The 60061-nt window shown below is 46.5% G+C and overlaps 1 protein-coding gene across 1 annotated transcript; it reads right to left on the bottom strand.

The window, feature by feature from the left end:
• Nucleotides 1–13970: 13970 nt before the first annotated feature.
• On the bottom strand, nt 13971–53314 carry Chmp4b (charged multivesicular body protein 4B). Its single transcript, XM_031372385.1, has 5 exons — nt 52900–53314; nt 18579–18756; nt 16979–17093; nt 15768–15894; nt 13971–14817 (listed from the first exon to the last, which is right to left on the bottom strand). Exons 1-5 carry the CDS (start codon nt 53087–53089, stop codon nt 14753–14755), a joined length of 675 nt encoding a protein of 224 aa, XP_031228245.1. The 5' UTR covers nt 53090–53314; the 3' UTR covers nt 13971–14752.
• Between the last annotated feature and the right edge of the window lie 6747 nt (nt 53315–60061).

The raw sequence follows: 60061 nt of genomic DNA, 5'->3' as shown, positions 1-60061 counted from the left end.
TAAAAAAAAAAAAAAACAAAGACAAGATGTCCTGGTTACTTTAGAATTGCTGTGACCAAACACCATGACCAAGACAATTTATGAAAGAAAGCATTTAATGTGGGGCTCATGGATCCGGAGGGTTAGACTATCATGGGAGGAGGGGGATGGCAGCGGGCAGCATAGCTCTAGAGCAGTTCGTATTAGTATGGAGCTAAGGATTCACAAGTCAGAGAGAGCTGACTGGAAATGCCATAGCTGCTCCAGTGATACACCTCCTTCAACAAGGCCACACCCCCTAAGCCTTCCCAAGCACTTCTACCAACTGGAGACCAAGGATTCAAATAAATGAACCTATGGTGGCCACTCTCATTCCAACCACGATGCAAGAGAAGGACACGTAGAGATGAGAGATGAGAAGACAGTGACAGGGGAAGCAGCCAGGGAGGGAGCACAGAGAGTTGTCCACTGCTGCCAAGAAGTTAAATTGAGTAAGGTGGCCCGGGCAGTGGTGGTGCACGCCTTTAATCCCAACACTTGGGAGGCAGAGGCAGGTGGATTTCTGAGTTTGAGGCCAGCCTGGTCTACAGAGTGAGTTCCAGGACAGCCAGGGCTGTACACAGAAACTCTGTCTCGAAAAACCAAAAAAAAAAAAAAAAAATTTTTTTTGAGTAAGGTGTGTGAGTTGGTGGCTGTGACATGTAAGCACCCTCCATGCCATGCATGAATCCACACAGAGGAATGTAGAAATGTACACAGACATGTGTACATGTACCAGGCATATATGCCCGCATATGACCCTGTATATTCATGCCCTTTCATACACAGTAATACATATATGTGCAGACACAGAAGAATACATACAAGTGTGTCAACATGTGCACTTAGACATGTGAATGCATATATATATATATATATACATATATATATATATACACACACACACACATATACACATTTAAACATACATTTAGGCCAACTTACAATCCTGTGCAGATATACTCTTTCATGCACCATGGTATATATGTGCACACTCAGAGAAAACAGAAATACAGGGGTGTGCAGACATAAGTAGTCACATAAGCACACACACATGGACTCAGTCATTAGGTTTGCATGTCTGACAGCCCGACACACACATGCTCACACAGCGTGTGGTCCCCACCTCTAGGGATCCCCACTCCAATCTCATGAAACCCTGCCAGTAACAATCCAACAACTTGTAACTAAATAAAAATGATAAATAGCCCCTCCAGATGGCTCCTCGCACACGCCCACTCCTTGTGCTGGAGGGATGGCACACTCTGTGCCAATAAATCCTCCTGTTTGAAAACATTTGCCTTCTTAATTGGCCCGTTTATGAGTAAAATATGTTTGGAGAGAGTGTTTTGCCAGAGAGGGCCCCTGGGCCCAGGACTGCCGCACGGGATGAAAGCCTTCCACCTTACCCCAGGCCCTCCCTGCCTGACCACCTTACCCTGGGCCCTCCCTGCCTGACCACCTTACCCCAGGCCCTCCCTGCCTGACCTACCTCCTCAAGTGTCAGTGGAGTGGGTCTCACTGCTGCCAGGGTAGTCCTTGAAGTGTCCTCTGGACTCACTTCAGTACAGCCTTGGGTAGGTGACCCCTCAGAACGTGTTCCCACTAGACCCTGTGCATGTGACTTTCCTGGACAAAGGCTCTTTGTAGACGGGCTTGAGGATTTTAAGGTGACGTCATTCAGCATGTCACCTCTGATGCCAATGACAAGTGTCTTTATAAGATAGTGGTGGCTCTGATGTGAGGACATGACAAAGATAGAACTGGGGCCAGAGAGGACCGAGGGCTTCCCAGAGACCCTAGGAGAGATTCTCCCACAATCTTTTTTTTTTTTTTTGGTTTTTCGAGACAGGGTTTCTCTGTATAGCCCTGGCTGCCCTGGAACTCACTCTGTAGACCAGGCTGGCCTCAAACTCAGAAATCCACCTACCTCTGCCTTCCAAGTGCTGGGACTAAAGGCATGTGCCACCACCGCTCGGCAACATAGGGCCTCTTGAACCAAAAAGGAATACTTCTTTATCATTTAAAGACAGTTTGATGTACAAGGCAGTGTATCTCCTCACTACTGCATTAAGCCAGTGTCTGGTGATGTTCCAGCAGCCTGAGGAAACAGACCCAGACAAGTGTAAACTTGTCTACACAGAAAGGGGCCTGATGGCCTCCAGCCAGCTGGAAACTGCCTTTGCAATGTACCCCAAAGCCTCAGACTGAGGAGGACCTGGACCAGCTGAACTTACCAAGTTACTTCCTCAGATGAGCTGAGTGGATGGCATATGCAGCTCAGAACAATCCAGCACAGGGATCTGCCATGGAATCCACTGGGGAAGGACAGGAGAGGGTCCTCATAGGACTCTATCTGTTTCTACTGTCCAGTGGGCCCAGGATCAGAGCCACCCTCTCCTCACATACCCACCCCCACACAGATATGTGGGTGCTGGCATCTATCCTCCCCTGGCTTGGCTGGAAAGTGAGGCCAGAAAACCATCTCCTGCTGAGACTCCCGTTCCAGCCTACCTGCGTCTGACCTATACAACCATCCTGCCTCTCAGGAGACACAGGGTTGCTCCCAAGTTGTAAGACACGCCAGGCCAGAGCATTGGCCCAGGTACTGGTTCTGCTTCTCCTAGTCCTAAGGGCTGGTCTGTGGCCCGGGGCCCCAGCACACTCTAGTCAGGTGAGTGGGAAGTCTGCGCCACACATTGTTAAGTCTGATCATTCCTCACAGAGACTCTATTTTCTCATCTGAGCAATGGTGAACACCATACCGGTCCCTAAGGATCATGTGAGAAGGCGCCTCACATCATGCTGGGCACCCACACATGCTAGCTGTTGTTAAAGAGAGTTTAGGGGCCAGGAAAGGGGGTTGTACGGGATGATCACAGTGTGACAGCAGACTGTCTGACAGATGGCACTGAGCCCTTCACTAGGCTCTCCACAGGACACCAAATCCTCTATGTGACTTAGCTTGGCCACTGTCCTCAAGGATGATCCAAACAGAGGCATGGGTGAAGTGTGAAGGAACAGGCAAGACTGACGTCTGGATTTACAACCAATGTGATAGCTGAAGTGGCAATCTGCTGTCCAGGAACATAAACCAGATCGTCAACACAAGCCAGGGGCAGGGCTAAAGTCAAATGTCTCGGTGACAGTGATGTCACCTTTCACAGTTCTAATAGTCACTCTGTGGAATCCAGAGTCAGAGCTGAGGTCCCCTGCCCCTCCCTTGACCCCGTGACAGGCTGAACGGATATTGTTTTACATCATGAAGATGCCATTTATCTAAACGATCCTGTTACCAAAATCTACTGTCCTGGTCCAGCTGTCATTTTAATCAGTTCAGTTCAGCAGAACAAAGTGCTCGTAGGAACGCCAAGCACAAGGAGATCATAGCTGTTGCTCTCCGTGAATTTATGGTCCAGTAGGAGACAGCCACCCAGTTATGTGGGTGCTAGCATGTGCTAGGCATGCCTGGGTGCCCAGCACGATGTGGAGAACCTTCTCATAGGATCCAGTAGGCATCAAAATGGGAGATGGAAGGTTTCCACAGTGCTGAGCAGCCAGGCCATATGAGTGGAGAGTTAGCCAAATGCAGAGTAGGAGAGGTGAGAGCCAGGCTGAAGGGCCTAGTCCTGGCTGGAGTGTGTATGTGTGCATGTGCGTGTGTGCACATATTCCAGTGTGTACACATGCATGTGGAGGTTGGAGGCCAGCTTTGAGTGTCATACCGCAGAGCCTTCCAGGGTGGTTTTTGATAAGAGGGTCTCTCTATGCAATCTGATGCTGAGTGAGCACGGAGCTCCTCCTGTCTCAGGCCCGTTTTACATGGATGCTCGGGTCTTCAGGCATGTATGGCAAGCACTTTACTGAGCCGTCTACCCAGTTCTGTCCTAGCTCTTAAGAACAAGTGTTGGGTGGAAAAGTGACAAGACCTGGACTAGATGCTAAAATGCTTTCCTACCTGCCCATTGGAAGCCGGTGTGCAGGGAGGGGTTAGGCAGATAGTAGGAGGCGGATGGAGGTCATGGCTGGCAAAGATAGTGGTGGGCTGGGCCAGGTAGGTTAAGCACCACAGTTGTTCAATCCTTGATGCTCCACAGAGCTCTAACTCTGTGTGATGCTTTATATATGCTCAGGGAGCTGCACTATTAGGAGGTGTGGCCCTGTTGGAGTAGGTGTGCCACTGTGGGCATGGTCTTAAGACCCTCATCCTAGCTTCCTGGAAGCCAGTCTTCTCCTAGCAGCCTTCAGATGAAGACGTAGAACTCTCAGCATCTCCTATACCATGCCTGTCTGGATGCTGCCATGCTCCCACCTTGATGATAATGGACTGAACCTCTGAAATAAGCCCCAACTAAATGTTATCCTTATAAAAGTTGCCTTGGTCATGGTGTCTGTTCACAGCAGTTTGTGACACCCACCTCTAGTTAAGATTCCCTGTCTTGGGATTATTGTTTAGGTTTGATTTTTCTTGTGTTTTGTCTCCTGTATCTTAGCCCTGGAACTCAAACTTGCTATGTTTCTGAAAACGGCCTTGAACTTCTAATCTTCTTGCCTTCACGTTCCAAGTGCTGGGTGTATAAATGTGAGCCACCATGCCCCGCCTCACACACTACCAGACTGAATCCATGACTTGATGCATGCTAGGCAAGCACTTCCTCAACTGAGTGACATTCCAGCCCTTTCATATGTGCGTATGTTTGGTCTCCCTTTGTTTGTTTTGCTTTGTTTTTTAAGACACGTCTCATGTAGCCCAGGCTGGCCTCAAACTTGCTATATAACTAAGGATGATACTGAACTTCTCACCTTCCTGTCAAAGCATGGGCCACCACCCAACTTGTTTTGTTTTTTTTTTTTGGTATGTAGCCCAAGCTGTCAAAACTTTCTAGGCAGTCCCAGAAGTCCCTCCTGGGGAGGGGCTTTTCTTTCCCTGCAAAATGGGCCGGCTGGTGCCTCTGAGGTCTTCATACCCGCCTGCCTCTGGCACGAGGAGAGCACACATATCCTTTCCTCTACTGTTGGCGACATCTCTGGACAGCAGGCAATGGTCGGTGAGAGTGTGAGGGCGATGAGATTCCTCTAGGGATGCAAAGAGAGGAGACTCTCAGCGACACTCCTCCCAAGGCCCCCTAGCAACCAGCGATCTGCCGCCAGCACGGGAGGAGCCCAGTGTTACTTCACAGCTTGGGAGATGGCGCCACCTGCAGGCTTCTCGGAGCGCTGCTGTCCTTATGCCCGATGCTCCTCGGAGCAGCGAGGTTCCTTTGCGGTCCACATCCCACCGCATCCTGGCGACTCCCAAAAGGTCTGCCGATCTAGGTTCCTTGTACGTGCTCAGTGTATGTCTGCCCCCAAGTCTGACTTGAGTTAACCCTAAACAAGGCCTTGGGAAAGTGTGTGTGTGTGTGTGTGTGTGTGTGTGTGTGTGTGTGTGTGTGTGTGTGTGTCTAGCAGGAGGAGGAAGAGTGGGGAGGAGAAACAGAGACACAGAGAGAGGCGGACTCAGCCTGAAGCCTGGAAGCTGACTATGACCAAGCAAGTTTTCGAGAGAGAATGATACCGTCCCCTCCCTCCCCCCCTCTTTTAAAAGAGAAGATCTTATTGTGTTATCCATGCTGACCTGAAACTCACACTTCTCAGGCTTCTGTCTCAGGTACTAGGATTACAGGTAAAAGCCACCAAGTCTGAGCGTGATAGGCAAGCTGGGCAGCAGGAAGACCAGTGAGGCAGCTACCGAAGTTTCCAGGGAGAAAAGAAATAATGCCCCCGTGGGCCAGTGATGACGACAGGGCGAGGGGAGACAGCAGATTTCAGAGGTAAATTCTTTCCCTCCTTTGGAACACAGGAAGATGCCACCACGGGTCTTTAGTATACATACTTCTTATGTGTCCGCCCTTAAAAACTTCAAGCAGCTATGTGTATGTGGCTATATAATGTAGCACAGTGGTATATATAGAATTTATAAATACAGACTATGATATATATTCAAAAATAATCTTTTAATACAGGTTCAGAGACCAGATGAATTAATTTGTACCTAGAACATACAGAGCACTATGTAAAAAGCTGGTTCAGTAGTAGAGTGTTTACCCTAGCACAGGCAAGACCATGGGTTCTATAGCGCAGGGAAACACACATACAGTCTGTAAGCTGCCGTAGATTGTTCTGTGGTGGGGGAGGGGAACAGCCCGGTGACATTTCCTGCCCTCCACGCTCTTGAAGAGCTGACCATGTCCCTGTCAGAGTTGCTCTCTAATTCCTTACCTCCTCAACTTGAGTGAGTTCACAAACTAGCGTTTCTGTGTGTCGTCCAAGGCTCACTCTAGGTGCTGCTCACTCTGCTAGGAGGGACAGTCACTCAGAGCTCTGTGCTCCTACCAGGAGCCCCAGCAAGTCCTAGTGAGGCAAGGGCTGCTTCTCCCAGCCTGAGACTGAAGGAGAGGCAGGAGCCTGCAGCCTGGTCCTGGTTACTATGTGGATCAGATAGAATATATCTGTTAGGGCCTTCTGAATGCTCACCCTCAGGCTCTGAGTATAATAATGGCTGCTTTTCACAATGTAAGCTTCGGGCTCAGTTGTGCTTGTGCTTGCCACACAAGCATGAAAACCTGGATTTGAATCCCCAGAACCCAGGTAAAAAGCTAGGCAAGGGACCACACCCAGTGCTACTCCTGGGAGATGGGAGGTTGAGACAGGAGAATCCCCAGAAGCTCATGGGCCAGCTAACCTGGCATACACAACAGCAAACAACAAAAAGACTCTTCTCAAGCAACATGGAAGGCAATCGGCACGCAAAGTCATCCTGGCCTCCATCCATGGATCACGAACCATGGTAAGCGTGCATCATGTGCACACATACATGCGTGCTGCACACTCACCTTTCTGGTGGCTTTTTTTTTTTTTTTTGCATCAATAGAAGCAGGCAAGCTTCTTATATACCTTGATGGCTTTGTCCGCTCTTCCTGTGACAGAGTCTAGTGTCCCCAGAGAGCCATCCAAGGTGAAGAGGGAGAAGAGGAAACATCAGTGTCCAGGGAGAAAAAGAGAAAAGGTCTCAGGTTGTAGGAGGCTCCCTGACCTAGGCTCCCCATCTTATCAGTCGCTATGGAAGGACACTGGAGCCCAGTTACTGCATGGCTCTGATCCCACTGCTCTGTTTCATGGCTCTCTAGATCAGCAGTTCTCAACCTTCTTGATGCTGCGCCCCTTTAATACAATTTCTCATGTTGTGGTGACCCCCAGCCATGAAATTATCTCATTGCCACTTCATAATTGTAATTTTGCTGGTGTGAATCATAATGTAAATATCTGATATGCAGGATATCTAATATCGGACTCCCATGAGGAGGTTGTTTGACCCATAGGTTGATAACTTTTTTGGCTCTCAGCAGTAAGCAGAAATGAGAGGCAGCCTTCTCTTTGGACCTGGCACTTGGTCACATTCAGAGTTGGCACCTTCTGAGACAGGTTCCTCTGTGAACGCGCCTCTGCCTCACTATGGTAACAGGGAAGAGTATGAGGAGAGAGGCTGGTTCTTGTGCCTGCTGGCTGAATGCTCGACCTTAGACAGATCTCTTTAACCCTTCTGTGCCTGGGCTCCTCCCACTGTAAAACAAGCAACAATAGCTCTGCCCCAGATGGTCTGTGTGGGTTGAATGGAATGATGGCTTTGCAGTGTTCGGAGCTCACTGCTCCTTCAGGGCTGCTGTTCCTACTGAAAACCAAGTGTTCCAGCCTGGGATGCTAGGAGCCATAGAAGACACTTCTGCTGGAAAGAGAACCAGCGAGTATGTAACGTGGGCTCTCTCTTCCCAGTGTGTTTCACCACACCAGAAGGGAAGTGATGGCAACCAACCTTTCTCAACCTCCTGTCAGACCATAGTTTCATGCGGCATGGCAGAGACACTCAAAATAATATACTTGTACGTTTGGACTTATAGAGGCCCAGGAAAGTGCTGGGTTCTGATCTCAGCACACACACACACACACACACACACACACACACACACACACACTGGAGAGGGGCAGGAGAGAGAAGAGAGCTGTGCCCAAAAGTGGAAGGTCAAGGCCCAAGGACTACTAGAACTCACGTTCTGGGAATTCTGGGTAACAGTAGCTGTATGATGAGTGGGACCAGGTCATGGAGTGGCCACATATGCTTTTCTGGGGACATACATCTCCTGGCTTTAAGGGTAGGCCCCTATAGTTACCAAGAACTTTGTTAAACTGGATCCTCAGATCTCCACCCTATTTGGGGGTTTTTGGCAGGGTCTCACTCAGTCCCGGCTGGCCTGGAACCCTACAGGTTCAGGGTGGCCTGGCCTCAAACTGACACCTCTGCCTCCTAAGGTTAAATGCACAGGTATTCCAGGACTTTTAAGGAAGAGAATGTAGCGTGATTGAGAACTTTGCAAGTGTTTAGATTCTATTTCTTTTTAGGGGCTTAGGGGCTAAGTGCACGGGCTGCTCTTCCAGAGGACTAAGGTTTGAGTCCCAGCACCCACACACAGTCCACAACAATTTGTCACTCCAGTGCCATGGTCTCAGACAACTCCTTTGCCCTTCTCAGGCACCAGGCACACATAGTGTACAGACATACACACAGGAAAAACACTCATACACATAACATGATCTTTAAAACATTTAAATCCACAGTATTAGCCATGTGGCTGATTTTTCAGTATCTGCATGGTGGACCCTGCTGCTGCTGCTGCCTGTTCAGTCAGTCCCTTCTTCCTGGTACCAGACGACTCTCAGTTTTGTCTACACAGACCATGAAGGCTGGTCTTGCCTCTGCTTCTCAGCACTGAGATAAAAAGATATGTGCCACTCTGGCCCAGCTTGTCTAGGCTTTGAAGTGGGACACTGTCTTAGTTAGGGTTTTACTGCTGTGGACAGACACCATGACCAAGGCAACTCTTTTTTTTTTTTTTAAAGATTTATTTATTATATGTAAGTACACTGCAGCTGTCTTCAGACACCCCAGAAGAGGGCATCAGATTTCATTACGGGTGGTTGTGAGCCACCATGTGGTTGCTGGGATTTGAACTCAGGACCTTCGGAAGGACAGTCTGTGCTCTTAACTGCTAAGCCATCTCTCCAACCCCAAGGCAAACTCTTATAAAGGACCAACATTTAATTGGGGCTGGCTTACAGGTTCAGAGGTTCAGTCCATTATCAAGGTGGAAGCTTGGCAGTGTCCAGGCAGGCATGGTGCAGGAGATGCTGAGAGGCCTACATCTTCATCTGAAGGCCACTAGGAGAAGACTGGCTTCCACACAGCTAGGAACTAGGGTATTAAAGTCCATGCCCACAGAGACACACTTACTCCAGTGAGGCCACACCTCCTAATAGTGCCATTCCCTAGCCCAAGCATATATAAACCATCACATTCCACCCCCTTACCCCCATAGGTTTGTTCAAACATATGAGTCTATGGGGGCCATACCTAAACATAGCATAATGCAAAATACATTCAGTCCAACTTCCACGTCCCCATAGCCTGTAGCAGTCTCAACAATGTTAAAAGTCCAAAGTTCAAAGTCTCTTCTGAGATTCATCCCATCACTTAACTGTAATCCCCAAGGCAAGACAGGATACTATCTGGGCAGACTCCAAACTCTGCATCTCCAAGTCTGATGCCAAAGCAGTCTCAGATCTCCAACTCCTTTTTCATCTTTGTTGACTGCAACAAACTTCTTTCTCCTGGGCTGGTTCCACTCCCTATTAGCAGCTTTCCTCAGCAGGTATCCCATGGCGCTGGCATTTTGAAAATCTTGGGGTCTCCAAGGCAACTTCAATGTTACAGCTCTTGTTCCAGTGTCTGGGATCCACACATGATCTTCTGGGCTCCTCCGAAGGGCTGGCCTCACTTCTCCAGCTCTGCCCTCTGTAGCACTCTAAGCTCGGGTAGATCCACACCACTGCTGTTGTTCTTCTTGGTGATCACCCCATGGTACTGGCATCTCCAATACACTGAGGTCTCCGGCTCCAACAAGGCTTTACTAAGAGCCTCTCATAGGCTCTCTCTTCATGGTGCCAAACCTTAACTTCTTTGCATGATCCCTTCAGTCCCAGGCCATCAACTGCAACTGAAGCTGCACGTTCACCAATGGCCTTCCATGGCCTTTCACAGTGCCAAGCCTCAGCTGTTTTTCATGACACCTTCATGCCTTCAAAACCAGTACTACTTGGGTGACCCTTACACATTACCAAGTACAGCTGTAGCATGAGTTACCACCACACAGCTTCTTTGTGCTCTCAGAAAACACTTCCCAGAAGATTTCATCTCAGTGATGCTGGTCTCTTCTTAATCACCACTCATTTCTTAGCTCCAGCTAACCAGCATCAATTGTCCCAGTAGTCCCTTCTAGTCTGGAGTCTAAAGCCAGAGCCACATGGCCGAAGCTGCTGACTTCTGCAACATGGCTCCCTTGTTCTATTACATTATCACCAGCTTTCTGTTTCCCAACTCCTTCACTGCCTAAACTTTGCTGTCCTGGATCTTGCTCTGTAGATTGACCTTGAACTCGGAGATCTCATGGCTCTGTCTCCTGTAATGCTGGGATTAAAGGCATGTACCACCATGCCTACCTACACTTAAGCTTTTCTTTACCTAGAACCTGCTCTGTTCAAGGCTGGACATAAAATCAGAGATCTGAGCCAGGCAGTGGTAGCACATGCCTTTAGACCCAGCACTTGGGAGGCAGAGGCAGGCGGATTTCTGAGTTCAAGGCCAGCCTGGTCTACAGAGTGAGTTCCAGGACAGCCAGGGCTACACAGAGAAACCCTGTCTCGAAAAACTGAAAAAGAAAAACAAAAACGAGAACAACAACAACAACAAAAAATCATAGATCTGTTTGTCTTTGCCTCCTGGGATTAAAGGCTTGTACTTTGCTGTATGGGAAATCTTGGCCCAAGGTCACCACTCCCTTAATTCAATTTAATATCCTTGAACATAGGATTCAGTTCCATTTCACTTCCTGGTGCCCCTTTAATACTCAAACCATATATTTTGTATTTTTCCTTTCTAAGCTTGCTACGCTTGTTCAAAATGCTCATCATGAGCTTTAACCAGAGAACATCTGTGCTGGGCTTTTCTGAGACTTCCTTTGTCAACGCAATTAATATAAATCTCTTTACCTTAGCCCCAGGTACACTCTCAGACAAGGGCAAAAAGCAGCCACATTCTTCCCCAAAATAGCACAAAAAGTCTCTAGGCCACATACTGCAATTCTTCTCTTCGGAAACCTCTTGGGCTGGGTCTGCACAGTTACTCTCAGCAAGTCTTCCATATTCTTACTAGGATGGCTCATTAAGCCCCATTTAAAACATTCCACCGCTTTCCAAATCCAAAGTCCTGAAAACTACATTCATTCTTCTAAACAAAAGCATGGTCAGGCCTGTCACAGCATTATCCCACTCCTGGTACCAACTTCTGTCTTAGTCAGGGTTTTACTACTGTGAACAGACATCATGACCAGGGAACTCTTGTAAGGACAGCATTTAATTGCGGCTGGCTTATGGGTTCAAAGGTTCAGTCCATTATCATCCAGGCAGGCATGGTGCAGCAGGAGCTGAGAGTTCAACATCTTCATTTGCAGGCCTCTAAGACTCACTTCCAGGCAGCTAGGACTAGGGTATTAAAGGCCATGCCCATAGTGACACACCTACTCCAACAAGGCCACACCTCCTAACAGCGCCACTCCCTACCCTAAGCATATACAAATCACCACAGACAGTCTGGGACAGCAAAGCCCATCTCCTGCCTTAGCAGGGAATCCTAGTAGACTCTTATATACATCCCATCTCCCAGACTCCCTTCCAGTAGGAATGAATCATGAGACACATGGCCCATGAGACACAGAAATAATCTGTGTATAATCTTATGGGATCTGTTAACATAGGCAGAGGTGAAAGCAAGGCCAGACTGTCCATCCTCCAGTTGCTTGCTCTGGAGTAGAGTGTGGCCCAGTGTAGGTCCTAGACCAGAGGCGGCAGTCTAAGGGAAAAGCCCATGTGCCTAGGCAGAGCAGGAGACAAAGCATCTTTTGCTTTGTTTTGAAACAAATCTCTCTATGCAGCCCCAGGTGTCCTGGAACTATCCATCTAGGTCAGGCCGGCCACAAACTCAGAGATCCTTCTCCCTCTACCTCCTGAGTGCTGGGATTAAAGGCACATACTGCACCTGGCTGTTCTGATGGTATTTGAGACAGTACTACACACAGCAAGCTAGCCTTGAACTTGTGGTCCTACTGCTGGGATTAGTTATGCATCACCACACTGGCAAGAGCTTTGTTCTTGAGAACACAGCTGAGTCACTGAACCCTAACACTTCCATCAAGACTTCCTATCCTGAGATCAACCTTCAAGACCCCTCAAGGGCAGGTGCTCTGTTGCATGTAAACCCAAGTTCCTACACAGTAGATACTCAAAAACAAAACAAAACAAACCCTGAATATGTTTAAAATAAGTGTCATTTCTGTGCATTGGCTGTCTTCTGTTGATTGTACTGAAGTATCTAGTACAGTAACAGCTTTTCAGGCCTGAGAACTCCCTAAGCACAGAAAACTAGACACTGGTGAGCACTGTGCCCCACAGACCCAGGCACAAGCTCCATGTCTTGTAGAAATAAACACCCTTTTCTTGGAGGGAGCCCAGACACTGCTCTGGTGTCTCTGTGCCTGTCAGAGCAGAGGGGGATCTAGGAGCTCTACTCTCTCAGGCCTATGGAGAGAAGTTCTAGGCGGGTGGGAAGACTCAAGTAAGGCTGCTCTGGCTTTCCCATGTCAAAGGATGCTTGGGAGCCCCGGTCCTGTTGGCAGAGACACCTTGGCAAGTAGAGCTTTTGACATTAGCCAAACCCAATCTCTCCCAAACCAGGAAATTTCAACCGAGGCATCAAGTCTCAATTCTGAGTGTCGCAGCCAGGGTATAAGCTGCTTCAAAGAAAGAAAGAACACGAGACCTAGGGAGCTGTGGGGTTTCGATGAGAATGGCTCCCATCACCTCATGTTTGAATGCTTAGTCTGCAGTTGGAAGAACTGTCTGGGAAAAGATTGGGAGATGCAGTCTTGTTGGAGGAGGTATTCCACTGGGGATAGGCTCTGAGGTTTCAAAAGCTCACGCAGGGCCCAGTCTCTCTGCCTCTAAACTGTAGATTAGCTGTGAGCTCTCAGCTACTGCTCCAGCAGCATGCCTGCCTGCTGCCGTGCTCCCCACCATCATGGTCATGGACTCAAGTTCTGAAACTGTAAACAAGTCCCCAATCAAATGTTTAAAAGTTGCCATGTGTCTCTTCAAAGCAAATAGAACACTAAGACAGGAGAGTGGATAGCTTGATCTGGGCACACTGAAAATAACGATATTCCATTGTGAACTCAGACTGGTTTTAATTTTAGGACGTTGAGAAGCTAGGGGAGTGGGGGTGACTTCTCAATCCTGAACTTGACATCCAGGAGGAAGGAACACATGGAGATCTACTTGGCTGGAGGAGAGTGTCCAAACCATCTGTCAGTTTCTCTAGAGGGTACAAGAATAAAGAAAACTGCAGGTGTTGGGCCAAAGACACGCAGTGACTCAGCAAACCCAAGTGGAACGTCTGTGTATGGGTCCTCGGTCACTGCTCAGTACACTTCCCTGCTATGGGAACGCGCACCACCTGATCTTGTCTCAGGTCAGGGAAGGCAGTGTCTCAAACAGCGGCTCCCTCGGGCACCGCCCTACCCTAGGTGCTGCTGGCAGACCAGAGGGAAGATTCTGGGCTGCTAAGAACCAACTCTCTGAAAGTGGACCTACGCAGTCCCAGGCTAAGTGGCCTCCAGGACCTTGCGGTTTCTAGAAAGACCTGCTTTCACAAGCCCTTCAGGTTTCCCCAGATGACCCTGGACGAGTGCTGGCCTGAAAAGGGTCAGCTCCCAAGGAAGGTGAGAGATTGACTGAACACAACAGCGATATGAAAATTAAATCGAGATATTTAATAGACAGTGCAAACCATAATTTCATCTGAATATAAATGTATGCACATGTTTCCAATGAGTTATGTATCAATTATCACAAACAGCAATGAGGACCTTAGAGCTATGTTAGAAAACTGGATAGCTGGGATTTAACTCTAACAATCTTATTTGCTCGAAAGAGAACACATCCATTTCAGATCCGTGTCACGAACTCCAAAAGACCAGGGGGGCAGGAGTGACAAGGGCCAGGGTGGTAGACATGGGGCCAGTACACAGGTGACAGACAGAAACACAGCTCTTGAGGGAACCAAAACCAGATATGTTATTACAGCTAGGAACAAGGAAAAGCCTATCTATGGCTTTTAAAAAACGACTTTTCTGCCAGTACCGTACACATCTTACAGAGCGAGACAAGTCAGCTGCACGGGCTACATTTCCGGTTCGTTTCAACTGCACATGGCCGACCCTCTCCACAGAGGACTCAGCAGTGGGGTTAGCGTAGTCCAGAAGCTCAGTGTTGGATTTGCAAATACAGTTTATTTTACAGAAATTCAACATTATAAACAGCAGGCACCTCCCACCCGCCCACCCCTCCCCCCACCCGCCCCTGGGCACAGACCATGCTATGCGAGAGTGAGCAGTGATGCGGCCTACTGCTTTGGGTGAGAGCTGAGCGATGGAGGCTGCCTGCACCGCGTCCTGCCTGCCCTGCGCACACACATGCCTGCCCGATGCACAGGCCACCAGAGTCCGTCTGGGCCCAGCCTCTGCTGGAACAGTTAGATAGATCCGGCCCAGGTCTCCAGTTCCTTCATGTCGTCGTCTTCCTCTTCCTTCTTCTTGGCTGTGGATGCAGAAAAGATGCTTTTTGAAGCCAGGCCAAGAGGCACACACACACACACACAGCCCTGTCCAGAGCTGAGGCCTACAGCAGGGGCAGCCACACCAGGTGGGACCGTTTCACACTGAGTGTCCCCCAGCTCTAAGCACCCAAGGCTGGGGAGATAGACCGGAGCTTCCCTCCCAGGAGATGCAATCCCTGCCAAGCCAACTCCACTTGGAGTTGGGGAGCCATGCTTTGCTAGACTGCCTCTGACAGCCACTAAACACCAGGGGCTTTCCTCTTTACACAGCAGAGGGAGGGGGCGGGAACTGCCCTGTTCACACCCTGCTGGCAAGCCCTTTTTTCCACTCTAGATTGGCAGTTCTGACTTTCTGGGAGCTGTGTGTGGAGCATTTCTGTGAGGAGTGAACACTCGGGGAGGGGAAGAGGCAGAAAATGCAGACAAGGAAATGATGGTTTTACAGAAGCAGTCTCTAAGCAGCTAGAGCTGTTGGAGCTCTGCAGCATGAACTCGTAGTTGGGGCAAGACTTAAGTTCTCACAGTACTGCATGGTGCCCAGAATGTTCCTGTATTTTGGTGGTAAAAAAATCATTCTAGAACAGAGGTTCTTAATTCCCACTCTCAAACCCACAAGGGACATGCAATAATGCCTGGAGACATTGTAGCTGCTACACTTCTGTGTGGCAGTAGCTGCTACTGGCATCTGGTAGGAGTCAAGGGTTATGCTAGAAGACAGCCCCACTGCTACCCAAGAATTATCTGGCTGTGTCACCCGTACCGAGGTTAGGAAATCCTGTTCTGGAGAAACCCAGGGAAAGACATACAACACTAGCACCGTGGCCATCACAACACATGCTCTTTGGCTCAGAACACAAAGCAAAGTCAACTGACCCTGAGATCACCCACCTCACATGGCGCCAGGGTGTGTCCTGACCGTGGACATACTCACCGGGCTTGGATGGGAGGGCTACAGAGGGGACATTTGGTAGAGGGACTGTTTCCGGCCCACTGATCTCCAACAAATTCTTGTCTAGCTCCTCTTGTTCAAGTTCCTCCAACTCTGCCATGAGCTCATCCTGCAAAAGGAAGTGTGCTGAGACTCTCCCTGCAGCCACGCCTCCCCTCGATGCTCTGTGAACCTTCTGAGGGATCACTGGTGTGTGTATACATCTGGGGTCCCATCTATGAGCTTCGTGGCGGGATGGACTGTACCTTTTCTTTCATTCCTTTTCAGGAAACACATCAGGTGCTGAACCCAGGACCACGCACACGCCAGGCAAGTGTTTTACCACTGAGCTATGGACTCAGCTTTGTTTACCTTGGAGACAGGTTCTGTCACCTGCCCAAGCTCTGTACTTTAGGCTTGCTGTCCCCCTGCCTTAGACTCCTCAGCTGTTACATTAGAAGCCTGGACCTGATAAACCATCCATCAGCCCAGGACCACTCCTTTCCTGTTTTGTTTGTTAGTTTTTGAGATTTTAAGTGTCTGGGTGCTTTGCAGCATTTGTGTCTGTGCATTGTGTGCATGCAATGCCCCCAACAAAAGGCATCAGATCCCCTAGGGCTGGAGTTACAGAGAGTTGATGGCCACCAACTGAGTACTGACACCCCCTTCTAGCCTCCAAGGCATGCAAATTGTATACAGATATACATGCAGGCAAAACCAGCCATAAACATAAAATAAAATTTCTGTTTTCTTTCTTTCTCCTCCTCCTCCCCTCCTCCTCTTCTTCCTCCTCCTCCTTTCTAGACAAGGTCTCACTGTCACTCTGAATGCCCTGGAACTCTCTATGTAGAGACCACTTTGGCCTCTGCCTCCTGAGTGCTAGGATTAAACGAATGTGCCACTATGCCAGGCATAAAATACATGAAAACTTTTTTTATTTTAAAGTCCAGAATCCAGCCGGGCGGTGGTGGCATAAGCCTTCAGTTCCTAGCACTTGGGAGGCAGAGGCAAACAGATGTCTGTGAGTTCGAGGCCAGCCTGGTCTACAGAGTGAGTTCCTGGACAGTAAGGGCTACAAAGAGAAATCTTGGATCAAAAAACTTAAAAAGAAACAAATCCAGAACCCAAGTATGTGCATACTGTGCCCTGTTGGTTATATCTGAGCCTGAAGCTTGTCACCCTGAGACTCAGGTGACCTTCCTGGAGCCACTCACCTCATCAAACTCTTCTCCAAAGCCCACAGGTTTGGAGATGGCTGTGGAGATCTCCTCTGCAAGTTCTTGCTGGTCAGCAATGTCCTGCATCAACTCATCCACCTTATCGATGTCCCTTGAAATGAAACAAACAAGTTATCATCTTACCTAGGACAGGTTTGAGCCCAGAGCGGGGTGAACCCGCTGCATACCATTTGCTTCTCAGCACACATTAGCAAGTCTCCTCTAGAAAATGGCCCGTTATTACTGCCTTTCTCCTTCCCTTTAAAATTGGGATGCAAGAGCTGGTGAGACAGTTCAGTCAGTGATGTGCTTGCTGTGCAAGCCTGGAGATCAGTTTTTACTCTGAGCCCACATAAAGGTGGAAGGAAAGAACTGACTTCACAAAGCTGTCCTCTGACACACCTCCTCCCCCACACTCAAAATCAATGTAAAACTGAGAATCAGAGAATCAGGCACATGGAAGTGTCCTTAGCCATCACTTAGTCCAGCACCAAGGAAAGCAGGTTTAGCAGCCAGGTGGAGTCCACCCTTCTACCCCACCCCCACACACCAGAATTTGTAAATATATAAGGTAAGATCCACTCAAGCAGGGCAACAACCATAGGACTTTTAACTCCTGCACCAAGGCCTCTTCTTCAACCCCCAAAGCAACTCTGAACAGGAGGGCAAACCAGAAAGTGTAGGCAAGTCACCTGAAGAGCACCTCTACTAGGGCCCAAAGGCAGGACAAATGTGTGCAGTTTTATACACTGTGTCACACGCAGTTATTCAGGATGGTCTGTATACTTCAAAATATACACACTCTTACTATCCTTTGTGTTAAATGTCTGGGAAAACAGAACTGAAGGGAGGAGGCACCTCCTATTTCTAGAGCAAAGAGCATCAAGTGTTTCCAGCCCACTAATAGACATTTTAACGTGGTTCACAGAGACTGTTAGCAAACACTCGACTCTGCTTTGGAGCAGAGCAGTTCCAGGCAGTATGTAATGAAGGGCAGTTGCTATGGGCAGCTAGAGGCTGCACTCTGCAGATCCAGGTGCCAGCATGGCTGAGCAGCCAAAGTGGCAAGTGCTCCAAGTGCCCCCCTGTGTTGGCTGTCAAAAAACTAAAATAAGTCCAGTTTTTTCTTAGAAAGACCCCAGCCATTTACAAGCAGAACCAGGCTGGGTCTCTAGTTCTTAGGCCAGCTGCATGAGAAGAAACTGTCCACAGGGAAGGGAGGACTGCGGAGTGCAGGAGCACAGCACAGCCATAGCCCGAGAGTAGGGAGAGGCAAAAACCATCCTGAGAGTAGATGAAGAACAGAGTCAAAGCCCTGGGAGAAAGTACACATGCCAGGGCCCAGTCCTGTCCACACTTGGGACGCAGCACAGGTGGCATCCCTCTCTGGGATGCAGGCTTCTCAGGATACTCCCAACTTGAAACTGCCCATCACAATAACCTAGAACCAGGTGAAACAACAAGATAACCTCCCTTTCCTTTCCTAAACTCTACATGGAACTGACGATGGTAGACACAATCCACTCAAGCTTCAGAGAAGGCGACAAGCTCAACCAGGCCATGGCCATGGCAACACTCTCCCAGCAGCAGCACATACATGTTGTCGTGGGCAGCCTTCATGGCCTTGGCGGCGTAGCCCATGTTCTTGAGCACTTCTGTGTTGGTGTTGGCGTTCTCTAGGGCCTCCCGCTGGAACTCGATGGTTGACAGGGTACCATCAATCTGTGCTAGCTGCTTCTCATACCTCTTCTTGCGCTTCAGAGCCTGCAGGGCCGCTAGAGGGAAGAAAGCGGACCTGAGTGCGTGGCGTGCCATGATGTTAGAGAGGACGCAGAGCCCTCCTCCCAAGTGTACTGTACATGTCTCAGCTGTAGCTGCCTCTACAAGACAGCTAATGCCATCTTCTACCCAGGAGCACAAAGTTCACACACCTCGCAATTCAGACAGGGAAGAAGAAAGCAAACACAAATTTAAATTCTCTGGCAACCACATATGCTGCAAAAAAACAAAGTATGGACAGGCCCTGAGAGTAAGGAGATGGTCTGGGGTCAAACTGCAGCTTACAGAGGTGTGAGGAGCCCACTGTGAGGAGTGAAGAGGCCTAGCATACACAGTAGCTAGCTTAAGAAAATAGGTATTGCATCCAAAAGACCCCTGCAAATTCTAATTATTATTATTATTATTATTGTTTTGTTTTTTGAGACAGGGTTTCTCTGTGTAGTCCTGGCTGTCCTGGAACTCACTCTGTAGACCAGGCTGACCTTGAACTCAGAAATCCACCTGCCTCTGCCCCTCAAGTGCTGGGATTAAAGGCGTGTGCCTCCACTGGCGGGTGCAAACTCTAATTATTATAAAACACCACCCCACACCAACTGGATAATAACAATTGACCGTAGCTAATACTAGGTGGGTTTGGGTTAAGATGCTATGCCACCCAAAGCCAACGATCTGTAAATGTTCTGCTCTGAAAGTAAGATAGCAACAGAGCCCAGCACGAAGCCCAGCACTCTGATCAGGAATTTCTATCTGGAAGTTAAATGAACAAATCCGAGAGCCACAAGCCTATAGAGGGCCAGTACTCCAGCTCTACAATACGAAACACACAACACAACTGAATCTGGAGTTTGACCATTTGATCAGATCGTATCTGCTTTCTTAGCTCCCAGCTAATATAGAAATAGATCATTTTGTCTGAGATCATGACAAGCGATTCAATAAGGCTAATCTATCTGTGGTAGAGCTAGGACCAAACTGCATCTCCGCACTCAAACCCAGACTCCTTCCCCTAACCGTCTCAGAAAGGCAGCCCAGCAGGCTCTAGCAGAAGGAATAGCTAGATTGTGCTGGGTCAGGGAAGCTGCAATTATGTGCACACTTGCAAGCATGCACCCTCATGCAGGAGGAGTGCACCAGGCCATCTCCACAGGCTGCAGGTCAAAATCACCTGCTCTACACAAGTAGTTTCTTTGTGTCACTCAATTAACACATTCCTTCCACTTCCAGGTGTGTACCTTACAGCCTGCAGGACACACACTTCACAGGTTACTATGAACATCCAACACAGAACTGTGAAGTTACTTGAAACACTGTAAGATTACTTTATTCATTCATTCATTCATTCATTCATTCATTCTCTACTGAGAGCTCTGTGTCCCAATGGCTGAAGGTTGGAGACACATGACTGCTAGCCTAAGCATCTGTCCTAAGAGCCACTTGGCCAAGAACAATGGCTTGGCCTCAAGAAAAATTGTTTGTTTGGTTGGTTTTTTTGAGATGGTTTTTCTCTGTGCTGCCCTGGAACTCACTCTGTAGACCGGGCTGGCCTCAAACCCAAAAATCTGACTGCCTGTAACTCTGCCTCCTGAGTGCTGGAATTAAAGGTGTATGTCATCATGCCCAACATAATTATGTCTTTGAAAGAGAACATTTAAATTGATTAAGACTGAGGGCATAATCCATCAGAGAGAGAAATAGAACAGTGATTCTCAACATGTCACATCAGACACCCAGCATATCAGACATTTACAATTCATAACAGTAGCAAAATTTGTTATGAAGCAGCCTCAAAATAATTTTATGGTCGAGGGTCACCACAGCATGAGGAACTGCATTAAAGGGTCACAGCATCAGGAAGGTTGAGGACCACTGACTCAGAAAACTTGAAACAAACAAGAAGAGCAATGCACTGCCTCTCATTAAAGTTTGAAAAGCTACTGGATCTGCTTAGAATAACTGGAAGGGCCAACCCAGCACCTTGTTGAACATTCTCACGTGTGTGCTGTGTAAGTGCCTCAGAACAACAACCTTACAAGGTTTCAGCAGATGAGGAAACTAAAGTTCAGAGCAATTCTGCTCCTCAGCCCAGAATCTCCAGGCATAGATAAGGTGTAGGATCCAAAGCCCACGCTGTGCCGCTCTGTTCAGCCTCCCACCTAACTAAAACAGCAGGCTCTTACCCTGGAGGGAGTCGCTCAGCCCCACAAGAAGTGTCCGAGGAGAATAAACCCAACCACTTTTGCTTGAAACCTTTTCGTAGCTCTCTGCCCACACTACAGGTTCAATCAACCCTCAGGGTCCTGCCTAGACAAGGGATGGATTTCCTCCATACGTGTAGTCCTGGGAATCCCTAGTATCTGGCTGGAACTGCCATTTTCAACAACCATAGCCGCAAAAAGTTACCCCAAGAGAGGTCCTGAAGCCATCCATGCCTAGGGCTACTTCACTTGTGACAGAAACCTCCAACCTAATCATCCAGTGATGTCAGGTCTTCCTTCAGGCCTCATGCAAGGCCTCACATCTCACAGGTACTTTTCTCAGATCCCACCTCCTAGCCATCCCCAGCACTCAGGGCTCAAATGAGAATAGAACTCATCTACAAGAGAGTCAGGAATGCTCTCACTCCTGCTTCTCTCCCTTGTCTCTTCCCCACTTGCTCCCCCTCTCTCCCCACTCCCTTCCCCCTCTCTCCACGTGGTCATGGCCATTCCCTACTTCTCTACTCTCTCCTTCTCTCTGCCTTTCTCTGCCTCTACCCTCTTAACTTTTCTCCCCATGCCCTAAATAAACTCTATTCTATACTAAAAAAAAAAAAGAGTCAGGAATGTAGCTCCAGGGCCGGGTACCTGCTTAATCGCTAGTACCAAGGGACAGGGACAGATGTACAGATAGTTCCTTATGTCACTCAAACCTTCAGCACCCAGATCCCAACCTAACAGGAAGACTTGGGGGCCAAGAGGGGGACACTCTCTCCAAGGTCATCTTCTGTCGTGTGCAGAAGGAACAGCTCAGCCACTCCCAACTGTTGCCCACTGTTCACCAATACCACAAACTCAAAAGTGACTTCAAGTAACTCCCAGAGGGCTCTACCATCTTTGCACACCAACAACTAACATAAGGACTGGTATGCAGTTAGTTAATATACGCCAAGTTGAATCTTTAATTCCATGCATTTTATCGTGTTTTCATATACAAGACAAGTGGTCCTATCCTAACACTTAAGGTAGCTATATAAGAATTAATAAATGCATTTTTTATTTAATGACACTGTCCACTTACAATGAGCTTATCAGTGTAACCAGAGGAACATATATATGTTCTATGTAGGAGTCTTCAGGTGGTGTACACCTCTCCCTATCTTCTTGGTTCATACAACAGGATCTCTTGCAAGCCCCTCACTATAAGTATGCAAAAACTAAGGAAAGGTCCCCAGCAAACCCCCTAGCCTCCAGGGTCAGCCTCCTCCTGCAGGCTTAGAAAGCTTAGCCCAGAAAGCAGTGGATTCCTCAGGCTGGTGCATGGCAGGGACTGTAGAGGTCTTTTTCCTCCTACATCATCTAACATCTGTATATTTTAGTTACCTGACAGCTACCGAAAGAAAGGGTACACTCTGAGAAACCCCCAAATGTTTCACAAATAAAGCAACTCATTTGGTCAGCACTGACCCACAAGAACATGTGCAAACACAGGTATCACAACACTTTATTTCCTTTACCTTACAAATGCGGGAGGCTGCAGTGGAGGGGAACCTGGTGTTCCATGAGTCAAATGAAATACTTCGTTCTGAACATTTGTCCAAGTAAAACTCCTGGATTTCCACCTGGCTATCTATTTGAGGTAGTAGGGCGTTTGAGACAACTTATACTATAGTTCAGGCTGACTTGAAGTTCATTGAATATTTCAGGTTAGCCCTGAATTCTCAGCAATCACCCTGTCTCAGACTCTCAGGTGCTGACAGGATTATGGGTGTGAGCCACCAGACCAAGCTCTAACCAGTTTTCTAACCAGACTTGCTTTTCTACATAGCCAAAGTCCATAAAGCCCAAACCCAGTATTTACATAAATAAATGCAAACTGGCTTGGGGGCCAACCTCCCCAAATTCTGGATGGTTGGATTAAAGAAACAAGTTGGAGGCTAAGAAACAGTTGTCCATCAAAGCCAACTCTTCAGAGAGGAAGCATCCAAGAGCTCCACCTTCTGCTACAGAACTCAGGGTCATATACACACACTTGCTCTAGTAGCCTACATTTAACCCTACTAACAGAGGTTTAAGAGGTTGCTTTTAGATGAGAAAAAAAGTCTGTGAAATCTCCATATTTAATTATGCCTTTGCCAGTTCCAAGAGAGTAATTACAGCAGCAATTACAGAATCTAATAACCAGCTTTATTGGCTCTGAAAGCTGAAGCAAAAGCAACTGTAACCATGTTGAAATAAACATTGGTCTCTAGATAGTTGCTTCATTAGACCCTCCTAACAGCTATTTAAAAGACAGCATGCAAGAGACACCCTAAGAAGCAGAGTGACTGGTAGAGAAACATTCACCCAGGACTAGAAACCTCTTCTACAAGACATCCGGCAGTAACAACAGTGAATGTGTCCGTTCAGTACAACTAGAGAAGACTTCCTTTCTTCTAGGCCAAGGTCAACTACATTGTCCTGGAAGAACAGAGGTCTGCCTACTGTGCTGCCTCCACATTCAGGATAGGTAAGACAACCCAAAGCATCGCAACATGTGGAGAGAGTATGTCTAAACGCTCCTACGACGGGCTGAGAGCCTCAGCAGGAAAAGGGGGTTCAGGAACCAGCGCTCATATAATGGACACAGTGTCTGCAGTCCTTCCAAAAGTCATGATCTATACCCAGTGGAAGTAAGATGCATAGGGGGAGGGGTGTATGCACTTCTTTCTCAACCAACACAAACCACACAGCTAACACTAGCTCACCCCAGAGGGCATTTCCCCAACAGCAGCCAAGAAGGCTTGCTTCGTCTACTCTAGCCATCTTTCAAGGGTCCTTGCCTCATTGTGCTGTGAATGAAGATTTCCAGAGACCCTTGAGCTAGGAGATCATAACTAGGTATCAAGCCACTGGCCATTTTACTGAAAGCAGGGCAGGGGCTCATCTGTCATCTATCCTATGTATGGGAGCAAAGCAAATCACAAAAGTCAAAATCAGAGTTATCCAAAGTCAAAGTTACCCAAAGCCTAGCACCCTCTTCTATTAGCAGAAGCGGGTGTTGGATCCCCTGGAGCTAGAGATAAGGTGGCGTGATCTGCTCAGTGTGAGTCAGTGCTGGGAACTGAGCTCTAGCCCTCTGCACGTGCAGTACTTAACTGTGGAACCATCCCAGCTCCCCTCGCCTCATTCCTAAATTCTGCCCTTTGCAAATCTTATCTTTCTGTAGATCCATGGAAGAACTGAAAAATGACAGTTTGCTCTCCTAAGTCTTAAGTTAGAAGAAAAAGAGTCCAGTCATGGTGGCTTACATATGTAATCCTAGCCTGGGCGACAGAATAAGCCCTGTTTTAAGAAAACAAACCAGGGGGCTAGAGAGATGGCTCAGTGGTTAGAAGCACCAACTGCTCTTGCAGTAGTCCTGAGTTCAATTCCCAGCAACCACATGGTGGCTCACAACCATCTGTAATGAGATCTGATGCCCTCTTCTGGTGTGTCTGAAGACAGCTACAGTATACTCATATACATAAAATAAATTTAAAAAAGAAGGAAAGAAAGACCAAAGAGTTATAATTTGACCAAGGTTGAGGGTATTTGTCTGAGTGGGTGCTGCAGTCCCGTCAGGCTGGGTCACTTCTCATCCTCCTACCATGCATAGGGCGGCAGGACCGACTTAGGCTTTAGAACGAACATGAAACTCCTCAGAAGCCAGGTCCAGTGAGTGAGGTTGGTCAGCAGGCAACAAGCCTGAGTTACATTGCTAGGATTCACATGGTGGAAAGACAGAAATCCTTTCCTACAAGTTGATCTCCCCCTCTCTAATAAATGTAGTAATTTTTTTTTTAAATTTCAGAACCAAAATGTACTTTAAAGCCCAGACAGGCTGCTTTGTTTCAGACTCACCTGTTGACTGCCAGCTTCATTTTGCCACAGCCGTGGGATGATACCCTGACATCAACCTACTTATTCCCACACAGCTGTGGAGTTCAGCTAGAAGCACAGGCACATTTTTCCAAGCAGCTTTATTCTCGTGATGTATCTCCTTGCTCCCCTAATTTGCTCTCCGTGGCCTGGAGCTAATGCACTCCATTTAGAGATGGTAAAATAAGTACTTGCGTATGACCAGGAAATGGGAGTCCAAAACCCTGCTGACTTCATCAGCAAACACACAGGGAGTACAGTACTCTCTGCAAAGGAGATTCTAGAGGAAAAAAAGCCTCTTATCTGTTTAACACAGACAAAGAGGAAAGAAATAAGCCTCACGATTAACAACCTTACAGAACACTGACATAGCACGTGGTGTGTTCTGTGTGAAACTGGATGAGACACCAGCCTGGTCTAGCAAACAGTCATGCTGGCTTACACACATTAAAACCGTGGTTTAGGGAGTCCAGGTGGCCAGCTTCCTAGTCCAGCTCCACCATTATCATACGGAGCCAACTGCTTAACCTCACTGTTCCTCACAGTGATAACACCGATCTCAAGAGGTTACTGTGCTGGTCAAAATTAGGTATGTGACATGCTGAGCACAGAGTCTGACTAGTAGTAAGGGCTCAGAAAATGTTTGTCACTGGTATATGTAACTACAGAACTTATGGTCAGAGTCTATTTTAACAGGAAAATATAATCATCAGCCCCAAGATTAAAAAAAATCAAAACAGTGTACATGTGCATACATAGACATAGACATGTCAATATCTGTAAAACATAACTTGGACCTGAAGAGTATTAGTGCACATCTTTAACCCAGCACTTGAGAGGCAGAGGTAGGTGAATCTCTGTGAATTTAAGGCCAACCTGGTCTACAGAGTGAGTTCCAGGACAACCAATGCTACACAGAGACACCCTGTCTTGAAAAACAAAACACAAACAGACCTTACAGCTTGGGAAAAAAAAAACAAGTGCTTCGGGCATAAGCAAGAGTAGCTGGGCTCTGGCCCCAGCAAGCGCATAAACGCCAGGGAGGTCTACCTGTAGCCCAGGTGCTGGGGAGATGAAGGTAGGTGGATCACTGGAGATCATGGCCAGGCAACCTAGCTGGATCAGTGAACGCTAGGTTCAGTAGAGACCCTGCCTTGAAAACTAAGGTAGAACTTTACCTGACACTGACTTCTGGCCTCCACATACCTGTGCACATACACCAGCACACATCCACACCCATGCTCATACATGTATCACATACAAAAGTATCTTATCACTCTTGCCAATACCAGCCTAAGCATTCTCAACCCTTAGCTAAAGCCAATTAGCACTAGGACATGAAGTGATCATGGGGCTTGCTACCAAATGAATTCTGGCCCCGATGCGGAGCAAGAGACTGGCTAAATTATCAGACCACTCTGATGTGAGAGTGGCACCAACACTCTCATGGTCAGAGAGGATAATCTTGAAGAGAATACTGAATGGCTGGGGCATCCACGCCCCACTGCTTACTTCCTTCTCCTCTCCCTCTTTCCTTGCTTTGCCTAACATGTCCAGGATGACAGGTGTCGTGATTGGCACTTTACATGCTTACTGGTACTTTTGGGGAGAGGGGAAGAGGTTGTTGGTCATCTACCATCTTCCCAGTGACTCTATAGGTAGGCATTATTATTGTCTTACTTAATAGATTAGGATATTGAGGCACAAAGAGTTTATCACCTGTCCAAGGTACATGCAGAGGCAGGGATACAGCTCACAGTCTAGTGTACACCATGCCCTGGGTTCTATCCCCAGAAGCCCAGAAACCAAGTGTAGTGGTGCAGACCTATATCTGAGCCAGAGTCAGAAGGATCTGAAGTTCAAGGTCATCCTTGGCTACATAGCTAATTTGAGGCTTCCTGGGATCTAAGAAAGGTGGGCGGGGCTAGTGAGACGGCACAGCAGATGAAGGTGCTTACTGCCAAGCCTGATGGCAGGAGTTGAGTCTCAAGAGACCCAGAGGGTAAAAGGAGAACCAATTCCTACAGGTTGTCCTCTGACCTCTACCAGCACACTGGCACATATACGCAAATCAGTGTAATTTTTTTTAAAAAGTAGCAGGCAGAGGATTAAAAACAGGGTGCCTGTCTCTCTGTGGAGAGCAGCAGGCAGCTGGCCTGCTTCTGCTTGAGCCATCACTTTGCCTTCTGCACCCAGACTCTGAAAGCTAGGAGTCTGGCACCAAGGCATCAGGGGAGGCTCAGTCTGCCCAGAAACTACCATCTGGCAACCCAAGACAGCAGGCAGTAAAATTCTCTGACTAGACAAAAAAATTACTTCTCAGTAGATTGGTTAAAATAAAAAAAAAAATCATATGCTAAATCCCAGCACATTAGCATCTCTCCGAACAGGTTGGTGACCTGCACCAGGCTAACAAGAGGCCTCTGTGCAAGTGCCAAGGAGATGAAGGCGTTCATCTGGGCCTCCCCACAGGCAGAGCCCACTTTTCTGTATGGCATGGAGGCAGTGGATGCCCAGCTAGGCTGGGTCTCATCTTTGCCTGTGAATCAGTGCCCTCAGTCCTCTCACCCTTCCCAAGGGTCTAAACTGTCCTCTGCTCTGGAAAGCCAGAACTCTTGGGAAGAGCTTTGTTCTCAAACTGCCACTTGCCCACACACTTCTCTCCAGGTCAGTTCTCACTGGGATTCCTTCAACTCTGAAGCCACAAGGCCCAGTGGTTTGTTAAGGGACAGTGGGCCTGGTCATCCTGTGACACTTGGAAGAAGGTGACAAAGACAGTAAAAGGAGGCTGCTCTAGACTGTGATAAGCAATGGTCAAAGACACAAGAAAGGAAAGGCAGAGGGAAATCACCCATCAAAGAAAAGGGTTCAGAGGCCAGTATGGCAGGCACCTCCTACTCCTAATAGGGTGGCTAATGTCTTCACGTGGCTCTGCTACATCAGGGTTCTGTCTGGGCAGAAGAAGTAAGGCTTCTGTTGCTGTTTTTGTGTTGAGGTCATGCATGTGCTAGACAAGTACTTGCCACTCACTGAGCCACATCCCTGACCCAAAGGGGGCTCACTTCCCAGACATAGTAGGCAACCAGGAAGTAGCCTTGGTGTAAGTCAGGACAGGACAGAGAGCTAAGACCTTAAGAAAGAAAGTAGCCTATCCCTGACTATTGAGGATCACTTAAAGCCAAGGGCCTCTCCTTTACCAGACACACTGAATTCCACTTAAACAGCTCTCAGACGTTTAAACTGAGAAACTGTATGACCCACGTTTGGCTATTCCATGCCTTTATTAAAATGTGTCAAAGCCAGACGCTGTGATACAAGGCTGTTCTCCCAGCACTCGTGAGGCTGAGGGAGGAAGATTTTGGCTTGAAGGCCAGTGTGGACTTCAAAAATGAGGCCCAGTCTCAAGGAAGGAAAACAAATTCATAAAAATAAACAGACAAATGGCTTGCTATGCAGCACACACCTGTAATCTCAGCACTTGGGAGGTGGAAGCAGTAAGACCAGAAGTTCAAGGTCATTCTCAGCTACACAGTAGGCTTAGTATCAGCTATGTTACATGAGACCCTGACTTAAAAAAACAAGATAAAAAATGGGGGCTGGTGAGATGGCTCAGCAGGGAAGAGCACAGACTACTCTTCGGAGGGTCATGAGTTCGGATCCCAGCAACCACATGGTGACTCACAGCCACCTGTAATGAGATCTGATGTCCTCTTCTGGTGCATCTGAAGACAGCTACAGTGTACTTATTTATAATAATAAATAAATCTTTAAAAAAAAACAAAAAGTCTTAATAAGTAAATTTATGTTTATATATTTTACCCCAAAATTACATTTGGGGCTTCCTCTGCAAATGCTAAATATCTGGCAACACGGAGCCCACTCTGCAGCCTGTGACCAATCTGTTAGAACTAAGTAGCGGCCAGATTTACTTTTCCATCTATCGCTTTCTGATTATTTTTGCAGCATGGCCTCACTACATAAAGTTTTGACCTTGAATTCTTGATTCCTTGCCTCATGGCCTTTTGAACACTGGGGTTACAGGTGCACACTATCCATGCTCAGCCTTAGAAGAGGCATGCACTTTCCAGTTCACTATAGCTTATCTGCTTCCTGACAATTCTCAACATTTCCTTAGCTTAGCTCTAGAGGAAACAGCCTGCCTTCAGTCAGTTAAGGCTATGCCAACTGAGAGCAAGCTCAGCACCTGGCTGGAGGTCAAAGCATTAAAGGTAACAGACAACAGAATCTGGGTGCACGGTTTTGAATGGACAACACTCTCTCTGATCTCTGAGGGACACTTGGCTCCTGAAAGCACCTACAGCACACACCCTGTGGTCCTGTAAATTGCATCTAGCTCCAACTATGCCAACACCAAAATATGTCACAAGTAGGACCCCTCTGATCTCACGGCCTTGGCCTCGCAGGAAAGGCAAGGGAGTAAGTGGAGAACAGATGTTCTCCCTGAGCCCTCCTCCAACTTAAACAATACAGAGCTCAGAGTTTTGAGATTTCCACTAACAAACTAAAACAAACACAAAGGTAACACGCTCCTGATCGATGTGTACCATCCTGAAATGTAATTAACACCCGCACACTCCTCTTCCTGGTTATGTCAGTAAGCACATGTGAGTACTAGCAGCCTCTCCTCTTGACTAGTTTCACAACCTGTGTCTGGAAAGATCAGACTCCAGCTGGGCAGAGGAAGTCAGCACACAGATTTAATGCTGGCCACAAATGACACTCGGGAAGATGCCTCCTGCTGACTCCTCACACTTCCAGCTCTGCAGTCCTCTCTAAACCTCTCCCCTGCAAAGGGTACTCTAGCCATGGCATTCTTTGCTCTTTTTTCTCCATGTGCTAGTAACTGAACCCAGTGCCTCATATAGAAATACATGTTCTAGCACCAAGTTCTATCTCCAAACTACCTTGAACTTCCTCTGCTTAACCAGAGTGCTGGATTAGAGCCATACAAACACCCACTGTGGGGTTTTTAAGATAAGCCTTCAACATGGAGCTGAGGCTGGCCACACAAGCCTTCCATCTCAGACTCCTGAGTACTGGCATTATCCATTTGCTCAGCTGTATCTAACAGATCTTAAAAGGACAAACAGTTCCCAAGAAAAAAAACTTCCATAGGAATACAGAAATATAGTATCAACAAGAAAATCACACTTGGTGATTCAGCCAAAAGTTTCTGATTATGTACAGAAGATAGGATAAGAACTATAATGTACAGAAAAACCTCAGCAAATTACAAAGCAATGTGGCATAAGCACAGATGCCAGAACTAGAAGAGAGTTTTGTTTTGAGATTAGGTATTTTTTCTATTTTTAGTTATTTTATTTGCTTTATTTTCATGTATTTATGTATGTACTTAAATGTGGGTGTTTATTTGTATATATGCACCATGTGCATGCAGGAGCCTACAAGGGTCAGAAGAAGGCATCAGATCTCTTAAACTTTTAAAAAATTTTAAAAAGCATAAAATAATAAAAGTGCTCAAAACAGAGTAAGAAAAAAAAATCTTTAAAGTAGCCAGAAAAAAACAAACATAATTATGACACAAATTCCTCACAGAAAACAAGTTATAGGCTAGAGGATTTAAAGTAGTTGTCATCTTAGTTCTGACCACAGTGATCAAACAACACAACCACAACAGCAAGGCAAAGCTAAGGAAATGCTTTTAAAAAGAGTGTGGTAGCTGGGCCAGGTGGCACACAACTTTAATCCCAGCACTTGGGAGGCAGAGGCAGGTGGATTTCTGAGTTCCAGGCCAGCCTGGTCTACAGAATTAGTTCCAGGACAGCCAGGGCTACACAGGGAAACCCTGTCTCGAAAAAACAGAAAGGAAAAGAAAAGAAGAAAAAGAAAGAAAGAGGAAAGAAAGGAAAAAGGAAAAGAGAGAACGAATCCAGCAAGCACGGCACTCTCCTTACAAGTCGGGCCCTGGGCTAGACGCCCTTAGCCTGGTGACTAGCCTGCACTGGGACAAACTGCTTGCCCATGGTTTCCGTTCCCAGGCTGGGATGTACTGTTTCTCTTCCAACTGGCTTTTCTTCCTCTGCTTCCAGCTGAATCCATGCCAACAGAAGCCCCCTTCTGCCTGAGCAAGCATGAGAGTGCCCTGGAAACGGTGATAACAACAGAGCAGGCGCTGGGGGCTGGGCCGCTTGTGTGGAAGTAGGGAAAGAGGAATGTCAGCAGAAAACCCACTTCCAGTGTGTACAACTGTTAGAAGAGTGAAGCAAGACTAGCCCGGTCTTTCCGAGTCACACACAGGGAGAGGGCTGCAAAGACAGAAACATTTCCTGTCCAAAAGACAGCAGGCAAAGCAGGGGTGGGGGAAAAGACTTTCTTCTGAGAAGACAGCCTGTGCTTGCTTGGTCCATTCAAAAATAGGGCAAAAACCTCAGAGTCCTGATGCTTGCCTTCCTTTTCCTCTGCATGCAGCTTAACTAGAATATGTACCGGGAGGGGCAGGCAATGTCCCACTCCCTCAGGGTCCCTGGTGCACAGCAATTCTCAGAGACAAACACTTAGGCATAGGAAGTTGAAGCCCTGGGCTCAGAGCTCAGCAGATCCTAACTGGTTACCACTGAAGGAGGGGCCTAGGAGCAGAACCCCGGTCTCCTGCTTTCCCTACAAGCCCTGCTTGAGCTAGAAGACAACACCTGAACAGGGCATTATGCCGGATCAGGAAACACAAGAGATGAGATGGACCACAGTTTCCTATGAGCATACCCCTTAAAGCCCACCTTCCCTATCACAAAGCCTTCCCAAAACAGATTCCCCATCACAGGGTGGGGTGGGCGTGTTATCCACAGACCTCACATGCTTCAGCTTATAGTGATTGGCTAGTCATGAACACATAACCCCAGTAGCCAATCAGAATCCTTTTTGAGTTTTCTAACTGCGATGGGAGATTAAAAGGTAGGAGGAATTTCCAGGAACAAAACTATAAACCATACTGGCCAGCTAGACACTGACTAGTCTTACAATGGAGTCAAGAGACTGGTGGTAACTGGCAGAAGAGAGCCCAGCCCCATCCTGCCCTTTTCCACAGACATCAAGTCGGTAAACCCTTCTGCTGCGGAGTAACCGAGGCCAGCATCTGTATCAAGAGTAGCAGCGGCTCTGTTTGTAATCCCTGTACTTAGAGGTAGAAGCAGAAGACTCTTGATTCAAGGCCATCCTCCGGAAGTTCCAAGTGGGCCTCGGGTAATGACCCCCTACGTCAAGAGAAAATCAAAACAACTGCGCTTAGCCAGTGATGTGCCTGAACTCCATCCAGCTCAGTTCCTGACTCCAGAACCTTCCTTCTACTACTTCATCCCATTTTGAGAAACAACTCATCTTAAAGACAGGAAGGAGCCAAACATAAGAACAGTTTTACTTAAGAGTAAACACAGGGAGCTGGAGAGATGGCTCAGCTTGTTAAAATCACTGGCTGCTCTTCCAATGGAGCTGGGTTCAATTTTCAGCACCTACACGGTGGCTGACATCCACCTGTAATTCCAGTTCCAGAGGGCCTGACACCCTCTTCTGGCCTGCCTGGACACCAGGCATGCACATGGTACAAATGCATTCATGAAGATAAAGTATCCATATACGGGGGGGCAGTGTGGGGCAGTGGTCTGCTCAGGTAACTTAAGCTCAGTCCAGTATTTGGCTTTGAGTCCTGGATCCCTGTGGGCAATTTCTGCTTGCAAAGGGCGGAAGGAGCTTGGCCATAACTCCTGAGTCTTTGGTTCCTGCTTCAGTCACAACCCCTCACAGCTGCCCCTGCAGGAGATGTGTCTATCAGGCAGCAATGCCCCAAGCTCCCAGTATTCTAGCTGGACCCTACACACCCAGTCATCTGACCACAAGCCAGACATGTCACACCCCATACAATAAAAGGGACGGTTTGCCCCTCCTCTCTCTCTCTCTGTCTCTCTGTCTCTCTCTCTCTGTCTCCTCTTTGCTCTCCCTCTCTTCTCTTTCCTGCTCTTTGTTCTCTTCTCTTGCTTTCTTCCTCTCCTTTTCTTCCTCTCCTTCCCCCCTCCTTCCTCTCCTTTCCTTCTTTCTACTTGACCAGTCTATTTTCTCCTTCCTACAATAAAATTTATACATTGCCTCCTTTTTAACTAATGCGCCGTGAAGCTACAGGTCAGCACCAGGGAGAGAGAGAGCCATCGGCCTCAGAAGCAGGCCTATGCCCTTGGTACAACACGTATACATAAAATAAAGTAAAATTTCAAAATTAAAAAAAAGAGTAAACACAGGAACTGGAAGACAGCTCAGCAGTTAAAAGCACTGACTGCACTCACAGAGGACCCAAGTCCAGTTTCCAGAATCCATACAGCAGTTCACAACTACCTCTAACTCCAGTTCTAGAAGACCTGACACCTCCACACAAACATACATGCAGGCAAAATGTCAAAGCACATAAAAAGTTTTTAAAAATAAAATTAAAAAGAGTAAGCAGAGCAGTTTAAGAGTGTAAATGTACTTAATGTCACAGAGCTGTCACTATGCGCTAAAATGATGAATTTTATCTTCTGTGTTATACGCATTCTTACCACAACTAAAACACAGAGCTGGTGGCTGGAGATGTAGCTCAGTTGACAGATTATCTGCCTGGCATTTGCAAAGCTCTGGGTCTTCAGCACTTCAAAAATCAGATGTGGTGGCCATGCTTATAGTCTGAGCCCCTGGGAAAGAGGCAGGGGGGACAAAAGCTCATGCTCCATGTTGGCTAGATTCCAAGTTTGAGGCTGACCTGGAAAGCACTCAATTGGCATGGGCAAAGCCCTGGGTTCAATCTCCAGCACTAAAAGCAACAGCAGACTGGTCATGAGCCCACTACCTGGTCATCCCTGGAGCCACAGCAGATAAAGACACATCATGTATGTGACATGTCATGTATGTGAGGTAACACTGGAGGACAGACGTCAAAGTGCAAAGAATCAACAAAACCTGAAACACTGGATAAAAAGAATCTCTGCTCCCTTGAGCAAGTCACAAGAGTGTAGGCCATAGTCAGCGGTACAGGAAAGAATGCAGGGTAGGGAGTAATCAGGAAGCAGGCTCTCTGATGGAGCACAACACATTGCCCCTACAATCACAGCTCTTAGGAGGCAAGACAAGAGATCATCATGGGTTCTAGGCCAGCCTAAGCTAGGCAAGATCCTGTCTCAAATACAAACAGGAGTGCTCAAGATACAGCTGTTAGAGTGCTAATTTAGCACAATCAAATACTGAGTTCTAGCTCCTGGACAGCATAAATTGAGCACTGTCTCAAAAGACAAGGGGTAGGACATGAGATGGCTCTGTGAGTAAAGACTAGTGATCTAAGTTCAATTTCCCCAGACCTATACAACAGAAGACAGAACTGACTCCACAGCTGTGTGCAATGTAGCATGTGATAATGTACATAAATAGCAATATAATTGTCAAAAGATTAGAGGAAAGAATAAAGCTATTTAAAAGGGAAAAGGGTCCCAGGGTATTGGCTCAATGGGTAAAGCATTTGCTAGAAGCATTAAGACATGAGTTTCCATCCCTGGAACCAATTTTAAAAAGAGGAGGAGGGTGACAAGACACTTATAATCCCAGAGGGAGGTGGAAAAAGGGACTCCCTGGGATTCCACATATACAAACATTAATACACACAAACACATGCACTCACACCAAACACCAAGGTGGACAAGAGGGGTACACCTGCCACACTATCCACTCTCAACACCACGCTCTCCCAATTCATGACCTGAAATCTGGCTCTGGCCACAAGTCTTAGTTCTCTTGTCTGTAAAATGGGATAATCCCTGGTCTTTTTATTTCTAAGAGTTGGGGATTCATTAGAACCTGAGTAACGATCAGTCAGACAGAGCTATCACCCTTCTTCTCTATCTACCTCGATAAGGCTGCAGCTTTTGGACAGCCCAGGCTGCTGCCTCTTCCCACTGACTCCACCTCAGGAGCCTTTAAAAACTGGGTCACCAGGAATATAGTTTAGACATAACCTTCTCTACTCCCACCCTGTCAGCAATTAAAACTTCCACTGTACTTCAAAAAACTGATCAGAAAAGTTGCTCTTGGGCCTTTCTTCACTTGAGAAAAAAGAAAACTTTCTGCTTTAAATTATCCAAAGAAAGCAGAGACATTCGAGCCAAAACTATCTCAGATGCGTGGTCTCACAGTCTAAAGACCCAGAGAGAAGTCAGAGGGGCTGAATGCTGTTGTGCCTGCCTACCTGCCAGGGGAAAGGTAAGGTGGAAAAGCAGTACAGCTCTGAGACAGAGCCTGCACCTCCTAGAGCACTAGAGTGCAAAGAACCAGCTGGCAGGCTGAAGATATCGCCCAGTGGTTAAGAGCACTGACTCCAGGGAATGCAAAGCCCTCATGTGGCCTCCACAGGCACCACATGCACTTGGTGCACAGACAGGCAGGCAAAATACTCATACCTGTAAAAAGTATTATTATTTTTTTATTTAAGAGGAAAAAAGAACCAGCTGGAAGAGGCTGAAGTGGGAAAGTATATACAAATAATGAAAGGACTTGCGGGGGAGGGAGGTAATACCCATGTCTATATAAATCTCTAACCTACTCCTCTCCCAGCAAGGGGTAACCCTTCTTGTAGAATCTCTCAGCCCTTCTGGATTCCTCCCTTGGACTGTAGTCATAACCCACACACTAGAAGTCTAAGACAACAACCATTAATCATTTCTGAGCTCCCTACAATACCTAGCACCCTGCACTATAAGAGTTTGAGAAACATCATGTATCTCCCCCCAGCTCCTAAGTGGTGGGCTAGGAGATCAAGACAGCTTTTAGTGGAAACTAAGTTTATTCTTTGGACGCATCTGCTTTACTGTAATTATAACACATCACTTACACACACAGTTGGAGAGATGGCTTATAGAGGACCTGGGTTCAAATTCCCAGCACCCACATGACAGCTCACAACTATCTGGTAACTCCTGTTCGAAGGTATCCATGACCCTCATACAAACACGCTGGCAAAATACCAATGCACATGAAATAAAAAAAAAAAAAATTTAAGCCGGGTGGTGGTGGCGCACGCCTTTAATCCCAGCACTTGGGAGGCAGAGGCAGGCAGATTTCTGAGTTGGAGGCCAGCCTGGTCTACAGAGTGAGTTCCAGGACAGCCAGGGCTACACAGAGAAACCCTGCCTAGAAAAAAAAATTCATCATTTTTTAAAAATTAAGAAAGAAAATAACTATATACTGCTATGCCAACTTTTTTCTTAGGCCTCTAAATCCTCCCAAATCCTACATGAGTTAAAAGGGAGAATTACTCTGCTCCTTTGCTCCTTTGCATGGGAGGGAGTTGTGACAGGGAAAGCCAGTGCCTTCTCAGCCTTGTCCCAGAGTAGAAATGTAGCAGCAGCAGCCCCTGGCTTGTGATCCTCCACCCAAGCTGTGGCAGTCCACTAAACCACCCACAGCCACTTACAACTCCAAAGAAAACAAACCCCCAATTGGCAACTGTTCATTCCATCCCTTCTGTCAGCCGGGTCTCTGCAGCAACTTTATTCTGAAAACTACCCTGGCAGGGTAGGGAACACAGTCCACAGTGCTAGTCTGTCTGTCCAAAAGCATCAAGGTCAGAGAACTTGCTGGAACAACAAGAGGCTCCATGGGTTCCATAGTGTGTCTGCAGTGAGTTGTCACTGTTAACAAGTCACTGAGCCTCTTAGGCCTGGGATATCCTGGGTATGACAAGAAGAGTTCCAGCTTTCTAAAGCTTCTTAGGTTCAAGTTAATAAAGAGAGAGCCACGAGAGCAGGCACTACTTGAGACTTGAGGTTTTCAGGTCCTAATTTAGAAGCAGAGGGTAAATGTTTTCCATATTAAGAGGCTTAGCTGCTCATGGTGGGGCCAGGACTTTACATCGAACACCGATGCCTTCGGAGAAAAGCCTACATTGCATCTCTTCCTGACACTCCCAGCATCCCCAGTAGAGATGGTGTCTCAATCACCACTCTAATCTTAAGAGTACATTTAATTAAAACACTCAAGGTAGGCCAACCTTTAGCAACTGGTCCCTTTCTCCGTCATCCGTACAGAGACAGATCCTCTATACCTGATGCCTGCAGGTGGGTCAGCGAGGAAGTGAAATCCTGTCAAGAGATGCATCCCCAGTGCTTTTTTGTTAAAACACATTTTTTAAAGATTTATTTATTTTATGTATATGAGTACATCATTGCTCTCTTCAGGCACAGCAGAAAAGCGCATCAGATCCCATTACAGATGGTTGTGAGCCACCATGTGGTTCCTGGGAATTGAACTCAGGACGTCTGAAAGAGCAGTCGATGCTCTTAACCACTCCAGCCCACATCCTTAGTGCTCAACTGGTCACTGTCAGCTTTTTGATTAGTAAGACCTGAGGCTGCTCAGACCAAAAGGAAATCTGTGTTTGATTCACCAAATGGCTAGCCTATTACGGATCTAAAGTTTAGGAGCCAGAGAAGTGCCCTCCCAAATCTGTGCTGCTGCCTGAATTCAGGCTTTGGGAGCAGCCGAAAGCATCATCCATCCATCTAGCTCTAGCCTCTGAACAAGGGAACCACAACGAAAGCTCAGCACCTGCTACAAAGAAGCCTGTGGCTGCCTCAACTTTACAATGGGCAGAGCTGTACTGACTCAAGTGTCGACAGAGGAAGGCCGAGTTACTTCATCTTTTTACAAGGCCAAACTGCTTGGAGCAAATCCTGGCTCTCTGGAGCCACACTACTGTGGCTCTTGTTGAGTCTGAGAATGGTAGAGCATGGAGGAGGCTCATCACTCATTTAATCTACCTTCCTTTATTGTTCAGAAAACAAAGGCCCAAAGGTGAGAAAGCACTTGCCCAAAGATACACACGGTATTAGAACCAGAACCTAAGTGCACAGTAGCTTGAGGCTCCGAGGCTCTGGCCTTTGTGAGCAATACAGAGAGCACTCAGGGGCTGGAGACCCAGGAGGCTAGGATCCCAGATTTTTTTTGTAAATGAGATAAACGTCTGTACTGGATTGGAAATGTATGGTTTCAGAAATAGAGGTTATTTCCTCTAAGAGAAGTAACTACCTCTGTCTTGGATCAAAAATAAACATACAAGAAAAATTAAGTAATTTTTAAAGGGTTAGAAAGACAGCCTATGGCTAAGAGTACTTGCTGCTCCTGCAGAGGACCCAGATTCAGTCCCCAGCACCCACAGCAGCTCACACCCACCTGTAACACCAATTCCAGAGGATCCAACACCCTGTTGGCCTCCATGACCACCAGGCATACACACAGTCCACAGAGTTACATACACACATGTAAACAAGAACACACATGCAAAATCAGATGGTTTTTTCCCCATTTCACTGAGACAGGGTTTCTCCACATAGCCCTCCCTGGCTGTCCTGTCCTGGTACTTGCTCTATCGGCCAGGACAGCCTCAAGCTCAAGAGATCCACCTGCTTCTGAATCCCTGTTGAATCTTCGGCCACCATTTTTTTTTTTCGAGACAGGATTTCTCTGTGTAGCCCTGGCTGTCTTGGAACTCACTCTGTAGACCAGGCTGGCCTCCAACTCAGAAATCTGCCTGCCTCTGCCTCCCAAGTGCTGGGATTAAAGGCGTGCATCACCACTGCCTGGCTCTTTTTAATTTTTTTTTAATTTTTATTTTTTTATTTTTTTAAATTTACTTACTTATTTATCAACAGGATTTCTCCATGTACCTTGACTGCCCTAGAACTTCCTATGTAAATCTGGTAGGCCTCAAAATCACACGTCTGCCTACCTGCCTCTGCTTCTCAAGTATTGAGATTAAAGGCATACACCAGCACACCTGGCTTTAATTTTGCTATTTGTGTGTGTACGCGCGCGCATGTACAATGATACAGATGACAGAAATATTAGATTCCCCTGAGCTGAAGTTACAGGAGGTTGTGAGCTGCCAAGTATTGGGAACTAGACTTGGATTATCTTGAACACCAAGTGCTCTTAACACTAAGTGATTTCTCTGGTGGTGGTGCACGCTTTTAATCTCTGTGCTCAGGAGACAGAAACTAGTGGGTCTCTGAGTTTGAGGCCAGCCTGGACTACAGAGTTGCAGGACAGTCAGGGCTACACAGAGAAACCCTATTTTGGGAAAACAACAACAACCAAACCAAACCACTAAGTGATTTCTGAGCCTGAATTAAATAATTCTGAAGATCACAGTGAACTGGATGAATGAGCCAGGTAGCTGAAAGTGAGCCACACAACCAGGAAGCCATGAGCCTGCTAGTTAAACGAGGGTGCATCAAGGCAGTTTAAGCAGCAAAGATTAGCCTGCTTACTTTGCCATGCCACCTAAAATAGCTTCAGAATAGGAGGAAAAGCTATTCTGCCTCTGTTCAACTGCCCAGGATGTGCTGGGCACAAAACCAGGGCAAAGTCACGAGAGAGTGGTAATGGCTGGGACTTCCCTTATAAGAAAGAAAGCAGCTCCTACCCTATCCTTACAGGCAATGATGGATAAAAAGCTGCAGACAGACAACTGCTGGTCCTCACACTCTGGATATAGAAAACCCCTTCAGTATATACCTCAACATGACACAACTCTAACATAACTCAAGTTCTTTGACTTAGCACCTAGAGCATTCTGAGGCAGACTGTAGCCTGCCTTTCCAGGCTGTAACTCTCATCACCCTCCATATCTTCCACAGAACACATGGCAGGCACATGCTAGTCCCTGCTCTCTGGCTTCCGTAACCTATCTCTACCTAGAATGGTCCTATTCCTTCATTTCTTCTACACCCCATTTGTCTACCAAGACCCAGCTCACAAACACCCCACAATGCATACTCCTTGGAATTGCCTGACTCTCAGTTTGAAGTCTTCCTTATCCTGCCACAGTGTGGCTGTGACTGAATGCCAATGGCCATGTGCCTTATTTGAGAGATAGCTGGACGCTTCTAGAGAATAACAACTGGGTCCCAGATGGCCCCAGGCAGACAGTTTCACAGTGTGCTCAAAATGTTTGCAGAACTGGGTGGAACTGTAAACTACCAGCCTCTTTCCTTTGCCACCATCGTCTAACAGAAACAAACAGCCCAGCCTGGGTGCTCTCCAGGAGCCCCAGCAACTAGTGTTGGGAATGGCTCTTTTTCTGGGATGATTTGTGTGGCCTGGCCTCTCTGCTCCTTACCTCTGAACCAAGAATAATGGTTCTTGTCAGAGAAGCTGAGTGTTCTGAGATGAGCAGCCCTAGAAATAGATTCTCAAGTTGAAGGCCATTATTTTAAACCCCCTTTAGATTTCCTAATGCTAGGAACTTGAAGCCTATTTCCAGCCAAAGGCCTCTTCTTTCATCACAAACACTAGTGTGCAGCAGTTGAGAGAGCCGCACTGAGGACTCTTGGGTAGCCTGTTGACTTTGTATTCCAGAGTGCAGGGATGTCCATTGCAAGTGTGGAGACAGTTCATGGTTTTAGGTCTGCTGTGCTCTCCAGTCTCCGGGTACAAATTACCTGAGCGCACAGGGCTGGTTCAGTCAGCATTACAGTGATCTCGCTGTGGTCACAACCACTGCCTATACACTGATAACTGAGTAAACCTTTACACAAGCATCTGCCTGCCCACTCCCCACTGTTAGGTCAGACACATTCCAAGGGATGCTTAGTGGATACTATCTGGGAAATTCTGTACCTGCATTTACTTAGTACCTATTGGTACTAAAAGTACAACTATTATCACTTGGCTATTCTTGATAATTTTAGTTGTAATTTTAGAAATGGGTCATCCAGCTTTTTTAAAGGATCCCCGCTGGGGCTGGAGAGATGGTTCAGTGATTAAAGAGCATTGCCTGAGACAGTTCTTCTACTCCACAATCAGGCTAACAATCACAACCTAGCCTGGACACAATGGTGTGTAGCTTTAATCCCAGTACTTAGGAGGCAGAAGCAAGAAGATCTCTGTGAGATCTCTGTGTAGCCTGGACTACACAGCAGCTTCAAGCCACTCCAGTGATATTATACAGCAAGAGTTTGTCTCAATAAATATAGATATGAATAGATATAGATAGACAGATAAAATAAAAATTAGAACCTGATGGCTCAGTAATACAGCATTTGCCTAGCATGTGCAAAGCTCTAGGCTCAATACCCTGGGTTTGATATGTTCTATTTACCTTACATATATAACAGTACATCGGATGCCATGAAACCCAGTAGCTGCTTGTTTTACTATGTGAAAGGAAAAAAAAATCATTCCCAATTATACTGATAATTTATGAGTGTTCAAGGAGATAAAGTTCTAGTCTCATGAAAATATCAACGATACCAGAGCCGGTGTGATGAAGTCCGCCTGGGAATGCCCAAGCCAGGCCTGAGTCAGGCCCAGTAGTTTATATAATCCAAGTTTTAGCTTTCTCATCTCTAAAATGGGAGACACTATGCAATGTATGGAGTTGTTGAAAAGGCCAAAAAGGTGATCAAATCTGTAAAGCACATGCCGTTTTCCCTAGGAACAAGAAACTGAACAGCAGGCAGACAGGTAACAACTCCTTCCAAGGACAAGGCCACTGAAGCAGCACTGTAACTTGATGCCAGACAGTCTAACTCCAGACTTTCCCCCCACCTCCCCGCAATCAGTGGCAATCTGCTACCTGTATGCAAATTCCAATAGGAGAAAATGCTCCAGAGAAGTAAAAGCAATGGATCCACCAGGGAAAAATAATTAAGAAATTAAGAATCCGGGCTGGAGAGATAGGTAAGAGCACTGACTACTCTTCCAAAGGTCCTGAGTTCCAATCCCAGCAACCACATGGTGGCTCACAACCACCGGGGCTGAAGCGAGCAGGGCCGTCCTGAGTTCAATTCCCAGCAGCTACATGATGGCTCATGGCCATCTGTACAGCTACAGTATACTCATACACATAAAATAAATAAATAAATCTTTTTAAAAAAAAAAAAGAAAGAAAGAAATTAAGAATCCTAGTACTCGCCGGGTGGTAGTGGCGCATGCCTTTAATCCCAGCACTTGGGAGGCAGAGGCAGGCGGATTTCTGAGTTGGAGGCCAGCCTGGTCTACAGAGTGAGTTCCAGGACAGCCAGGGCTATACAGAGAAACCCTGTCTGGAAAAACCTAAAAAAAAAGAATCCTAGTACTCTAGAGGCAGAGGCCATCCTGGTCAACATAGTAAGTTCTAGGATTTAAGTAGAGAGACACTGTCAGATAAGAGAAGAGGAGAGGAGAGGAGAGGAGAGGAGAGGAGAGGAGAGGAGAGAAGGAAAGGAGAGAAAAGAATGGAAAAGAGAAAAAAGGAAGAAAGTAAAGAAAGAAAATAAATTAGCAATCATTTAGCTTTTAAATGTCAGACTTGGTTGAAAGCACTGACTGTTCTTCCAGAGATCCTGAGTTCAATTCCCAGCAACCACATGGTGGCTCACAACCATCTGTAATGGGATCCAATGCACTCTTCTGGTGTGTCTGGAAACAGCTACAGTGTACTCATATAAAAAAAGAAGAAGAAGAAAGAAAAAAAAAAAAAAAAGGTCAGCCTTGTGGCTGGAGGGATGCTCAATGGTTAAGAACACTTTCTGCTCTACCAGAGGACCCAAGTTCTGTTCCCAGCACCTATATTAGGTAGATCACAACGGCAAGCAGGCAGACAGGCAGACACACACACACACACACACACACACACACACACACACACACACAGCAATGTTGTTGGTTTGATTTGTTTGTTTTTGAAACAGGGTTTCTCTGTGTAGCCCTGGCTGTCCTGGAACTCATTCTGTAGACCAGGCTGGACTTGAACTCAGAAGTCCGCCTGTCTCTGCCTCCCAAGTGCTGAGATTAATTAAAGGCATGTGCCACCACTGCCTGGCTGGTTTGATTTTTTTTTTTTTTTAATGTCTGCCTTGCCAGTCATCATATCCAAGTCCTATGAATCCTGAGACACCAAGATAATGAAATGTCTCGCTTTAGGGAGGAAATTTCAAGCAAACAGCTTTCAGTAGCCTTGTCTAAAGAGCCCTCCCTCTCTGGGTCTGACAGGGAAGAGCGGCAGGGCATACAGAGACAAGTCCTATTTTTGTGTTTACACTATTGGATCTTATTAGGATTATAAAGAATCCACACTTCTTATTTATGCAGATAGTAAAGAATCTATTCCTAGGGTTCTTAGATCCTACTTCCTTTTACAGGAAGCAAAAGAACTGTTATTAATTGATCTAACTGAACTAATGAAGCAAATTCATCATTAGAACAATACCTTAAAACAGATCCCAATGTAAATTATTTTATTACTAAACAGAATTAAGTATCTATCCATTCTTTTTTTGTTGTTGTTTTGTTTTTTGTTTGGGGGTTTTAAGATTTATTTATTTATTTATTTATTATATGTAAGTACACTGTACCTGTCTTCAGACACCCCAGAAGAGGATATCAGATCTCATTATGGGTGGTTGTGAGCCACCATTTGGTTGCTGGGATTTGAACTCAGGACCTTTGGAAGAGCAGTCAGTGCTCTTAACTGTGGAGTCATCTCTCCAGCTCCCACGCCTTTCTTTCTTTCTAAACAATAAACTTTTTTTAAAAGATTTATTTATTTATTTTATGTGTATGAGTACACTGAAGCTGTACAGATAGCCGTGAGCCATCATGTGGCTGCTGGGAATTGAACTCAAGACCTCTGCTCTTGCTCTGGCCCTCCTCGCTCCAGCCAGGCTCTCTCCAGCATATTACACTGTAGCTGTCTTCAGATGCACCAGAAGAGGGCTTCAGATCTCATCACAGATGGTTGTGAGCCACCATGTGGTTGCTGGGATTTGAACTCAAGATCTTCAGAATAGCAGTCAGTGCTCTTACACACTGAGCCATCTCGCCAGCAATTGAGTACACTTGTTGCAGAGGACCTCGGTTCAGTTCTCAGTACCCACATAACAGCTCACAGCCTGAAACTCCAGTTCTAGAGGCCTCTTCTAGCCTCCATGGGCACTGCACTTATGCACAGACATATATGCAGTCAAAACATCCAGACATATGCCAGGCGGTAGTGGTGCACGCCTTTAATCCCAGTTTTGGGAGACAGAGGTAGGTGGATTTCTGAGTTCGAGGCCAGCCTGAGCTACAGATTGAGTTCCAGGATAGCCAGGGCAAACCAGAAAAACCCTGTTTCGAAAAACCAAAAAAAAAAAAAAAAAAAAAAAAAAAAAAAAAAAACCAAAACAAAACAAAACAAAAAACCATCCAGACATATAAAATAAAAATAAGCTTTTAAAAGTATATGTAATAAAATTCTATTAAGTCAAAGTTAATTCAAAAACTTAAATGTTCCTTTCTGACTAAAATCCCATCAGTCTCCATAACTATTTAATAAAACATTAATTAGGTTTCTCCCCTCCCTTCTAGCTCCTACCCCTGTATACCAACTACTTCTGAAGATGCTTCTAGAACAGAGCATATTTCCCCCTGGCTATCTGTTTCTCACTTGAAGGAGACTTTGAGTTCCTCAGGAGTACCTCAGGATTCCTGCTGTTGCATGCAATCTACCCAGCACACCTCTCCAACTAAAACATGTTCATCCATCAGGGCTAGGGATGGAGTTGGTCCTTGGTTGCTTTCTTTTTAATGGACACCTGAACAGAACCTGGTGCTGCAGACCGTCATCCCAGGGAGTCTGAAGTAGGAGGATCACAACTTTAAGCACAGCCTAGACAATTAAGTGAAACCCTATTTTAAAGAGCTGAAAAGGTTGGGGCTTTAGCTCAGAGGACTCAATCACCTACCGTGTGAGACATCGAGTTTAATGTGTAGCACTGAAGGGAGAAAAGAAAGAAAGAAAGAAAAGACCTTTTAGGCTAGGCATGTGCTCAACTGGTAGAGTGTTTGTGTAAGGCCCTGGGTTTGATCCTCATTGCCCATAAACCAAGTGTATACCATCCTAACACCCCAGAAACAGAAGCAGAAAGACCAAGAGTTCAAAAACAAACAGGGCTAAGGGTGTAGCTAAGGGGTGGGGTCCTTGGCTAACCTACATAAGGTATGAGAGTCAGTTGTTAGTACTTAAAATAGGCAGCCCTTGAGATTAAACACAAATGTCTAGCTAGGCAGTGTTCAGACCAGAGAGATCTGGCTATCCCTGGGCATGGTAGTCCATGCCTGTAATCCTAGTGTTTGGGAAGCAGAAGCGAAGCTGAGTCATCCAAGGCCAGCTGGGTGGCAACATCGAAGTCCCCAAGACGACGATATCCAAACTGGTTCTGAAGCCCCTCAAACTTGCCAGACATGGAAGCACAAATCAGTAATCCCAGGACTTAAGCAGCTAATGCAGAAGAATTTCCAGCCAGGCGGTGGTAGCGCACACCTTTAATCCCAGCACTTGGGAGGCAGAAACAGGTGGATATCTGAGTTCGAGGCCAGCCTGGTCTACAAAGTGAGTTCCAGGACAGCCAGGGCTATACAGAGAAACTCTGTCTCAAAAAAACAAAAAAAAAAAAAAAAGAAGAAGAAGAAGAAGAAGAATTTCCAATTTGAGGTCAGCCTATGCTACCAAATGAAACTCTGTCTCAAAATCAAACAACAACAACAAAAAAACTCTACAAAGCAAACAAGATAGTTCATGAGTAAGAAGTGGTCACCTTGCAAGTCCAGAAATTTCAGTTCCAATTCCTAGGACTCACATAAAAAGCCAGATGTGGTAGTAAACATCTGTAATCTCATAGCAGGTGAAGACAACACAGTAGCCAGAAGCTCACAAGCCTGCTAGCCTGCAGTATGCAGTACACAGAGCAGCCCAGAAACAGAGACTGAGGCCCAATGGAGAGGGAGAAACGACTCCCCAAAGCTGTCCTCTAAGTTCAACACAAGCACCATGGTGTGCACATGTGTGTGCCTCAAACTTCAAGGAGCATATAACCTACATAGGAAGGCAGCCTCCAAGTCTGCATTTCTAACAGTCTCCCAGATGCTCCCATAGACTATATCAAATACCAAGAACACATACAAATACTGTATTCTCAATATTGCAGTTGAAGAAGCCAATGCTCCTGAAGATGAGAAAATTTGGGCAGGATCCCAGACTACCAAGAGGCAGGGGCAGCCTTGTGAACTTAGGTCTTCTGACCCAAAACCCAGCACCTTTGCTACTAACTCATATTACTAATCTTTTGATCTAAACATCACAACCAAAGAGATGTACAGCTTTCCTTTGCCCTGTGAAGAAGAGGGAGGTGGTAGAGCTGGAAATTCCAGCTATGGAAGAGTCAAGCCAGTCATGTGTTTATGTTAATTTCACTCCTTCAGCTAAGACTCCTTAAAGGGCTGGAAGGGGACTAGGGATTTAGCTCAACATATGCTCAGCACACAAGGCCCTGGGTTCTAATCCCAGGGTGTGTATGTTTGTGTAAATTCTCTCTCCCTCCCTCCCAGGCAGAGTTATCTAATACACACTAGGCCATACTACAGGCCAGAGCTTCAACACAAACCCTGTTAAGAAAGGTTAACCACTTAGCAGGAAAACTGCAAAGGGATGGGTGGGGGGTGCAATGAACAAGCCCAGGGAAGACTCACCTCTCCTGCTGTTTTCCTCTAAGATTTCACCCGTATTCTCACTATGGTTCACCTTTCATCAAGGTTCCTTGTAGCTGAGTGTACTGCCCTTGCCCAGTTATGAATCCCCACTGGAGGGAGAAGGTAGAACTTTTTTTCTTTTTTACAATTTCTTTTTTTTTTTTTTTTTTTTTTTTTTGGTTTTTCGAGACAGGGTTTCTCTGTATATCCCTGGAGCTCACTCTGTAGACCAGGCTGGCCTCCAACTCAGAAATCCGCCTGCCTCTGCCTCCCAAGGGCTGGGATTAAAGGTGTGCGCCAGAGTCTCTTTGATACTCCATCTTCCTTAAGAAATAAAACCACATCTTCAAACAAGAAGTCAAAGTGGAACAAGGGAAATTCCCACTGCTCAGTTCCTCGGGTGGGTTTCAAGTTTTCCACCAAAGGGCCTCTGGGACAGACAGTCCAGCAGGCACATTTACTATTAAGATACTGTGGCTCCAACCTGATATCTTGATATAGAGGACCAAAAGGCCACCTTCACTATCCAATTAATTTAGTAAGATCCCTTCCCATATGCTAATGATCTAGAGTGACTTTACTAAAAGTGATGATATTACCTTTGTCTCGGCAATGAGCAGAACTTAGTGAAGATATATTTCCCATACACCCCGGCCCTCGAGTCAGTTACACATTCTTAGCAGAACTTAATGAATGATTTGTTTCCATGAATCTAAAGAAATGTACCAACACAGGGTGTAACTACCAGTCTCCACTGCTCTATCTTATATCATTGTATGTAACTCAAATAAGGCCCTTTCCACAAACTCTTTTCTTCTTCTTCTGTGTAGCCCTGGCTGTACTGGAACTCACTCTGTAGACCAAGCTGGCCTCGAACTCAGAAATGCGCCTGCCTCTGCCTCCCAAGTGCTGGGATTAAAGGTGTGCACCACCACTGCTCGGCCTCTTCTTCTTTATTAAAATAAGAAAAAAGAAAATCTGAACGAACTAAGGTAGATGCTTCCTTAATTAGCTCCCATGCCATAAAAAGAAACTGGGCCAGTAAGATGGCCCAATAAGTAAAGGGGCACTTGCTTGGAAGCCTGACGACCCAAGTTCAAGGCCCAACCCCACTCACGTGGTAGAAGGAGAGAAACAACTCTATCAAGCTGTCTTTTGGTCTGTGTGTATGCGTGTGTGAGAGCACACACACAGCATGCCCTAAAAACTAAAGATGTGGTGCACATCTGTAACTCAGAACCCCTGCACTCAGGAGGCTGAAGCAAGTGGTCACAAGTTCAAGGGTAGCCTGGGCTGTACATAGCAAGGCCCACCCTTGCAATGCTCATACTCACTCTTAAAAAAATAAAACAAGGAGCTGCAAGATGGCTCAGCAGGCAAGGAGCTTGCTACACAAGCCTGATAACCTGAATTTGAGCCCCAGAACCCACAGGAAAGTAGAGGCAGAGAACCAACTCTTAAAGGTGGTCTCCTGACCTCTTACATATATGCTATGCCATGAGTGTCCCGACAACAATAATAATAATAATAATAATAATAATAATAATAATAATACATTTTTAAATGAAGAGGCTGGAGAGATAACTCCGAGGTTCATGGTGCTTGCTGCTCTTACAGAGGACCTGCATATGGTTCCTAACACCCAGTTAGGCAGCTCAGAACTGCCTATAATTCCAGTTCTAAGTGATCTAGTCCCTCCCAGTGCACACATGTGGTACACATAAACACAGAGGCATTCAAACATACTCATAAACAATAAGTAAACAAATCTCTTTAAGAGGGTTGGGAAAAAAAGGGGAGAAGACAAGAGAAGAGACCCTCAGACATCTGAACATCTTTCTTAAGAAACTGTTAACAGAGTACTGACTATAAAAGTGCTCCTAAGAGTTAGTTCTTGTCCTTAGGCCTAGCCCCTGAGGCTGGTTCCTACTAACAATGAAACAGTGTAAATGTCATCAGTGGTAACTTTATCAGACACGTGCAAAATGCCCCGTTCTATCATGCATTCTTTAGGTAATCCTCACCTCAGCCATCTCAAGTGAGGATAAACTTAAGTCTCCTGGGCTGCAAGGTCCACATCCTGGTCATGTCTGACTCTAAGCTCTGAGCAGGGGGACTACGACCAGAGAATATAAGACTGAATATGAGCCAGGCGGTGGTGCGCACACCTTTAATCCCAGCACTTGGGAGGCAGAGGCAGGTGGATTTCTGAGTTTGAGGCCAGTCTGGTCTACAGAGTGAGTTCCAGGACAGCCAAGGCTACACAGAGAGACCCTGTCTCGAAACCCCCCCCCAAAAAAAACCAAAAAAATAAAAAAGAATGAATATGTAACTTAACAATAAAGAAACTTGGAGCATGTGACTCTCTCCTCATCTAACTGGAACACACTGCAAATAATCCAATCTGCTTCCACGCTGTCCTTTCAAAGGGCAGTGCACCATCTTTGTAATGTGTATACTACCAAGATAGCTTCTGAACTTGGATACATACTCTGTTGGTAGACTATGGTGCTGACTCAACTGTTCCCTTCTCAGCCACACACTTTGCATACACGGGGTATGTACTGGGTGGAAGGACAATGTCAGCCATGATAATGCCTATGGCAATCACAGAAGTAAACAGAACATATGATGTCTCTGATCACTTGATCAACAAGTCTCAGAGTTGAGATACATTGCTTTATAAGCCTCACTTTCCTCCCCCTATACTGGGATAAATAAATACACCTAACAGATACTTTTTGTGTGTGCCTGTGTGTAGTTGTATGAATACATATATGCACATGTATATAAATGCTAGGTCAAGGTTGAAAGGTCAAAGTTGAATAGCTTCTATTAATCATCTTATTTTTGGAAACAGGATCATTCACTGAACCTGGAGCTCTAAAATTCAGAAAAGCTGACTAGCCACTAAGCTAAGGGATCTGCCTGTCTCTGCCTTACTCCAGCTGGGATACAGCTGGGTACACTGCTGCCCCTTCTCATGGGTGCTGGGGATTTGAACTCAGATCCTCATGCTTGTGTGGCAGGTACTTTACCAACTGAGCCATCTCTCCAACCCCAAGCCTAGTTCTAGTCATACAATACTCATCCATATCTAAATCTCTACTGAGCATTAACTGTAATGCAGACACTGCTGCGGATACAGCCGTGACGTGTGACTATAAAATCCCACCTCCTGGAGCCATAGTCGCTGTGGATGCTGTAATACTCACGAGAAAGCACTTTACAAACTTCAAAGGATGGATCATGACATGCAGACTAGTATGACATGCAGACTTGACCTGTGCATGACCACACACCCAGCTGCTCCAGCTAAGAGCCTGGAAATGATCTTCCTCCTGTCTCCACCCTGCTCACCCCAATAATCCCAAGAAATCACCAGGTCTCTTCTAATTCTCCTTTAGAAGTCTTGGGCATCTATTTCTTTGTCCATTTTCCATGTGTCTGTGCTGGGGCCTTTATCCCCACCTGCTAGTAATGATAATATCAAGCAAGTGCTGATCTTTTGCCATATGGCAAGCTTTGTGCTTAAGAACTTTGCATGCACAGCATACCTTATCCTGTACTGCTGATGCTAGGACTATAGAGGAGGAAAGACACAGATTAACCCGCCTAAGCACACAGTTAGTCAGTAAGGAAGCTGCAGCTCAAGCCCTGGTCTGTCAGATTCTGTCTTTATGATACCAGAGTCCTGTCTCGGTCCCTCCATGGTCAGTTTACACACCTTAGTTTATACTGCTGCTGGAATCTTCTTTAAAAACCCAAATAGATAAGATCTTCTACTATAAAAGAAACAGCAAAGGCTCTTCACCACATCCAGGGTAAGATCCGAAGGCTACCAGCAGTCTCCAAGGTAGCTTATAGCCATCCTGTCCCAGATGTCTGGAACGTGCTAAACCCTCTGTGACCTACCTCAATTTCCTCCTCTGCAGAGCCCCCTCCCTCCCTCCCCCTACCGCCGTCCTTCCCTCTCCCTCCCCTCCAAACAAGAACCTCCCCCTGTAACCTCAACCATTTAAACACACTTCACCACTGACTTCTAAAATTACTCCTGGCCCTTCCCACCCCCACACTTCCAATCCTGACTTCTCCCAGGAAGACAGGCAGTGTTTTCTCATCTCTGACATTCAGAGTCCCAGCCAGCAGTAAGTCAAGAAATGAATGGTGTGCACATGGTGGTGGTAAAACCTCACAGCACCGTCTGAGGAAGTGGTTAGGTCCTAGGACAAGAATACAACTCTCAGACCTCAAGACAATAGAAAGAAGGGAAGCTTGGAGCAGCTCCTGTCCTCACCTGCAAACTCAAAAAGACAGAGAACTTGCAACAATTTTTTTACAACTGAGTCACTTCTCCACGGTGTGCCAGCTGTTTCCCTACAATACAAGCATCTGGAAAGCCAGTTCGGTCACCTCTACAACTGCAGAAACTAAGCTAGCCTGGACAGAGACCTGAGTTACTGATCTCACTGTATGGCAGACAGCGTGCTCTTGGTGACACCCTCCTCCCGTCCACAGTGAAGAAACAAGCTTCCAACACGCAGACTGGCAAAAACCATGACTCTAATTACCACTGGTAAAAAGAGGGTCCTGATTAAGGCAGTTGTCAGAGAAAAGGGCTGATTAGTGAGCACAGCCCTCTTCTATCTCCACAGCTCTAACTGGTGTCCAGTCCACAGATGGATGCCTTCACCTTCCCTGTATGTCCCTCCCACTCTCCAGACAGCAGCCAGATGCTTAAAACTCTTACCAATAATTAGGACTTGCTTCAGAACTCCCTTCAAAAGCTTTCCATCCATTTAGAATTCAAACTCTGTTAGCAATTCAAGGCCCACCCCTCCCTACCCTTCCCCCACTCTCCCAGTCAACCACTAGAAAGATACAGAGATCTTTCAACCTCTTAAATCTTGCCAACTTTCCAGCCATTCCTGTGCTATTCTCACAGCCAAGAAAAAGCCCCCCAAAGCTGGGTCCTTCAAAGGCCTCAGTTCAAACTTTAACTTTTCAAAGATGTGACCCTGACCATCCTATCAAAACAGCACCCTACTGCTCACTATAACCCAACTTTTTAGTCCTAATTAGTGCTCATCACTAACATCTCCAAAATGGCTAGTTTCTTCATTTAGTGTCTCGCCTGCCCCCACCATCTCTCTTTTTGAGACAGTGTCTCTCTCTGGCTAGCTTGGCCTTCAGATTCCTCTGTAAACATGGATGACCTTGATCCTCCTGCCTCTACCTCCCAGGTCTGGGCTTCCCGGCCTTTGGGGACATGCACAGCCAGTACTTTTTCTTTAAAGTAGACGCTGTTTGGTATCCCTCTATGAATAAGACTGGATGTCCTGGTGCTCTGAATTCCCAGAATGTTTATTATTATATTGGCAGAGAAGCATCCCCAAGACAGGCTATCATATTATGAGACAAAATCAAGCAGATGCTTACCAAGTTAGCTAAGTCAGTACTATGTACTGGATCTTATAAACACTCTCAGGAAGGTAAATCCATTAGAGTTCACAATCCGGGAACAAATATCCCTGGTAACCTTCAGGGCTAAATACTTGTTTGCATGATTTCTAAACCCGTCTCTCTCTCACCTTTGGCCCACTCTCAAGGGATGACCTGTCACGATATGATTCATGCTCACACTGCTGTGACAAAAACACATCTTTACAGGCATTCACGAATTTTCACATTCATCTCACCGAGGAAAACTACAAGGCACTTCCTAGACAGGAAGCAAAGAAACCTTCAAACGCCCAGTCAACAACAGGACTGGGCCAACGGAGGCAGAGTCCTCATCATTTCTGGTTCAGGAGGAACAGGGAAGTGGTGAGTCACTAGAGGGGGAAAGGCTTACAACACGGAAGCTCTGAAAAACACAGGGCTATCGACATCGTAGGTCTCAAAGAGGCCAAATCCTAGCTGGTGGATGTGGAACTTAAACTTGTTCAAGTACACTCAACAAGTGAACAGAGCAAGCGGGTACCAGAGGGTCTCCTCACTCCCCAATTCTCTTTTCTCTCCATAAAGGAGGTTTTTCAAGAAGACTCCTATGTCAGAGGCAGAAGGCAGCTCAGACGTCACCAAGGGCTCAGGAGAGGGCAGAGGTGGACCAAGAAAACACATAAATGATAGGGTGGGGCAAAGAAATGAACCAAGGTGGGGGTAGAGGCAGTGGCTGGGAAGATGGGTGAGGCCAAAGAGAAAAAGAATACAATGGAATAGAGTGGAACTGAGCACGGAGTTAAAGTGCTATGAGATCTGGGTCAGAAGAAGCCTGACGGGGTAGGGAGAGTTTGAAGGGAGTCTGATGACGGAAGTGAATCGGTTCAAGGAGACCCAGGAGGAGTCGGATGGAAAAGGATCCCCGGATCGGATAGGCAACGAAAGGAGTGTGGCCGGAGAGTTCCAGAGTCGAAAGAGACCCCGAAACGAGTTAAACAAAGTGGAGTCCGGGCCTGGGAAGCCTTAGGAGAGCCAGTGGAGAGTCTGATGGGGCCCCGGCCGCCTCACCGCGCTTATTTTTGGTGCCGTGCTTCTTGGCAGCCGTCAGCTCCTGTTCGATCTTCTTCTCCAGGAACTCTTGCTTCTTGCTTAGCATCTCCTCCGTGTCCCGAAGCCTCTGTATGGCCTCTTGGGGGGTCGGGCCGCCCTTGCCCGCCTTACCCCCTCCAGCCCCGAACAGCTTCCCGAACACCGACATGGTTGCTGCTCGCCGCGCCGGCCTCCGGCGCCCACTCCGGCTCGGCTCGGCTCGGCTCGGCTCCCGCGCCCACTACCGGCCTGCCGCTCCCCGCAGCCGCAGGCCTCGCCTCCACCTCCGCCCCGCAGCTGGGCCCGGCCGCGCCACCTCCCACAGGCCCCCACGCCCGGGCCCGGCCGGCGTCAGGGCAACGCGCCGTCGACTACAGCTCCCAGAGCACCACGCGCCTGCAGCCCCTCGAGTCTAAGGGAGGACCGCGCGATGCATGCCGGGAGTCTGAGTCTTCCGGCTCTAGGCGTACGGTGGCGCACCTTTTTAGTCTCGCCGAGGTCAAAGGGCGATGAGGCATGCTGGAAAATGTAGTCTCTGTGGAATGTGCTCTGTAGAGGCGAAATAACAGGAGGAGAAAAAACTATTACAAAAAAAGGAATTCGTTGTGCTGCTCCGTGATAGAGCCCTGGACCAGCACCCGAAGCAATAGTAATAACAACAACTCTCATTTTCTACGATCTCTAGAACATAATGCTTTACATGCATAATTACATTTAATTCTTTTTTTTTTTTTTTTTTTTTTTTTTTTTTTTTTTTTTTTTTTTTTTTTTTTTGGTTTTTTGTTTGTTTTTTCGAGACAGGGTTTCTCTGTATAGCCCTGGCTGTCCTGGAACTCACTTTGTAGACCAGGCTGGCCTCGAACTCAGAAATCCTCCTGCCTCTGCCTCCCAAGTACTGGGATTAAAGACGTGCGCCACTACCACCCGGCTCATTTGATTCTTAAAGCACTTTATGACAGATAATGCTGTTCCTATTTTGTGTGTCTGTTTTGGAGCCAGACTTTCATGTAGCCTAGGCTGGCCTTGAACTTCCTAAGGATCAGAGGCTGGCCTGTCTCTGCTTTTGAAGTATTGGGTCTGTGCTGTTCCTAATTTATATGTAAGTGAATCAAGCCAAAGAAACTGACTACCTCTTTACCAGCCCTCTCTATTTGGATGAGCTGTTATTCTCTTTATTCATCTAAGAGATGATCTTTTTTTTTTTTCTAGACAGGGTTTCTCTGTGTAGCCCTGGCTGTCCTGGAACTCACTCTGTAGATCAGGCTGGCCTTGAACTCAGAAATCTGCCTGCCTCTGCCTCTCAAGTACTGGTGAAAGACCCCTGTGGGGAGACCCCCACTCAAATCTTGGGAGGACGTGCACCCAAGAAATCACGAGAGACTGTCTTGATGTAATTACAAGAGGTAGTTTTTAATTTCAGGGCGCTCCGGTTCGGCACCACACCTATCTCACGCAAGGCTCAAAAATTAGGGGTTTATATAGGGAAAAGGTCTGGGGGAACAAAGAAATCAGTGTGGCCATACATGATTGGCTAGTTCAAATATTAACTATTACGTACAGAACAGAGTGGAAAATTCCTAAAGTTGGTGTTAATCTGAGTCAACAGAGCATCTTGACCTTCTATATCTTTTTGGCCTGTTAGTTCCCAGAATGTCTTAACAGCTTGCTTATTTTTGCCCAGGCTTATTTGGACATATTCGACCTTGGTCCACTGTGTTTTTCTCAAACCTGCAATTTTCTCATTAGCCAGCACAAGTTTTAAATTTAACTCTTTCACTGCGATTAAAGGCATGTGCCACCACCACCCGGCTAAAATGTGTATTTTTAAACAGGGTTTAGCAATTCATGCCTGTAATCTCAGATCTTGAGAGGCTGAGATAAGAGGACTGCCTGGGACACAGAGTGTCATCGTGGGCTAGACATCAGCCACCAGAAAAAAAAAAATCACTCATAAACACTTTTAGGAGGACCCATGGCAATTTTTGTTTTGTTGTAAGACGAGTTCTCCTTATGTAGCCCTGGCTACCCTCAAACATACCCTCTTTCTGCCTCAGCCTCTAGAGTCTTCTGTTCCGCATGTTTCAGGCATTCTGACCACCAACTATTACTGAATCAGAAGGAGGCCCCAGCACTCTGAAAGTCAGCAGAAAGGCCAGGTGTGGGAGCACACATGCCTGTATTCTCACCACTTTGAAGCAGAGGCAAGAGGTCTGGTGTCCCCAGGTCTGCTTCATAACAGCTCCATTCTCTGCTACATAACAAGTTCAAAGCTAAGCTAGGATCCATGAAACCTAAACTTTGGCTGAGAGGGGCTGTGTTTATAGCACCATGAATGATAAAGTCACATTTGTATCTGTTCTGTAATGGAAACTTTGTAATGTTTTATCAATGTTTAAAAAAAAATAGGGCCTGGCGGTGGTGGCACACGCACTTGGGAGGCAGAGACAGAAGGATTGCTAAATTCAAGGCCAGCCTGGTCTACACAGTGAGTTCCAGGACAGCCAGGGCTATACAGAGAAACCCTGTCTCGAAAAACCAATAAATAAATAAATAAATAAATAAATAAATAAATAAATAAATCCATCTGTGAAGCATCATGATAGCACAGCCATTTGGATCTAATCACAGTCTGCCCCTTCACTGCTAACCTGAGTTATGCCTGCTCTCTGGCACTCAGAACAGAGTATTTGCCATGGTCCTTAAAACCTATGAGCAGGCAGGCAGATGCTACGGGCCTCACGGCTAGTCTAGCACTGCTAGCGAGCTAAACTGGCTGACAGCAGAGTCCTTGTGTCCTAGCAAGTTAGAGTCATCTGAGAGGAGGGAGCATTAGCTGAGACAAATCCCTCCATAAGATCTAGCTGCGGGGGCTGGAGAGATGGCTCAGCGGGTAAGAGCACTGACTGTTCTTGTAGAGGTCCTGAGTTCAAATCCCAGCAACCACATGGTGGCTCACAACCATCTATAATGAGATCTGATGCCCTCTTCTGGTGTGTCTGAAGACAGCTACAGTGAATATTACATATAATAATAAATAAATCTTTTAAAAAAAAAATCCAGCTGCAGGCAAGCCTGTAGAGCATTTTCTTAGTGATCAGTGGGGGAAGGGTCCAGCCCATTGTGGGTGAGGCCACCCCTGGGTTGGTGGTCCTAGGGTCTGTAACAAAGCAGGCTGAGCAAGCCGTGAGGAAGCATGCCAGCAATCAGCACCCCTCCGTGGCCTCGGCATCCGTTCTGCCTCCAGATTCCTGCCTGTTTGTGTCCCTGTCCCGACCTCCTTTCATGATGAATAAACCAAGTAAACTATTTCCTCCCCAAGTTGCTTTTGGTCACAGTAATAGTTAAGACGCTCTAGGAGCCTAGAAAGTCATGTTTGGGGGAATTATAGCAGAAAACTCAAATTTAACTTGAGTACTCTTCCCACACAATTGGCATCTGTCTCTGGGGAAGAATTTGAACCTACATTGGGACTGTTTTTAAAAGGGTGCTGAAAGCCAGGGGCCGTGTCTGTGTATAGTGACGATTCGACACAGGAGACCATGAGTTCCGGGCTAGTGTGGCCTTCATAACAGAATTCTGTCTCAGTCTCAAAAAGAAGATGAAGATGGAGGAGGAGGAAGAGGAGAAGGAGACAAACTGAGACATCCATGATGTCTGCCTAGGATATGGAATGCATGCATCATGCTGACACATGAACAGCTGCCATCTTGCCTGAGGATTTACCTTCATGCCAAGACTCACAGAGTACATTGGTTAAATACTGGAGAGGTTGGGCTTCATTATTCTGACCTTTGGGTCAAATGCGTGTCCTTTTGAAAATCTTTCTTAACTACTAACACCTCCATAAAAGCCATGTGAAAAATAGGGCTGGAGCACTGGCTGCTCTGCCAGGCTCGCTCAGTTCCCAGCACCCATGCGGTGGCTCACGACTGCAAGCAACCCCAGCCCCAGGAGATCCAACACCCTCTTCTGACCTCTTCAGACACCAGATGCACATGTAGTAGAAATATATACATGCATGCAAAACACCCATATAAGTAAGAAAGGGCCTTTCTTACTTAAAGCCTTGTGAAAATAAGGAGCACAACATGGGTTACCCTAACCGAAAGAACCCAGGACACAAAAACTCATGGCAATCTTTCCGCCCTTGCCTCTCAAGTGCTGGAATTATAGACATGATAGCCCAGCTCGATAGCTTTTTGCCTTATTATAGTCAGTGGTAGGACTGAACCCAAGGCCAACCATATGCTGGGAAAGCACTCTCCCCCTAAGTTAAATCCCCTGTCCTGACAAAAGATTTTTTCTTTCACATCCAAAATAATTTATTTATTATGTAAAGGTTGTTGAAAAATGGGGGGTAGAACCCCACTCTCAGGGCTCGGGAACAACGACCCCAAACACCACCAAGATGCATACTTGATGCAATCAGCAAGAGGTTCTTTTATTCAGCGCTGGGCAAGACTCATATCCCATGCAGGGGTAGAGGAGTCTGGCCCCAAGCAAAAATTTAAACAGGTTTTTATACCTACACAGTTGCTGGGGAAGAGGGGAGACTGAGGCAAAGGAAAGTACGGAGTGGTCTCTGATTGGCGCTGGCTTGTGCTAGGGTTCAGGAGCAGGTTAGCCACCTGGCAGTTGTTTGTTACCTCTTTTTTTCTTTTTTCTGTCAGGGCGCTCTGGTCTCTAAGTTCTGGGAGCTGGTCTCCCATTGTTTCTAAGTTCTGGGAGCTGGTCTCCCATTGAGTTCAACTAATGGCTAAGTTCCCACAGTACAGTTTGAAAATTTTAACCTCTCATTCCCTCCTCTTCTATTGGAACTAATTCTAATCCTAGAACGTCTGATTCTGATTTCTTTAAGGCTTGATACTGTTGACAGAGCATGAGTACCTGAACCATACTAATTTTTTCTCTGATAAATCCTACCAGCCGATTTAAAATGCAAGGCCCAAAGGTCAGCAAAGGGTACAGGATTATTAAAGGGCCCATTAGGGAGGATATCAGGGTAGCGAACCAAGGCGACTTATTGAACCATGATTCGAACCAGCTTCGTTGGCTTTCTCTTTCTCTCTGTCTGGCGTTTAATCTTTCTTTTAATTTATTTAGATTATCTGTGACTACACCAGAGTGGTCTATATAAAAACAACATTCTTCTTTTAAAGCAGCACATAACCCCCCCTTCTTTTAGGAATAACAGATCTAGGCCCCTTCTGTTTTGTAACACAACTTCAGATAGGGAGGTCAGTGAATCTCTTAATTTAGCAATAGAATCTTCTAATAATTTGAGATCAGCATCTATAGCCTGTCGGAGTCCTGCAAAAGAGTAGGGTTGTTGGACTAATGCCTCAGTCCCTGTGCCCACTCCTGCCACTACACCAAGGTCCAACATTATGGCTAGGGTTAAAGTCACAGGTTCTCTCTTGAATCTGCTCTTTCCTTCCATTTCATCTAAAAATGAAGAATCAGTGTGGTATAGTAACCTTGGAACTAACTGAACCAGAACACAAAAATCTTTTCGGAGGATTGCTGGGTGGACACAGGGAGTCAAACCAGAGTTGCAGGCCCACCATCTACTGTAGGGGGGAAGCAAGTATTGACTATCAGAGGAGTTAACACTATAATTTCGGCTACACGAGTGGCTCTTATTTGCTGGAAAGTGTCCAATGCAAAGTCCTTGTCCAGAAACAGAGGACAAGGTCAATCTGACCTGACCACTCTGGGACCATCTACAATATTCAGGATTGAGATTTCGTGTTATGTTTCTATCTATGCCAGTAGCTTCATAATAGGGGTGGCATGAAGTGCATGAAGGACCGCCCAGCAATATCAGGTATACTTGTTTACATCCTTAATCCCAGCACTCAGGAGTCAGAGGCAGTCATTTCTCTGTGAGTCTGAGGCTAGCCTGGTCTACGGAGTGAGCTCTAGGTCTCACGGGTCTAGAACATAGTGTGAGACCTTGTCTCAGCAATAGAGCTGGGAATGACCTCCCTGGAGAGTTGGAATGGGGATAGGCCAGACCTGACCTTGAAGAACCTGAAGGGGAGCGGGAGATGTGTGCTGGAGGAGCTCTTCCTGAAGCAATGATGGGTTCAGCTGAGTCTCTGTAAACCTAGTGGTAGCACACTGGATGGACCCACAGGCTCTAGTCGAGGACCTTAGCCTGGAGACACCCATTCCCTCCCCACTCTGGTGGATGAAAAGGAAGGTCCATATTCAACCCCTTAGAGGATTCTGTGGGCTCAGCCCTCAGAGCAATCCAGAACCCCACCATAGATCACGCTCCTCACCGCTGTCACTCCACACCAGGTCACCATCACCTCTTGCTTGGTCTATCACAGTAACCCCTGAAGTGTGCCCCACAATGACTTTCCAAAGACACCTATCCCCAGAATGTCCCTTAAAAGTTGTGAGAGGAATAGTATTCTGGATTGTCCAGTCAGACACGGTGTGATTACAAGGAGGATCAGAATGCAAGATGCTCCTCCTGGCTTTGAAGATGAAGCCAGGCCAAGCCAAGAAATGCTGACTTTAAGAATCTAGAAAAAAGATCTGGAGAGATGGCTCAGTGGTTTTAAGCACTGACTGCTCTTCCACAGGTTCTGAGTTCAATTCCCAGCAATCACATGGTGACTCAAACCATCTATAATGGGATCCAATGCCCACTCCCACTTCAAGTAGTCTCATGACAGCTACAATGTACTTATATATGTAAAATAAATAAATCTTTAAATTAAAAAAAAAAATCTAGAAAAACCCAGGTGGTAGTAACACATGTCTTTAATCCCAGCACTCAGAAAGTATAGAGGCAGGCAGATTTCTGTGAATTCAAAGCTAGCCTGGTCTACAGAGTGAGTTCCAGGACAGCCAGGGCTACACAGAGAAACTCCGTCTTGGAAAAAAAAAGTTAGGGGGTAGGAATTCAGAGATATAATTTTCAGTAGGTAAAGGCACTTGGGGCCAAGCCAGAGGACCTGAGTTCATACCCATATACATAAATAAAATGCAATTTTTGTTTTTAAGACAGAAAAGCAATGGATAGATTTGTCCTCCTCTAAAGTCCCTGGTATTAACACAGTCCTTGACTTCAGCAAGAAGCATTATGAGCTTCTGACCTTCAAAACTATACCAAAAAAAAAAAAAA

This window comes from Mastomys coucha, unplaced genomic scaffold (assembly GCF_008632895.1).
Source record: "Mastomys coucha isolate ucsf_1 unplaced genomic scaffold, UCSF_Mcou_1 pScaffold15, whole genome shotgun sequence".
Lineage (NCBI taxonomy): Eukaryota > Metazoa > Chordata > Mammalia > Rodentia > Muridae > Mastomys > Mastomys coucha.
Note: the sequence above shows the minus strand (reverse complement) of the source record. Positions and strands in the feature narration are given on the sequence as shown.

Bases quoted from the DNA above. Each gene is read 5' to 3' on its own strand.
- Chmp4b (XM_031372385.1), bottom strand. From the start codon at position 53,089: ATGTCGGTGTTCGGGAAGCTGTTCGGGGCTGGAGGGGGTAAGGCGGGC. The intron at 17,094-18,578 runs GTATGTGCTGCT...TTTCATTTCAAG, and splicing joins AAGGCTGCCCACGACAACAT to GGACATCGATAAGGTGGATG. The intron at 14,818-15,767 runs GTGAGTATGTCC...CTGCATCCACAG, and splicing joins AGCCCTCCCATCCAAGCCCG to CCAAGAAGAAGGAAGAGGAA.